The sequence below is a fragment of the Mustela nivalis genome, assembly GCF_964662115.1.
Source record: "Mustela nivalis genome assembly, chromosome: 7".
Lineage (NCBI taxonomy): Eukaryota > Metazoa > Chordata > Mammalia > Carnivora > Mustelidae > Mustela > Mustela nivalis.
The window spans coordinates 93,402,931-93,475,019 of record NC_139026.1 but is presented as its reverse complement, the minus strand read 5'-3'; the positions used below and the strand labels follow the sequence as shown (position 1 = coordinate 93,475,019).

Genomic DNA, 72,089 nt, shown 5'->3' with positions numbered 1-72,089 from the left:
ATTTAGGAGGAAAGTTGAATTTGTTGTCATTGAATCCATGACAGATGGGAATTGGCATCATGGAAAAACAGAAGAAAATGTGATTTGTTTTACTTTATGTTCTATTCTGTGAGTGTGGTGTAACATTTTCTGCCTGAAAATAGGTACATATGCTAAACTGTCATATTGTGAAATTTTTACCTGTATTTGTTTAGATCAATCAACATTTTATTTAAAAATAATATGTACACAGTTGTATCAACAAGCAAACATGAAAGGTAACAGACAAAACAATAAAGAGACTATACATCTGTAGTTCAATGCAGCCATTACCAGCTCTCTCCTACCTCAAACAGGTGAATTGGTTCTGCCTTAGTTTCAAATGAGCTCCTTCCATGGCTAAATCAGAGAATATAAAGGTTTAGGACCCACTGGGAAATGGTCCTTGGGTCATCAGAATTTGCTTCAAAATACTCAGGAATGCCTGGCTTTCTGTCCCAACAAACATAGATCAAACTAGCAGGTTAAAAAGAAGAAACAAATGGGCACCTGGGTGGCTCAGTGGGTTAAAGCCTCTGCCTTTGGCTCAGGTCATGATCCCAGGACCCTGAGATTGAGTCCCACATTGGGCTCTCTGCTCATTGGGCTCTCCCCCTCTCTCTGCCTGAATCCCTGCCTACTTGTGACCTCTCTCTCTGTCAAATAAATAAATAAAATCTTAAAAAAAGAAGAAGAAGAAGAAGCAAGAGCATATAAGCAGATTGAAATTCCCCACCAAGCCTTTCTTGTCATTCCGTAGCTCTTAGAATTTATCTACCACTATTTTTCTTACTCATTTTGGTTTGTGTGAATGGATCTTTTGCTATTTTTTTGTCACTTATGCCCACCCAAAGTCAACTCAAAGCCCACTCAAAGTCAACTCAAAGACATTGCAATGGCTGTTCTTTCTCTAAACATCACATGAGTAGCTCCTTCACGTCACGGAGATCTCAGAATTGGGCATTTCTCAAGGGAAGTTTCCCTGATCATACTATCAAGATAACTGCTACTCAATCACTGTCTAACACTTAATTGGCTTGATATTTTATGCGTAATAGATTTTTTTTTGTTGTTCACACCACTCTTAGATTTTGTTATTTCTTTATTTGCTATGTGTTTATTGTCTAGCATTCTCAGTAAACTGTAAGCTCCACTAAATGAAGGACTTTATGTACTAGCTTCTCTGTATGCCTGTGCAATTTTTTTGCAACTACCAGTTTCTTTATGATACTTTAGGGTGTCTACAAGACACCCTACAAGAAGGACACACAACATGATATCTTTGCTGAGTAAATATTTGTTGAGGATTTATTTAAGCCAAATTAGATGTCTAAATTAGATACTCTGTTTTATTGAGGTATAGTTGATTTATAATAAATTTTACATGTTTAAAATATATAGTTTGGTAAGTTTCGAGATATGCTGTAACCTATGAAAACTTCACCACTATCAAGAAAATAAATATACCCACCAATCTTAAAATTTTCTTATACCCTTATTAATCCTGGCCTTGCAACTGACCTCATACTCTCACATAGTAGATAAGTTCACTGGGAAAGGATTAATTAGCTTTGCAACCGTGTGGGTGTTTTCCAAAAGAAGAAGGAATACAGGGCCTATTTTTTAACCAACTGCCACGCTAATTTCTCCAATTAAGCATTATAAACAAAAAGCTATTCAGATATTCTGTTTCCTTTGTATATTTTCCACAAATACTCTACATAATAGCATTACCATTTTTTCTGTAGTTTTAAAATACAGCATACAGCAAATGTTATTTATAACTATTTTTTTAATAGCTATTCTTAATCACTTTTTTTTGGTCATAAACCTCAGTGAGTAAATGCATGTTTTATTTTCTAAAAGGTGGTGTATAGGGACTATACTGAGAGTAGAGGTATCTGTGGACTAATGGAGTGGTTAGGAATATTTTCTAACTGCAGCTAGAGTTCCTGCCGAGATCAGTGTAGTGATAAGATCCAAAAAGTAAGTGGAAATCTAAGCCATGTAAAAAAGTCCAAGAAAGATGGAAAATTATATTGGAAGCTTGAGGATGAAGTTAATATTCAGAGAGACAGATGAAAGCAGGGAGATTTCAATATATCGCATGGGTAACAAGAAGCTAAGTAGGCTCTGTTACAATATGTGGTTAACATTTATGGGCTCTCTGCACTGTGCTTTACGGTGGGAACAGTTTAGTTAGAGTCAAGACGAATGTGATCCTTAACCAGGAATTATCTGGAATTAGTCATGCATCTTTTATCACTTTGCCAGTTCTATATAACAAAGATCCCCCAAATTTAGTGATTTACAACAGCAAGCATATATTATTATTTATGAGTCTATGGTTCAGCTAGGCAGTTCTGCTGATACGGACATGGTTCTCCCACATCCTGGGGAATCAACTAGCTGTAAGCTCATCTAGAAAGGCTTCAAGAGGGATGAATCAGTTCAGCTTTAATAGCTGTCTCTTCCAGCTGACTGACCTTTGCTTGTTCTCATGCGAATTGTGGAGTTCAAGAGGCAGAGAGAGAATGCATGCTTGGTTTCTTGATTCTTACACTCTGAACTGTCACAATATTCCTCTGTCACATCTCTTTGCAAAAGCAAGTCACAGGACTAAGCTAAATTCAAAGAATGATAAACAGACATTTTCCTGCTGAATGGACCTGTAACATAACATTGCAAAGGACGTGGCCATTTTCCTACCCATCCGCCATACAGCTCATGAAGAATCATCTAATCACTAAAAAGCTGTGGCAACCATATTGCTGTCCTAGGGCTGCCATAACAAATTACCCCAAACCGGTGACTTAAAACCATAGAAATTCATTCTTTCACAGTTTAGGAGGCCAGAAGTCTGGTGGGTATGAGGAAAAAAATCGTTGCATGCTTTTCTTCTAGGTTCTAGTGCTGTCCAACAAGCTTTAGTACTCCTGGCTTGCAGCCACATCTCTCCATCTTCAGCATCCATTTTGACATGGAGGTCGGTCCTGTGGATCTGTGGATCTATGTGTGTCTGAATCTCATCGTAAATAATGACCCTAGTCATTGGATTTATGGCCCACCCCAATCTAGTATAACCTTATCTTCACTGATTATACGTGTAAATGCCTTGTTTTCATATAAAGTCATATTCACATGTATCCGTTATCTCTGGGAGGACACAATTCCATTCACAACAGTGATCATATATATCATATGGGATATGCTGAAGAGAAATCAATACCTTGAGAGTCATTAAAAACATAAGCCTGTAAATTAAAAAACAGACAAATAAAAGCCCAATCTATAAACAAATGTATAAGAAAAAGAGAAAATGCCAGTTAACATGCAAACAGCTTCCTTTACTTTCTTCTGGACCTTTGCTGTCTGTGTTCCCTTGCTAAACACAAGGCATGCTTCTTTTTCAACTTAAAGTTAAGCTCCTTTTGCAAACTTGTGCATGAAAATTCCTACCCCATCTGCTAACCGCTTTGCCATTTATAATCCATACATTACTATTTATTGTTGTCAAATTTTGTTTCATATAATTTTAGAGCGTGTTCCTTTATGGATGACCAAAGTGAGTCTCAGAGTTTCTATTTTGATCAGGATCAATAAGATAGTTAATGAAAGAACCAGAAATAGCACCCAGAGTTTTATTTTCATTTTCAGATTTTATTAATTTTGCTTTTTTCCATTTTATTGAGATAAAATTGACATATAGCACCATACAAGCTGAAGGTATAAGTATAATGTCTTGACATATGTATATTACAAAATGATTCCCATGTAAGTTTAGTTAGTATCCATAACCTCATACAGTTACAATTTTTCTCCCCATGTGATATGAACTTTTAGGATGTACTCTCTTAGAAACTCTCAAATTGGAATGCCTGGGTGGCTCAGTGTGTTAAAGCCTATGCCTTAGTCTTGGGTCATCATCCCAGGGTCCTGGGATCGAGCCCTGTATTGGGCTCTCTGCTCAGTGGGAAGCCTGATTCTCTTCCTCTCTCTGCCTGCCTCTCTGCCCAATTGTAATCTCTGTCTGTCAAAGAAATAAATAAAATCTAAAAAAAAAAAAAAAAAAAAAAGATACTCTCAAATTTACTCTACACTGGCATTAACTGTAGTCATGTTGTTGTACATTGCATCCACAGTACTTATTTATCTTATAATTGAAAGTTTGTACCTTTTGGCCAACTTTGTGTATTCCCTTCCTGTACAGCTTTCCTCTGGTAACCACAAATCTGATCTCTTTTTTAATGAGTGTTTTGTAGATTCCACATATAAGTGAGATCATACATTACTTGCCTGACTTATTTTACTTAGCATAATGTCCTCAGGGTCCAACAATGTTATCATAAATGGCAGGATTTGCTTCTTTTTGATGACTGAATAGTATTCTATTGCGTATATGTATTGTAAATATTTTTACATTGTAAATAATACTGTAATGAACATGAGTGTGCATATATCTCTTTGACATAGTGATTTCATTTCCTTTGGATATATACACAGAAGTGGAATTTCTGGGTCATACCATAGTTCTCACTTTATTTTTTTTTTATTGTTTTGAGGAACCATCATACTACATGTCCCATAGTGGCTGTTCCACTTTACATTTCTACCAGGAGTGCACTACTGTTCCCTTTTGTCCATATCTTCCCTACTATTTGTTATCTCTTGTCCCTTCGATGATACCCATTCACTCCAACAAGTCCAAGGTGATATTTCACTGTGGTTTTAATTTGCATTTCCTTAATGATTAGTGGCTTTGAGCACATTTTCATGTACCTCTTGGGCATTTGAATATATTCTTTGGAAAAATGTCTGTTCAGAACATCTTCCCATTTTCTTTTTTTATTTTTTTCATCTTCCCATTTTCAAACTGGATTATTTGCAGATTTAAGCTGTTGAATTGTATGAGTTCTTATATATTTTGGCTATTAATCCTGTATCAACTTTATAATTTGCAAATATATTCTCCCATTCCATATATTTTCCCATTCTAAACAATTTTGCTGTTTGTTTCTTTTGCTGTGCAGAAAATTATCAGCTTGTAGTCCCTCCCACCTGGTTTTTGTTTTGTTTTGTTTTTGTTGTTGTTGTTGCTTTTGCTTAAGGTATTATATCCAAAAATCATTGCTAGGACCTATGTCAAGAAGCATTTTCCCCCAAAGATACAGATGTAGTGGAAAGAAGGGCCATCTGTACGCCAATGTTTATAGCAGCAATGGGCACAGTCGCCAAACTGTGGAAAAAACTAAGATGCCCTTCAATGGACGAATGGATAAGAAAGATGTAGTCCATATACACTATGGAGTATTACGCCTCCATCAGAAAGGACGAATACCCAACTTTTGTAGCAACATGGGCAGGACTGGAGGAGATTATGCTGAGTTGAAAAAAGTCAAGCAGAGAGAGTCAATTATCATATGGTTTCACTTATTTGTGGAGCATAAGAAATAGCATGGAGGACATGGGGAGATAGAGAGGAAAGGGGAGTTGGGGGAAATTGGAAAGGGAGGTGAACCATGAGAGACTATGGACTCTGAAAAACAATCTGAGAGTTTTGAAGGGGTGGGGGGTGGGAGGTCGGGGTACCAGGTGGTGGGTATTATAGAGGGCACAGATTGCATGGAGCACTGGGTGGGTGCAAAAATAATGAATACTGCTATGCTGAAAATAAATAAAAAATAAATTTAAAAAAAGAAACATTTTGCCTGTTTTGTTTTTTTTTTCTAGGAATTTTATGATTTCAGGTCTTACAGATAAGTCTTTAATCTGATTAAATTTTGTGAGTGGTATAAGATAAAGGTCTAGTTTCATTATTTTACATGTGAATATCTAATTTTCCTAGCACAGTTTATTGAAATGACTATCTTTTCTCCATTGAGTACTCTTAGCTCCCCCATCAAATATTTGACGTATATGCATTTAGGTTTTAAAAAGTAAGATTACTTTTTTTCCTACCACTTGCTTGAATTTGTTTTATTCACATATGATTTTTGTTCACATTAAAATATTAAAAATTGAGGGTCCCTGGGTGGCTCAGATGGTTGGACATCTGCCTTTGGCTCAGATCATGAGCTCCAGGTCCTGGGGTCAAGTCCTGTATCAGGCTCTGGCTCAGTGGGGAGTCTGCATCTCCCTCTCCCTCTACCTCTCCCCTTGCTTGTGCTCTCTCTGTCTCTCTGTGTCTGTAGCTCTTTCAAATGAATAAAAAATATCTTTAAAACTTTTTAAAAATTGATTAAACAAATTATCAATTTTTTTCTATCAAACATTCCTCTACAAATTTGTCAATAGTTGTAGATGGAGAAAATGCAGCCAGCTAATCTGAAAATTAATAATATCATTATAGTTTTTAAATTTTATTTATTTTTGTGAAAGAGAAAGAGAGAGGGAGAGAGAGAAGGCACAAGCAGGAGCAGAGGGAGGGACAGAGGGAGGGGCAGACTCTCTGCTCAGGAGGGAGTCTTTTGCAGGATTCAATTCCAGGATCCTGGGATCAAGACCTGAGCTGATAAGAGCTTAAGGTAGATGCTTTATGGATTGAGACACCCAGGCACCCATCATTATAGTTTTTTAAGGCCACCTCCAAAGGCCTATCTCAAATTATTTCTGCACCATCTCTAGATGGCCTTAAATCACACATAAAAGGTTATTCCCAACTAATTCATGATGAAGAGGGGTTTCTGTCTCCACATATCAATATATTCCATATCTACATATGCACATGCAATTTTTATCCTAGATTTAGAATGTTCCTTTCATAATGTTTCCATGCAAGCCATTTTGATAGAACTTACAAATTAATTCACTCAAATGGCATTCTTGATTGTTTTTTATCCATTAAACTTCTTCATTAAAACAGAAACAAAGAAAATCAAAAAAACCTGGAACTCACTTTTGATGATTTACACAGGAAAGATTGAAAAGATGCGAGAAGTATACCACATATAAAATTAGAAGGAAAATTCAATAAGCAGCATTCAGGACCACAGTGAAAATCCAGATTCAGTTGTGTAAACACACTGATGTGGCCACAACAAAAACTTGGGACACCAGAGCTTAAGCTTGCACTACCAGCGCTGGGCACTGGGGACCGCCACTGCCACCGCAGTTTCCACTGCCCCTAGACACTGAGAGTGGCTGGTTTCATGTGAAACACTGTCCCCATTTCTTTGCATCCATAAATCAGAATTCAAAATCTGATTAGTTAAGTTTAGTGTACAAGCCCACAAACTAGCTCTAAGGGAATCTGGTAAAATACTGTCTGGCCTTCACTTTATCCATGGAAAATGGTTTTGCCTTCCCTAAGACTCAAAAGGAGGAGTCCAGAGTCTAAGTGGTAATTCATCACTATTTCCTCCTTTTTGAATATAGTGAATTGTGGTAGCACAATGGAAACTCACAGGACTTTGCAACAAGCCTGTAGCACAGATGATGGTTCATGGGGGATACATAGTTATTGAGTATTGGGTCCTGAATTCAAAACATTGATTATCTGACTACCAAGTATGTAGGTTTCATTCCATAATGAATCAGCATTTGATGTATATTTTATTCACTCTACTACCTGAAAATCCACAGCACTCACTAACAATATTATTTTGTAGTCCTAGATTATAAATGTGTATTATGTGCATTTTGTAGCATTGATTTTGGCAATTGAGAATTTTGCTTTATCTCCTCATTATATAATTGCATTTTTATTAATTGCTCTTGGGTTATATCTCCTAACCACAATTAAAACTCTCTTTGGGCAGTGTTATTTCCTGCATATTAAATATAAATATAAAGCAATGCTATACATTGGACTAGATTCACTAATTTGACCTGATCACCATTGAAATAAGCCAGATAGACTTTTTAAGCTACATTGAAATATCAACACGTTAATTATTCTTCTTGCCTCAGCCCTCATATATGTGACAGGATTGGATAACATGCAAAGTAAGATCTAACCAATTCTTATTTTAGGGGTACCAGGGGTACCAGTTTTGGCCTTTGAAGACATCCTGGACACTCAAAATTACAGACATTTGTAAGAAATATTTCCAGAAAGTCTTCTAAATAACAGTATAGGAGCATATATATTGGAAGAAATCTATGGAATTTTAAACATAAGAAAAATTCCTTTTTTTCATACGACTAAAAAAGACAATCATATCACTTTAAAAAAAAAAGTGATGATAATATTTGTCCAAAGAAAACTCTGGAATTGTTGTTAGTGATAAAAATTTTAGCATTTTGGGGGGTGAACAACTCATCAAATAAGTCCTTTTAATCACCTCTTCAGATATAATAATGACTCTATTAATTAGCTTTTGGAACTCTAAAGAAGAAATCAATTATTAAATTGAGGATGACAAGCTTGGAAAAAAAAGTCTCTTCAAGGAGTTTGTGGCTCTTTGACTTAAAGTTATGAATTTACTTATACTTACATTCAATCTATAAAACTATATGTAAATTTGTAAATTGAGGATGACAAGCTTGATAACCAGTCTCTTTAAGGAATTTGTGGTTCTGTAACTTACACTAAATTTATGAATTTATTTATACTTACACTAAATTTATACATTTACTTATAAATGTATAAATTTATTCGTACTTAAATTAAATTTATAAAACTATATGAAATATATATGTATAACTATATTAAGAAAATTATATGAGGGCACCTTGGTGGCTCAGTGGGTTAAGCCGCTGCCTTTGGCTCAAGTCATGATCTCAGGGTCCTGGGATTGAGTCCTGCATTGGGCTCTCTGCTCAGCAGGGAGCCTGCTTCTCTTTCTCTCTCTCTCTGCCTGCCTCTCTGCCTACTTGTGATCTCTCTCCATCAAATAAATAAATAAAATATTTTTTTTAAAAAGAAAACTATATGAAACATAATGATCATATTATAAATTCCCCAAAGAAGCCATGGATTTTAAATCAGACAAGATATGAAATATGTGAATACCTTATGAAAATTTTTTTTGCATCTTACAGGAGGAAATTAATTTTACATTTCTCTCAAAACAAAAATGCATAACTAAAGCATACCCTTTCATATGTGGGGTCTAAACTATATTTTATGTTATTCTAACAATAATACTATCAAACACTCAGATAGGGTTTATTATGTATCAGGTGTTTCCATAAACTCTTTTCATAAATTACTGTTATTCTATTCTTGATTTTATTATGCTAACTTATTAACCACATACACATTCACTGCTAAGCTGATTTTACAACCTCACAATCTACTCATGAGTCATAGTCAAATTGTGAAAAACTAGGGACAACTGACTGACTCAGTCAGTTAATCATCTGACTCTTGATTTCTGCTAAGGTCATGATTTTAGGGTCAGAGGATTGAGCCCCATGTCAGGCTCCACCCTCAGTGGGAAACCTGCTTGAGATTTTCTCGATCTCCCTCTATCCCTCTCACTGTGCTTTCTCTATCTTTCAAATAAATAGATAGATCTATTTAAAAGAGAAAAAAAAAGGAAAGAAAGAAAACCATTACAATAGTCTTACCAGATGGTCACTGAATTTAGCAACATTAATTTGGAATTTGTGAGTTAAGCTTAAACAATTAAAAGGCCATTGAAGGAGAAAGCTTTAAAGGTACTGATATTTCCTACCTCAAACTCCCATTATGCTCAATGGATATAAACTTCAGAAAATAACAATTAAATTAAAATAAACATCACAAATTGCAAATTTGTGGTAATTTTAAATTTCTCTGGTATATTGACCAAGAATTATAGAGGCTAGCTGCTGCTTAAAGAAAAATCTATACAATTAAGAAATATGTTGACTAATGAAGACTTAGAGCAACAGATACTATTGGTATAAACTGGATATTCAATACATATCTTTAAGAGCATGGGAATGTGAAATTTTCCAAAATTACATTTGACTCAATTTAATTTTGAGTTCTTAGTTGATTTAAGGCATTTATGGCCTTACAGACAAAATTCCCAAGTATAAATCGTGCTTTATCAGGACGAAAATGTCAAATGTAGAAGGGTCTGAATTTGAATTTCTGTGACTACGTCTCAATAACCCTACCTTGTCAAGATTCTTAAATTTTCTGATCCTAATACATCTTTTATGAAAAAATAAATGTACAACAGGATCTACCTGTTGGGTTGTTGTGAGGACATTTTTTTAGGATTTTATTTAAGGATTTTTAAGGATTTTATTTAATTATTTGAGAGAGAGAGAAAGAGCATAAGCATGGGGAGAGCAGAAGGAGATTGAGAAGCAGTTTCCCCACTGAGCAGGGAGCCTAATGCAGGACTTGATCCAAAGACTCTGAGATTGTGAACTGAACTGAAGGCAGTTGTTCAACTGACAGAACTCCTGGACACCCCACGAGGGCATTTTGTAATGTTTTGATAAATCATGTGGGCTATTATTATCACTATTCTTGCTTTTACTATAGTGGAAAGCAAGTATTTCTTGTTTAAATTTTAAGCAACAGCTAATTAATAAAAATTAATAAACAAGTCTTGATGGCTCAGTAAGTTGATTGTGAGAGTCTTGGGTTTGGTTCAGGTCATGATTTCAGGACCATGCTACCGAGTCCCCTGTCAGGCTTTGCACTCAGCATAGAGTCTTCTTGAGATTCTCTTTCCTTTCTCCTTCCCCTCTTTCTCTCTCTCAAATAAATAATCTTTAAAAAATAAAATAAAAATTAAGAGAGAAGGAGACTACAATAATTCTTAAAGAGACTATCCATCGAGATGATCTAACAATTATAAATATCTATGCCCCAAGTATGGGAGCAGCCAATTACATAAGAAAAATGTTAATCAAGATAAAGAGTCATATTGATGTGAATACACTAATAGTAGGAGATATTAACATGCCTCTGTCAGAAATAGACAGATGATCGAAGCAGAAAATCAATAAAGAAACAAGAGCATTGCATGACATATTGGGACAGATGGACCTCATAGATACATAAAGAACATTCCACCCTAAAACAACAGAATACTCGTTCTTATCAAGTGCACATGGAACCTTCTCCACATACTGGGTCACAAATCAGGACTCAACCAATACCAAAAGACTGATATTATTCCCTGCACATCCTCAGATCACAAAGCTTTGAAACTGGAGCTCAATCACAAGGAAAAGTTCAGAAGAAACTCAAACACCTGGAAGCTAAAGACCACCTTGCTTAAGAATGCTTGGATCAACCAGGAAATCAAAGAATAACTTAAACAATTCATGGAAACCAATGAAAATGAAGACACTTCAGTCCAAAACCTATGGGATACAGCAAAGGGGGTCTTAAGGAGGAAATATATAGCCATACAAGCATCCCTCAAAAAAATTGAAAAATCCAGAACACAGCAGCTGTCACTACACCTTAAAGAACTGGGGAATCAACAACAAATCAAACCAACTCCACACATAAGAAGGGAAATAATCAAGATTAGAGCAAAGATCAATGAGGTAGAAACCAAAGATACAGTAGAATGTATCAATGAAAAGAATCAATAAGATTGAAAGAATCAATAAGATCGATAAACCATTGGCCACACTAATCAAAAAGAAAAGAGAGAAAGCCCAAATTCTTAAAATTATGAATGAAAAGGGAGATCACAGCGAACGCAAGGAAGTAGAAACAATCATCAGAAGTTATTATCAACAGTTATATGCCAATAAGCTAAGCAACCTAGATGAAATGGATGCATTCCTGGAAAACTATAAACTCCCAAAATTGAACCAGGAAGAAATTGACAACCTGAATAGACTGATATCTAGTAACAAGATTGAAGCAGTGATCAAAAACCTCCCAAAAAACAAGAGCCCAGGACCTGACGGATTCCCTGGGGAATGCTACCAAAGTTTCAAAGAAGAAGTAACACCGATTCTCCTGAAGCTGTTTCAAAAAATTGAAGCAGAAGGAAAACTTCCAGACTCTTTTTATGAAGTCAGCATTACCCTGATCCACAAACCAGGCAAAGACCACACCAAAAAGGAGAATTTCAGACCAATATCAATGATGAATATGGATGCTAAGATTCTCAACAAGATCCTAGCAAACAGGATTCAACAGCACCTTAAAAAGATTTTCACCATGACCAGGTGGGATTCATCTTTGGGTTACAAGGATGGTTCAACATTTGCAAATCAATCAATGTGATAGAACAAATCAATAAGAGAAGAGGAAGAATCACATGGTCCTCTCAATTGATGCAGAAAAAGCTTTTGACAAAATCCAGCATCTGTTCCTGTTTAAAACGCTTTAAAGTAGAGGGATAAAGGGAACATTCCCAAACTTCATAAAATCTATCTATGAAAGACCCACAGCAAATATCATCCTCAATGGGAAAAAGCTTGCAGCTTTCCCATTGAGATCAGGAACATGACAAGGGTGCCCACTCTCCCAACTCTTGTTCTTCTATAGTATTAGAAGTCCTAGCTTTGTGGGATTAAGAGTCACTTATGGTTTGTCTCCCTCCCAATCCCATCTTATTTCATTTATTCTTCTCCTACCCACTTAAGCCCCCATATTGCATCACCACTTCCTCATATCAGGGAGATCATATGATAGTTGTCTTTCTCTGCCTGACTTATTTCGCTAAGCATGATATGCTCTAGTTCCATCCATGTTGTCGCAAATGGCAAGATTTCATTTCTTTTGATGGCTGCATAGTATTCCATTGTGTATATATACCACATCTTCTTGATCCATTCATCTGTTGATGGACATCTAGGTTCTTTCCATAGTTTGGCTATTGTGGACATTGCTGCTATAAACATTCGGGTGCATGGGCCCCTTTGGATCACTACGTTTGTATCTTTAGGGTAAATACCCAATAGTGCAATTTCTGGGTCATAGGGCAGTTCTATCTTCAACGTTTTGTGGAAACTCCATGCTGTTTTCCAGAGTGGTTGCACCAGCTTGCATTCCCACCAACAGTGTAGGAGGGTTCCCCTTTCTCGAGGGTTGCTGGGGGGAGGGGGGTTGGGAGAAGGGGGGTGGGGTTATGGACATTGGGGAGGGTATGTGCTTTGGTGAGTGCTATGAAGTGTGTAAACCTGTTGATTCACAGACCTGTACCCCTGGGGATAAAAATATATGTTTATAAAAAATAAAATTAAAAAAAAAAGAAGTCCTAGCAACAGGAATCAGACAACAAAGAGAAATAAAAGGTATCCAAATTGGCAATGAAGAAGTCAAACTCTCTCTCTTCGCAGAGGACATGATACTTTATATGGAAAACCCAAAAGACTCCACCCCCGAACTACTAGAACTCATAGAGCAATTCAGTAACATGGCAATATGCAAAATCAATGCATAGAAGTCAGTGGCTTTTTTATACACTAACAATGAAAATACAGAAAGGGAAATTAGAGTATCGATTCCATTTACTATAGCACCAAGAACCATAAGATACCTGGGAATAAACCTAACCAAAGAGGTAAAGTATCTGTACTCAAGGAACTACAGAAAACTCATGAAAGAAACTGAAGAAGACACAAAAAGATGGAAGACTATTCCATGCTCTTGGATTGAAAGAATAAACATTGTTAAAATGTCTATACTTCCTAGAGCAACCTATACTTTTAATGCCATTCCAATAAAAATTCCTTCAGTATTTCTCAAAGAGCTGGAGCAAATAATCCTAAAATTTTTATGGAATCAGAAGAGACCCCAAATTGCTAAGGAAATGTTGAAAACAAAAATAAAACTGGGGGCATTATGTTACGTGATTTCAAGCTTTACTACAAAGCTGTGATCACCAAGAGAGCATGGTACTGGCATAAAAACAGACACATAGACTAGTGGAAGAGAATAGAGAGTCCAGATATGGACTCTCAACTCTATGGTCAAATAATCTTCGACAAAGCAGGAAAAAATATCCAGTGGAGAAAATTTGACTGTTCAATAAATGGTGCTGGGAAAATTGGACAGCTATATGTAGAAGAATGAAACTCCACCATTCTCTTACACCGTACACAAAGATAAACTTGAAGTGGATAAAACACCTCAACATGAGATAGGAATCCATCAGAATGCTAGAAGAGAAGATAGGCAGTAATCTCTTTGATATCAGCCATAGCAACTTCTTTCAAGATATGTCTCTAAAGGCAAAGGAAAGAGAAGCAAAAATGAACTTTTGGGACTTCATCAAGATGAAAAGCTTCTGCACAGCAAAGGAAACAGTCAACAAAACAAAAAGGCGGGAGGAGTCAAGATGGCGGAGACATAGCAGCTGAGGTTACATCAGGTAGCAGGAGGTCAGCTAGAAAGCTTATTTAAACATTGCAGACACCTACAAATCCAATGGCAGATCGAAGAAAGGAAGAACAGCAATTCTAGAAACTGAAAATCAACCACTTTCTGAAAGGTAAGACTGGCGGAGAAGTGAATCCAAAGCAACGGGAAGATAGACCGCGGGGGCAGGGACCAGCTCCTGGCAGGTGGCAGAGCAATGGAGCACAAAATAGGGACTTTTAAAAGTCTATTCCACTGAGGGACATTGCTCCAGAGGTTAAATTGGGGTGAAGCCCACATGGGGTCAGCGTGGCCCAGGTCCCGCAGGATCACAGAAGGATCAGGGGTATCTGAGTGTCGCGGAGCTTGCAGGTATTAGAACGGGGAAGCCGCTACAGAGATAGAGCTGAGGAGTGAACTCTCAGCCTGGGTGAGCTCGGAGTGCAGCTGGAGGCCAGGGAGACGGGAGTTATTGGGTGCTACTCTCTCAGGGCGCACTGAGGAGTGGGGCCCCGAGCTCTCGGCTCCTCTGGGCTGGAGACTGGGAGGCAACCATCTTCATTCCCATCCTCTGGAATCTACAGAAAGCATTCAGGGAACAAAAGCTCCCGAAAGTGAACCTGAGCAGATTACTCAGCCCGGCCCCTGGTAAGGGCAGTGCAATTCTGCTTAGGGCAAAGACACTTGAGAATCACTACAACAGGCCCCTCCCCCATAAGATCAACAAGAGATCCAGCCAGAACCAAGTTCACCTACCAAGGAGTGCTGGTTCAATACCAATGAAAGCAGCGAAATTCCAGAGGAGGAGAAAGCAAAGCACTGAACTCATGGCTTTCTCCATTGATTCATTAGTACTGCAGTTAATTTTATTTTTTTTTAATTTTTTTCTTCTTCTGCTAAATTTTTTTAACATTTACCCTTTTCTTTTTTAACTATTTTATCTAATATATATATATATATATATATATATATATATATATATATATATTTTGTTTTTATATTTTTTCTTTACTCATTTTCTTTTTTTTTTTTCTGAACCTCTTTTTATCCCCTTTCTCCCCCCCCCCCCAATTTGGGGTCTCTTCTGATTTGATTAAAGCATATTTTCCTGGGGTTGTTGCCACCCTTTTAGTATTTTATTGGCTCCTTCATATACTCTTATCTGGACAAAATGACAAGGCAGAAAAATTCACCACAAAAAAAAGAATAAGAGGCAGTAGCAAAGTGATCAATGGTGTTGGAGCCACAGTAGTCTAACTGGAGAAAAAGAATAACTAGTGGGAAGATATTTAAGAATGCTGCTAGCCAAGCACAGAAGACAAGTAAAATGCAGACTCTTTTGTTCATGACGGTGGTATAATGCAAGGGTTTACAGATGGCAACATAGCGGTCATAGGACATGGCAGTTAGAAGGTAAAACTCAGTTATTCTCATAAAGATGAAGAAAAACAACTGAGCTGTACAAATATTGTATGAGATCGTCTTGTCTCTGGTGATAATTGTGCCCAGAAATCTAAGAATACAGACAGTTGTAAAGGATATTTCTAATACAGAGAAGTTCCTGAGGAAGAAATGCATGGAGGTCTAAAGATGGGAGTCAACCAAGGTGAGAGTGATGATGGTCAAATTACTAGTGATACCATATATATATATATGATAATATATATATATATATATATATGATAATTAAGAAGAGAAAAACATAGTCTCCAGCTGATCCATTCTTCCCCCCTGTAAAGCGGAAACTGTATGTTCCCCTATAGAACATAAAAAGTTAAAACATGATTGAAGTTAGAGTACAGAATTTTAAAAATATCCACAGTGATGAATAATCTATGAAACCCAAAACAAATGTTTTCCTTCAGCAACTCTCCAATTTCTACTGGGCCTCACATTCAGGTAATACATATTATTTGAAGTTAAATACTGATTTCTTTTTGTTGAAAATGCACTGTCATGAGCCATGGATAAAAAAATCTTATGCTAACATTTAAGCAGAAGCTACTTATTTTGATGTTTTTAAAAATAATATTCTAATTATTCTTGAAAATATTTAGCTCCTTTTATTAAAAAAACATGAAAATATTCTAATTGATATTTTTCTTGTCCTCAATATTATAAAAGCTAGTCTGGATTATGGATAATCTAAATACAGGGTTTCAAATCTCACAGGGGTTATTTGGGCCCACCTCCACATTTCATATTTGGAGACCTACATAGCTTAGAAAACTTCCACAAGTTTACACAATTAGTCACCATAGTATTCATCTCACTGTACAACATGCATGTTTATCCATGGGAATGTTGGTATTCCCTCATAAATTACTTTCTTAAGAGTTTGGTTGATGCTATCACACTCTTACCTTTTTTTTTTTTTTTTGCTTTATTGATAAAAATATCTAATGGACAAGAAGATAACCTTCTATTAGTAAATTAAATAATTGCCTAGAGTAGTTGAAATCATTCAATGCATAATCCTTTTCCTTTTTATTTATTTATTTTTTAATTATAGAATACTGCTATGGAAAATGAACAAATGGATGGTCAAAATAACATCAACTAGGAAGCAGATATTCTTTCCAATTTTAAAAAAAATCCTGTGTATGTGACAGAGTACATTTTTAAATTAGGTAAAAATGAACAATCCGAGATTTATATCTTTGTTCCTGCTTTAGGATTTTATTAATAGTCTCTTGATAGTAGGCAATTATTTAATTTTTAATATTTAAATGATTGTAAATCCACAAACATATATGCAAATGTGATCTTTAAAACATTTAAGTAAAATGAAGCTTCCTTATATTATATTGAAGAATAAAAAATTTACTTACTTCTTGATTCTTCTTGATGACCTAGTCTCAAATTTTAACAACTGATTTGCTTAAACATTTACACAATTTCAGAGTGGGTAAATTGAGTTAACAAAATATTTGGTTTCTACTGTGCTCTTAAAACAAGTGTGTTGATTTAACTTTTTCATGGTTCTTAGGAATTATAATTCTCTTTGACTTGCAATTTCCTTCATTCCTGATATAAAATGCTGACAATATTTTATTATAATTCAACTCATTCTTGCTTTTCATCTCTCTCTCAAACTCTACATACAATTCAGTTACACCTAGGTTGACTAGTACTTTCCCATTTGCCTCTATTCATATAATACAAAGCACTATTTATTCAATCATTTTTCTTTCTATTCATGCAAATATTTAAAATCAGTATTTTGTAATTCAATGATTATACATCTATAAAACTTAAGTAATATTTTCCTTAAGTTCATGAACTGTTATATTTTCCTCCAAACAGGAAATTTTGGAACAGAGGAAATTTGAAAACAGGAAATTTGGTTTTGAGAAACCAAAAATATGGAATGTTCTTTATGTCTGCCATAGAAATGGAACTGGACTTATTTTATCTGTGTCTTTTTGTTGGTCCAGGGTAATTCATTAAGTAAACAGAGTACCAAGGAAAAGAATCCTTAAAGATAGAGGTGAATCATTTTTATAAATATTGATTAAGAAGTACAAACAGCAAAATGACACAGGTAAATAGGTAAATATAGAAACAATGAGATCCTAAGTATGTGAAATCTAGATTTAGAATTTCACACTTCTATTGCTTCTCGGCCTTTAGGCTAAGATCAAGTGTAAAATTTCAGTCTTCCGTGATTGCATAAGGAACACACATTTTTCTTCCAGAAACTGGACTTGACTTCAGTAGAATTAGTATGCTGATATCTTTTGAATTTTGGGTATTCAGAGAAGAATTCTTTATCAGGATGAAATGGTGGAAAACACTGCTGTGGATTTCTGGTATGACTGATTGTCTTCTGAAATGGAAAACCTCTTAAAGACCGATGAGGAGGTTTATACTTACATTGACCCTTTGAATTTAGGGAAGCCATTCCCAAGCCTTTTGTGTCTTTTATTGCCTTTTGACAACTTTCTTCACTGTGTTATTTACTTCCATTAAACAGCTATTTATATTTGTGTGTATGACATCTTCTCATATTGAGAATATTTGTGAATCAATAAAATGAATATCTGGAAAGCTGGCATTGGATATTTTGTCTTGTTTATTTCCAGAATTCCTTCAATGAAAGATGTCATTTTTATTACTAGAAGGGTAATATAATATAGAAATATAGAGCATCTCAATGGCTCAGTGGCTTGGGCATCTGCTTCGGCTTAGGTCATTTTCTCAGGGTCTTTGGATTGAGCCCCACAACAGGCTCTCTGCTCAGCAGGAAGACTGTTCCCCCTCTGTCTCTGCCTGCCTCTCTGCCTACTTGTGATCTCTCTCTCTGTGTCAAATAAATAAATAAAATAAGAAGAAATACATATGAGTACCATATGTACACATATGTGTAATATAAATTTATATTTAACAATTTATCTTATATTCTTTGCAGTTATAAATGTGGGCATAAAACATGTGTGCATTTAATACCAGTAGTGCAGATTATTACTATTTGTGGGAGTCAGGATGCAGATTATTTACAAGATTGAAAGATGAGAGTATTTGAAAGTGGGACAAAAGAAAGAAGTGGGAAAGGATGAACAAACCACTGACTCACACATAGGAAAATATGTAGATGCTGAGATGTGTTGAATTTATAACTGCTACACATTAAAATAAGCATTGAAAATATTATTCAAGATATTTCAGTGAAGATGGTGAAACTGATTCTCTACTTGTGAAAATTCTATTCCTTTGCCTTCATTTTGTATTCAAATAGCAATTCTTTTTATATTTTACTCAGAGCTTTTATTGATTACCAGGCACTGACCATAAAATTATCTCATTTTTTCAAACAAGCAGACAATACAAAACTATCTGAAGTCAGTGCTATTATTATTCAGGAAAAGAAAGATTCTGAGGCAGAAAGAATTTAAAGTGTCTGGTGTTCACCATTTTTGTGTTTGTGAGCAACACAATTTTTAGTGTCTCACAGGGAAAGGGAATGAATTTCTATCTCACAAAGCACTGTACTTCATGAAATATCCTATTAGACATGTTTCTTCTCCATATCTTTTCTCAAACTCATAGATACTGGATTGCCTCTCTCTTTCTTCCTTGATCAATCACCCTCTTACTCTCTAACTTTCTACCCTTACTGCTTTATTCCTAGTTCCTAATAGCTGTCTAGCTTTTCTCTAGGCCTTGCAATAATTTACTTTTAATGAAGACTGATTACACCTGTTACCCTCCTATCCACAAGCTAGTAGGCATCTGTTTTTTAGTAATGTGTCAATTACCTCCATGTATTCTGAGGTTGATGAGTGACTATGTTTTAGGTCAATGAAACATCATTCAAGCTACAGGTTTCACTCTCCTCAGAGTGGAGGATGGATTTTAATTACAAATAATGGTTTGCTCTAACATGTTCTAAATCAAATATGAAATTTATTAAATCAAATGGTTAAGGGATCCAAATCTTTTAAGACTTTCTCTAAAACCTGAACTGGAATCCTATTACTTATTACTCTCAGTATATATTAATAATCATTTTCAGTGATATATTATCATGCTCTTGTGCAGGTAAGCCCCTCCACTAGATGTCTGGTTGGCCTCATGCTTACTAACTACCATCAATTAATTGAGCTATTATTCTATAAGTTGAATGTTTAGTCTCAAAGTCTATTGATTGACAGATGATGTTGGACCTGTTAAGTTACTAGTTGTAACCCATATAGTTAAGAGAATCCTTTTTGTGTGTGAAAAAATAATAATGGTTTGCATCATGGAAGTTCCTGCAATTAGAAATCTCCAATGCAAACCTTAACAAGAACTGTTCTCAATAACTTCATGAGAGATCAATAGACATCAAATAAACAGATTTTTGCATAGTTGTCAAAAGACCCAATGTAGGGCAGGGAGCCAAGATGGCAGAGAAGTAGTAGAAGGCTGAGACTACTTCAGGTAGTAGAATATCAGCTAGATAGCTTATCTAAAGATTGCAAACACCTACAAATCCAGCAGCAGATTAAAGAGAAGAAGAACAGCAAATCTAGAAACAGAAAATCAATGACTTTCTTTTCTTTCTTTTATTTTTCTTTCTGAACCTTTTTTTTAAAGATTTTATTTATTTATTAGACAAATAGAGATCACATGAGGCATAGAGGCAGAGATAGAGGAAGGAAGTAGGCTCCCTAATGAACAGAGAGCCTGATGAGCGGCTTGACCCCAGGACCCTGGAATCATGACCTGAGCTGAAGGAAGAGGCTTTAACTCACTGAGCCACCCACACTTTTTATCACCTTTCTCCCTCCTCACAATTTGGGATCTCTTCTGATTTGGCTAAAGCATATTTTCCTGGGGTTGTTGCCACCCTTTTAGTATTTTTACTTGCTCCTTCATATACAATTATCTGGACAAAATGACAAGGCAGAAAAATGCACCAAAAAAAAAAAAAAAAAAAAAAAAAAAAAAAAAAAAAAAGAACAAAAGGCAGTACGAAAGGCTAGGGACTAGGGACCTAATCAATACAGACATTGGTAATATGTCAGATCTAGAGTTCAGAATGATGATTCTCAAGGTTCTATCTGGGCTCTAAAAAGGCATGGAAGATATCAGAAAACCCCTCTCAGGAGATATAAAAGCCCTCTCTGGAGAAATAAAAGAGCTAAAATCTACCAAGCTGAAAAAGAAAGCTATTGGGACGCCTGGGTGGCTCAGTGGTTAAAACGCTGCCTTCAGCTCAGGTCTTGATCTCAGGGTCTTGGGATCAAGCCCCGCATCGGACTCTCTGCTCAGCAGGGAGCCTGCTTCCTCCCCTCTCTCTGCCTGCCTCTCTGCCTGCTTGTGATCTCTCTCTGTCAAATAAATAAATAAAATCTCCAAAAAAAGAAAAAGAAAAAGAAAGCTATTAATGAGGTGCAATCAAAAATGGAGGCTCTCACTGCTAGGATAAATGAGGCAGAAGAAAGAATTAGCAATATAGAAGACCAAATGACAGAGAATAAAGAAGCTGAGCAAGAGGGACAAACAGCTACTGGACTACTGGACCACGAGGGGAGAATTCGAGAGATAAGTGACACCATAAGATGACACAACATTAGAATAATTGGGACTCCAGAAGAAAAAGAAAGAAGGAGGGGAGTAGAAAGTATACTAGAGAGAATTATTGGAGAGAATTTCCCCAATATAGCAAAGGGAACAAACATCAAAATCCAGAAGGTGCACAGAACCCCCCTCAAAATCAACAAGAATGGGTCCACAGCCCATCACCTAATTATAAACTTTACAAGTGTTAGTGACAAAGAAAAAATCCTGAAAGCAGCCCAGGAAAAGAAGTCTGTAACATACAATGGTGAAAATATTAGATTGGCAGCAGACTTACCCACAGAGACCTGGGAGGCCAGAAAGAGCTGGCATGATATATAGAGAACTAAACGAGAAAAACATGCAGCCAAGAATACTATATCCAGCTAGGCTATCATTGAAAATAGAAAAAGATTAAAAGCTTTCAGGACGAACAAAAATTGAAAGAATTTGCAAACACCAAACCAGCTCTACAGGAAATATTGAAAGGGGTCCTCTAAGCAAAGAGAGAGCCCAAACGTAGTAGAACAGAAAGGAACAGAGACAATACAGTAACAGTCACCTTACAGGCAATACAGTGGCACTAAATTCATATCTCCCAATAGTTACCCTGAATGTTAATGGGCTAAATGCCCCTGTCAAAAGACACAGGGTATCAGAATAGATTAAAAAAAAAAACCTGCTATATTTTGCCTACAAGAAACTAATTTTGAGCCCGAAGACACCTCCAGATTTAAAGTGAGGGGGTGGAAAAGAATTTACCATGCTAATGGACATCCGAAGAAAGCAGGAGTGGCAATCCTTATATCAGATCAATTAGATTTTAAGCCAAAGACTATAATAAGAGATGAGGAAGGACACTATATCACACTCAAAGGATCTGTGCATCAAGAAGATTAACAATTTTAAATATCTATGCCCTCAACATGGGAGCAGCCAACAATATAAACCAATTAATAACAAAATCAAAGAAACACATAAACAATAACACAATAAGAGTAGGGGACTTTAACACTCCCCTCACTGAAATGGACAGATCATCCAAGCAAAAGATCAACAAGGAAATAAAGGCCTTAAATGACACACTGGACCAGATGGACATCACAGACATATTCAGATTATTTCATCCCAAAGAAGAGAATACACATTCTTCTCTAGTGCACAAGGAATATTCTCCAGAATACATCACATCCTCGGTCCTAGATCAGGTCTCAACTGCTATAAGAAAGTTGGGATCATTCCCTGCATATTTACAGACCACAATTCTCTGAAGCTAGAACTCAATCCACAAGAGGAAATTTGGAAAGAACCCAAATACATGGACACTAAATAGCATCCTTCTAAAGAATGAATTGGTCAACCAGGAAATGAAAGAAGAATTTAAAAAATTCATGGAAACAAATGATAATGAAAAGACAATGGTTCAAAATCTATGGGACACAACAAAGGCAGTCCTGAGGAAAATAGATAGCGGTACAAGCCTTTCTCAAGAAACAAGAAAGGTCTCAAATACACAACCTAAACCTACACCGAAAGGAGTTGGAGAAAGAACAAGAAAGAAACCCTAAACCCAACAGGAGAAGAGAAATCGTAAAGATCAGTGCAGAAATCAATGAAATAGAAACCAAAAAAACAATAGAACAAATCAATGAAACTAGGAATTGGTTCTTTGAAAGAATTAGTAAGATTGACAAACCCTGGGCCAGACTTATCAAAAAGAAAAGAGAAAGGACCCAAATAATTAAAATTATGAATGAAAGAGGAGAGATCAAAACACCAAAGAAATACAGACAATTATAAGAACATACGATGAGCAACTCTATGCCAAAAAATTTGGCAATCTGGAAGAATTGGATGCATTCCTAGAGACGTATAAACTACGACAACTAAACCATAAAGAAATAGAAAGCCTGAACAGACCCATAACCAGTAAGGAGAATGAAACGGTCATCAAAAATCTCCAAACAAACAAAAACCCAGGGCCAGATGGGTTTCCGGGGGAATTCCACCAAACATTTAAAGAAGAATTAATTCCTATTCCCCTGAACTATTCCAGAAAATAGAAATGGAAGGAAAACTTCCAAACTCATTTTATGAGGCCAGCATCACCTTGATCCCAAAACCAGACAAGGATCCCATCAAAAAAGAGAACTACAGACCAATATCCTTGAGGAACACAGATGCGAAAATTCTCACCAAAGTACTAGCCAATAGGATTCAACAGTACATTAAAAGGATCATTCACTATGACCAAGTGGGATTTATTCCAGGGCTGCAAGGTTGGTTCAACAACCACAAATTAATCAATGTGATATAATATATTAATAAAAGAAAGAACATTAACCATATGATACTCTCCATAGATGCTGAAAAAGCATTTGACAAAGTACAGCATCCCTTCCTTATCAAAACTCTTCAAAGTGTAAGGATAGAGGTCACATACCTCAATATTATCAAAGCCATCTATGAAAAACCCACCGCAAATATCATTCTCAATGGAGAAAAACTGAAAACTTTTCCGCCAAGGTCAGGAACAGGGAAGGGATGTACATTATCACCACTGCTATTCAACATAGTACTAGAAGTCCTAACCACAGCAATCAGAAAACAAAAGGAAATTAAAGGCATCCAAATCAGCAAAGAAGAAGTCAAAGTATCACTCTTCACAGATGATATGATACTATATGTGGAAAACCCAAAAGACTCCACTCCAAAACGGCTATAACTTGTACAGGAATTCAGTAAAGTGTCTGGACATAAAATCAATGCACAGAAATCAGTTGCATTTCTCTACACCAACAACAAGACAGAAGAAAGAGAAGTTAAGGAGTCAATCCCATTTACAATTGCACCCAAAACCATAAGTTACCTAGGAATAAACCTAACCAAAGAGGCAAAGAATCTATACTCAGAAAACTATGAAGTACTCATGAAAGAAATAGGGGAAGACACAATAAAATGGAAAAATGTTCCATGCTCCTGGATTGGAAGAATAAATATTGTGAAAATGTCTATGCTACCTAAAGCAATCTACACATTTAATGCAATTCCTATCAAAGTACCATCCATATTTTTCAAAGAAATGGAACAAATAATCCTAAAATTTATATGGCACCAGAAAAGACCTCGAATACACAAAGGAACATTGAAAAAGAAGGCCAACGTTGGTGGCATCACAATTCCAGTCTTTAAGCTCTATTACAAGGCTGTCATCATCAAGACAGCATGGTACTGGCATAAAAACAGACACATAGATCAATGGAACAAAATAGAGAGCCCAGAAATAGACCCTCAACTCTATCGTCAACTAATCTTCAACAAAGCAGGAAAGAATGTCCAATAAAAAAAGAAAATAGCCTCTTCAATAAATGGTATTGGGAAAATTGGACAGCCACATGGAGAAAAATGAAATTGGACCATTTCCTTACACCACACTACACGAAAACACACTGAAAATGGATGAAGGACCTCAATGTGAGAAAGGAATCTATCAAAATCCTTGAGGAGAACAGAGGCAGCAACCTCTTCGACCTCAGACACAGGAACATCTTCCTAGGAACATTGCCAAAGGCAAGGGAAGCAAGGGCCAAAATGGGTTTTCATCAAGATCAAAAGCTTTTGCATAGCAAAAAAAAACAAAAAAAACAAACAAATAACCCCCAAAAAACAACAACAAAAAAACCAAAACAACAGTTAACAAAACCAAAAGACAACTGATAGAATGGGAGAAGATATTTGCAAATGACATATCAGATAAAGGGCTAGTGTCCAAAATCTATAAAGAACTTAGCAAACTTAACACCCAAAGTACAAATAATCCAATCAAGAAATGGGCAGAAACATGAAGAGACATTTCTGCAAATAAGAGACCCAGATGGCCAACAAACCCATGAAAAAGTGCTCCATATCACTCAGCATCAGGGAAATACAAATTAAAACCACAATGAGATATCACCTCACACCAGTAGAATGGCTAAATTAACAAGTCAGGAAATGACAGATGCTGGCAAGGATGCAGAGAAAGGGGAACCCTCCTACACTGTTGGTGGGAATGGAAGCTGGTTCAACCACTCTAGAAAACAACATGAAGGTTCCTCAAAATGTTGAAAATAGAACTACCCTATGACCCAGCAACTGCACTACTGGGTATTTACCCTAAAGATACAAATGTAATGATCTGAAGGGGCATGTGCACCCACTCAAATGTTTAATAGCAGCAATGTCTACAATAGCCAAACTGTGGAAAGAACCTAGATGTCCATCAACAGATGAATGGATAAAGAAGATGTGGTATATATACACAATGGAATGCTATGCAGCGATCAAAAGAAATAATAAAATCTTGCCATTTGCAACAACATGGATGGAACTAGAGCATATCATGCTTAGCAAAATAAGTCAATCGGAGAAAGACAACTATCATATGATCTCCCTGATATAAGGAAGTGGAGTTGCAACATGGGGGGTTAAGGGGGTAGGAGAAGAATAAATGAAACAAGATGGGATTGGGAGAGAGAGAAACCATAAGTGACTCTTAATCTCACAAAACAAACTGAGGGTTGCTGGAGGGAGGGGTGTTGGGAGAAGGAGGTTGGGGTTATGGACATTGGGGAGGGTATGTGCCATGGTGAGTGCTGTGAAGTGTGTAAATCTGGTGATTCACAGACCTCTACCCCTGGGGATAAAAATAAATTATATGATTTTTAAAAAAAATTAAAAGAAAATAATAATTGAAAAAAAACGGCCCAATGTAAAATAAAAGAAGAAAATGAACACCAAATGCCTTAGAAAATATTCAATTAATTATTCTTTTGTCATACAATATATTGAGTTTTGTTAAAATTTACATTTCATATGATCACTGTTTTAAAAGCTAACTCAGTGTTATGTACATTATTACATGTGTTTATGTTGGGTAAAATATAGTCAGAGTACTAGGACATTGGAATATTTCTAAATTACTCAAATGTATTTATGTATTCCAAAAATGTTTATCGAATGCCCACTACAGGACAGAAGCCTGTTCTAAGGTAAGAGTATTAGTGACTTCTGGTCAAAGTCTAACAAATGCTTCTCCTGGGGTGGAGATGAGGGGCTGATCTGTAGAACTGATCCTAAGATGTGAAGTCTCTCACATGGCAGGTTTCAACAAACTGATGTGGGCTTTCTGAGTGCAGAATTGATAAGACACAGCACAACCGGCTTGTGGAAGTGTCTAGGCACGCTGTGCACCCTGCTGCGGGGACCACAGCATTTTGTCTACCGGGGGGACAGAGATCTCTGCCCCCCTAGAGTGAGGGATGTGAGAGAAAGCAGACAATAAGCAATGAACATGATTGATTCCCAAATTATAGGGTCTTTTATAAATTAGCAAATATTTTATAAAGGAAGAGAAAACTGAAAAACCTTGGAAGTTGAAGGCTACTATAATTTTATGTAGAGAAGTTGTGGGAGGACTTATTGAGGTGACATGCAGATATCTGGGATAGGAGTGTGTCTGGTTTAAGAACCATCTAGTGTAAATGCACTAAGGCCTTAAGAGGAAACATCATGTGATTTTCTAAGATAGATTTATTTTTTTCTTCCTTTCCAATATTAGTAAATGTATTGGTGCTTGTCCTGCTAGTCTCCTGGATAGAATATCCAGTATAGTACTGAATAAACACAGTGATAGTGAGCTAGTAACTGAATTTTGTTAAAATGTTTTTTCTATGAACAAAGTATACCATGAAAAAAATAAGTTTTTGCATCATTTGCATTTAAATAAATTGTATGTGCAATCTATTATATCAAAAGAGCCAGAAAAGGTATGAGAAACTTACAATCTTAGGTGTTGATTATCAAGAAGAGCAGTTTAAAGTCAAACATTTAAATACACTACTAAGGGGCGCTGGGTGGCTCAGTGGGTTAAGCCTCTGCCTTCAGCTCAGGTCATGTTTTCAGGGTCCTGGAATGGAGCCCCACATTGGGCTCTCTGCTTTGCAGGGAGGCTATTTCCCCACCCCCCTCTCTGCCTGCCTCTCTGCCTACTTGTGACTTTTCTCTCTGTCAAATAAAGAAATAAAATCTTTAAAAAAATTAATACACTACTAAGAAACAGTAAATGTACTCATATCTTGTACCTAGGAATATTTATGTCTTCAGGCTTTTTTAAAGAACTGATATAGTTTATGTGTTAATTATGGAGTTGCTAGAAATAAGGGCTACTTCATGTTTTCCATAAATATATGTGACTTCATATTTGCATTTTAAATTAATAAATTATATGGCACAAAAAATTCTAAACTGGGTACTTGAAAAATACTTTGAGACTTCTCAAAAGAGTAAATATATCACTTTCTTAGTGATAGTTTTTTACATAGTTACTAAGTATACTATCATATGGAGAGGATGGTACATGTAATATTCCAATAAGACTAAGTTATATTTACAGTTTATGTAGTGTAAAATAATAATAATGTTAAGCATGACAATATTTTCTGAATTCTTTCAAAGAATGTTTCTTGGTGAAATCATAAAACAATTTTAACTCATTAATTGTACATTTCTTTTTGTCTTTCTTTGATTTTCTAAGTTTCATTGTGAAAAAATTGGTATTTAAATATATTTAGAAGGAAATGAGGTCAGTACTCATAGAGAGTGAAAAGACAATCTCAAAGGAAAGGAAATGCGTGAGAAAATGATTGGAATTTAAGTGGAAATATATATATATAATATAATATATATATATATATATATATATATATATATATATCTCAGTATTCTCAAATATCTTCAGTATACTGTTGGCAATAGAAATACAAGCAATGAAATAGAACTCTAGAGAGATTATGTGGATATTCATAGACTTTTTCAGGCCCGGTTTCCTATTTACTTGTTCTTGACTATGTCTCTAATTTATGACAACATTTTAATTTTTTTTTATTTCCTTGAGAAAAATACAATCTTTCTTGCCTGTCCACGAGGGCTAGCTTGACTTGCTGGTTCCTTAAGCTGTAAATAAAGGGGTTCAGCATGGGGGCTACTAAGGTGTTCAGCACAGCAACACCCTCGCTCAGAGACACTCTGTCTTTTGCTGCTGGATTAATGTACATGAAAATGCAGCTGCCATAGGAGATGGACATGACAATCATGTGGGATGAACAGGTGGAAAAGGCCTTTGTCCTCTGACTAGCGGAAGGAATCCTCAAAATTGTTCTAATGATATATATGTAGGACAGAATTATTAATGCCAAAGTGAACAGTAGAGTAAACACAGCACATGAAAAACCCACTGTCTCTAGGAATTTTGTGTCTGAACAAGAAAGGTGTAGTAAGGGGAAATAATCACAGGTAAAATGGTCTATAATGTTGGACTTACAGTAATCAGGCTGCATGAACAGCACGAGTGATGGGAATATGATTAAGAATGAAATCAGCCAGAGGAGTCAAGATGGAGGAGAAGTAGCAGGCTGAGACTACTTCAGCTAGCTGGAGATCAGCTAGATAGCTTATCTAAAGATTGCAAACACGTGAAAATCCATCGGCAGATCGAAGAGAAGAAGAACAGCAATTCTGGAAACAGAAAAACAACCACTTTCTGAAAGGTAGGACTGTCTGAGAAGTGAATCCAAAGCCACGGGAAGATAGACCCCGGGGGGAGGGGACAGCTCCCGGCAAGCGGCGGAGCAACAGCGCACAAAATCAGAACTTTTAAAAGTCTGTTCCGCTGAGGGACATCGCTCCAGAGGCTAAACCGGGGCGAAGCCCACGTGGGGTCCGCATGGCCTCAGGTCCTGCAGGGTCACAAAAGGATCGGGGGTCTCTGAGTGTCGCAGAGCTTGCTGGTATTGGAACAGGAAAGCCGGCTACAGAGACAGAGCCCACAGTAAGCTCGCAGCTCGGGGTTACCTGGAACCGGTCGCAGGCTTGGTGAGCTCGGAGCGTGGCCAGAGGTCAGGCAGACGGGAGTAACTGGGCGCTGTTCTCTGAGGTCGCACTGAGGAGTGGGGCCCTGGGCTCTCGGCTCCTCCGGGCCAGAGACCAAGAGGTCGCCATTTGTAATCCCATCTTCCGGAACTCTACAGAAAGCACTTGGGGAACAAAAGATCCGGAAAGCAAACCTGAGCGGATTACTCACCCTGGCCCCTGGTAAGGGTGGTGCAATTCTGCCTGGGGCAAAGACACTTGAGAATTACTACAACAGGCCCCTCCCCCAGAAGATCAACAAGAAATCCAGCCGAGACCAAGTTCACCTACCAAGGAGTGCGGTTTCAATACCAAGGAGAGCAGCAGAATTCCAAAGGAGGAGAAAGCAAAGCACGGAACTCATGGCTTTTTCCCTGTGATTTTTTTTAGTCTTGCAGTTAATTTAATATTTTTCTTTTTCATTTTTTGTTTTTTTTTTCTCGTCTTCTGGTAAATTTTTTTTGACTTTTACCTTTTTCTTTTTTAACGTTTTTAAACTAGTTTATCCAATATATATATTTTTTTCTTTTTTATATTTTTTCTTATTTGTTTTCTTTTTTTTAATTCTTTTCTTTTCTTTTTTTTTCTTTTTTTCCTTTTTTTTCCTTTCTTCCTTTTTGAACCTCTTTTTATCCCCTTTCTCCCCCCTCAGGATTTGGGATCTCTTCTAATTTGGTTAAAGCATATTTTCCTGGGGTTGTTGCCACCCTTTTAGTATTTTACTTGCTCCTTCATATACTCTTATCTGGACAAAATGACAAGATGGAAAAATTTACCACAAAAAAAAAGAACAAGAGGCAGTACCGAAGGCTAGGGACCTAATCAATACAGACATTGGTAATATGTCAGATCTAGAGTGTAAAATGACAATTCTCAAGGTTCTAGCCGGGCTCAAAAAAGGCATGGAAGATATTAGAGAAACCCTCTCGAGAGATATAAAAGCCCTTTCTGGAGAAATAAAAGAACTAAAATCTAACCAAGTTGAAATCGAAAAAGCTATTAATGAGGTGCAATCAAAAATGGAGGCTCTCACTGCTAGGATAAATGAGGCAGAAGAAAGAATTAGTGATATAGAAGACCAAATAACAGAGAATAAAGAAGATGAGCAAAAGAGGGACAAACAGCTACGGGACCACGAGGGAAGAATTCGAGAGATAAGTGACACCATAAGATGAAACAACTTTAGAATAATTGGGATTCCAGAAGAAGAAGAAAGAGAGAGGGGAGAGGAAGGTATACTGGAGAGAATTATTGGGGAGAATTTCCCCAATATGGCAAAGGGAACAAACATCAAAATCCAGGAGGTTCAGAGAACGCCCCTCAAAATCAATAAGAATAGGCCCACACCCCGTCACCTAATAGTAAAATTTACAAGTCTCAGTGACAAAGAGAAAATCCTGAAACCAGCCCGGGAAAAGAAGTCTGTAACATACAATGGTAAAAGTATTAGATTGGCAGCAGACTTATCCACAGAGACCTGGCAGGCCAGAAAGAGCTGGCATGATATTTTCAGAGCACTAAACGAGAAAATATAGCCACGAATGCTATATCCAGCTAGGCTATCATTGAAAATAGAAGGAGAGATTAAAAGCTTCCAGGACAAACAACAACTGAAAGAATTTAAAACACCAAACCAGCTCTACAGGAAATATTGAAAGGGGTCCTCTAAGCAAAGAGAGCCTACAAGTGGTAGATCAGAAATGAACAGAGACCATTTACAGTAACAGTCACCTTACAGGCAATACAATGGCACTAAAGTCATATCTCTCAATAGTTACCCTGAATGTTAATGGGCTAAATGCCCCTGTCAAAAGACACAGGGTATCAGAATGGATAAAAAAACAAAACCCATCTATATGTTGCCTCCAAGAAACTCATTTTAAGCCCGAAGACACCTCCAGATTTAAAGTGAGGGGGTGGAAAAGAATTTACCATGCTAATGGACACCCGAAGAAAGCAGGAGTGGCAATCCTTATATCAGATCAATTAGATTTTAAGCCAAAGACATAATAAGAGATGAGGAAGGACACTATATCATACTCAAAGGGTCTGTCTAACAAGAAGATTAACAATTTTAAATATCTATGCCCCCAACTTGGGAGCAGCCAACTATATAAACCAATTAATAACAATTATCAAATAAATACATCAACAATAATACAATAATAGTAGGGGACTTTAACACTCCCCTCACTAAATAGACAGATCATCCAAGCAAAAGATCAGCAAGGAAATAAAGGCCTTAAACGACACACTGGACCAGATGGACATCACAGATATATTCAGAACATTTCATCCCAAAGCAACAGAATGCACATTCTTCTCTAGTGCACATGGAACATTCTCCAGAATAGATCACATCCTCGGTCCTAAATCAGGACTCAACTGGTATCAAAAGGTTGGGATCATTCCCTGCATATTTTCAGACCACAATGCTCTAAACCTAGAACTCAACCACAAAAGGAAGTTTGGAAAGAACCCAAATACATGGAGACTAAACAGTATCCTTCCAAAGAATGAATGGGTCAACAGGGAAATTAAAGAAGAATTGAAAAAAATCATGGAAACAAATGATAATGAAAATACAACGGTCCAAATCTGTGGGACACAACAGAGGAAGTCCTGAGAGGAAAATATATAGCGGTACAAGCCTTTCTCAAGAAACAAGAAAGGTCTCAGGTACACAACCTAACCCTACACCTAAAGTAGCTGGAGAAAGAACAAGAAAGAAACCCTAAACCAAGTAGGAGAAGAGAAATCATAAAGATCAGAGCAGAAATCAATGAAATAGAAACCAAAAAAACAATAGAACAAATCAACGAAACTAGGAGCTGATTCTTTGAAAGAATTAATAAAATTGATAAACCCCTGGCCCGACTTATCAAAAAGAAAAGAGAAAGGACCCAAATAAATAAAATCATGAATGAAAGAGGAGAGATCACAGCTAACACCAAAGAAATACAAACTACTATAAGACATACCATTAGCAACACTACGCCAATAAATTTGACAATGTGGAAGAAATGGATGCATTCCTAGAAACATATAAACTACCACAACTGAACCAGGAAGAAATAGAAAGCCTGAACAGACCCATAACCAGTAAGGAGATTGAAACAGTCATTAAAAATCTCCAAACAAACAAAAGCCCAGGGACAGATGGCTTCCCGGGAGAATTCTACCAAACATTTAAAGAAGAACTAATTCCCATTCTCCTGAAACTGTTCCAAAAAATAGAAATGGGAGGAAAACTTCAATTGAGGTCAGCATCACCTTGATCCCAAAACCAGACAAGGATCCCATCAAAAATGAGAGCTATAGACCAATATCCTTGAGGAACACAGATGCGAAAATACTCAACAAAATACTAGCCAATAGGATTCAACAGTACATTAAAAGGATTATTCCCCACGACGAAGTGGGATTTATTCCAGGGCTGCAAGTTTGGTTCAACATCCGCAAATCAGTCAACGTGATACAACACATCAATAAAAGAAAGAACAAGAACCATATGATACTCTAAATAGATGCTGAAAAAGCATTTGACAAAGTACAGCATCCCTTCCTGATCAAACCTCTTCAAAGTATAGGGATAGAGGGCACATACCTCAATATCATCAAAGCCATCTATGAAAAACCCACCGCAAATATCATTCTCAATGGAGAAAAACTGAAAACTTTTCCACTAAGGTCAGGAACATGGCAGGGATGTCCATTATCACCACTGCTATTCAACATATACTAGAGGTCTTAGCCTCAGCAATCAGACAACAAAAGGAAATTAAAGACATCCAAATCGGCAAAGAAGAAGTCAAACTATCACTCTTCGCAGATGATATGATACTATATGTGGAAAACCCAAAAGACTCCACTCCAAAACGGCTATAACTTGTACAGGAATTCAGTAAAGTGTCTGGACATAAAATCAATGCACAGAAATCAGTTGCATTTCTCTACACCAACAGCAAGACAGAAGAAAGAGAAGTTAAGGAGTCAATCCCATTTACACTTGCACCCAAAACCATAAGATACCTAGGAATATACCTAACCAAAGAGGCAAAGAATCTATACTCAGAAAACTATGAAGTACATATGAAAGAATTTGAGGAAGACACAATGAAATGGAAAAATGTTCCATGCTCCTGGATTGGAAGAATAAATATTGTGAAAATGTCTATGCTACCAAAAGCAATCTACACATTTAATGCAATTCCTATCAAAGTACCATCCATCTTTTTCAAAGAAATGGAACAAATAATTCTAAAATTTATATGGAACCAGAAAAGACCTCGAGTAGCCAAAGGGATATTGAAGAAGAAAGCCAACGTTGGTGGCATCACAATTCCGGACTTCAAGCTCTATTACAAAGCTGTCATCATCAAGACAGCATGGTACTGGCACAAAAACAGTCACATAGATCAATGGAACAGAATAGAGAGACCAGTAATAGACCCTCAACTCTACAGTCAACTAATCTTCGACAAAGCAGGAAAGACTGTCCAATGGAAAAAAGACAGCCTCTTCCAATAAATGGTGCTGGGAAAATTGGTCAGCCACATGTAGAAAAACGAAACTGCACCCTTTCCTTACACCACACACAAAAATAGACTCAAAATGGATGAAGGACCTCAATGTGCAAAAGGAATCCATCAAAATCCTTGAGGAGAACACAGGCAGCAACCTCTTTGACCTCAGCCGCAACAACATCTTCCTAGGAACAACGCCAAAGGCAAGGGAAGCAAGGGCAAAAATGAACTATTGGGATTTCATCAAGATCAAAAGCTTTTGCACAGCAAAGGAAACAGTTAACAAAATCAAAAGACAACTGACAGAATGGGAGAAGATATTTGCAAAGGACATATCAGATAAAGGACTAGTGTCCAGAATCTATAAAGAACTTAGCAAACTCAATACCCAAAAAACAAATAATCCAATCAAGAAATGGGCAGAGGACATGAACAGACATTTCTGCAAAGAAGACATCCAGGTGGCCAACAGACACATGAAAAAGTGCTCCATATCACTGGGCATCAGGGAAATACAAATCAAAACCACAATGAGATATCACCTCACACCAGTCAGAATGGCTAAATCAACAAGTCAGGAAATGACAGATGCTGGCGAGGATGCGGAGAAAGGGGAACCCTCCTACACTGTTGGTGGGAATGCAAGCTGGTGCAGCCACTGTGGAAAACAGCATGGAGGTTCCTCAAAATGTTGAAAATAGAACTGCCCTATGACCCAGCAATTGCACTATTCTGTATTTACCCTAAAGATACAAACGTAGTGATCCAAAGGGGCACATGCACCCTAATGTTTATAGCAGCAATGTCCACAATAGCCAAACTATGGAAAGAACCTAGATATCCATCAACAGATGAATCGATAAAGAAGTGGTGGTATATATACACAATGGAATACCATGCAGTCATCAAAAGAAATGAAATCTTGTCATTTGCGACAACATGGATAGAACTAGAGCTTATCATGCTTAGTGAAATAAGTCAAGCAGAGAAAGACAACTATCATATGATCTCCTTGATTTGAGGAAGTGGTGATGCAAAATGGGGGCTTAAGTGGGTAGGAGAAGAATCAATGAAACAAGATGGGATTGGGAGGGAGACAAACCATAAGTGCCTCTTAATCTCACAAAACAAACTGAGGGTTGCTGGGGGGAGGGGTTTTGGGAAAAGGGGGTGGGATTATGACATTGGGGAGGGTATGTGCTTTGGTGAGTGCTGTGAAGTGTGTAAATTTGGTTATTCACAGACCTGTACCCCTTGGGATAAAAATATATGTTTATAAAAAATAAAAAATAAAAAATAATGAAAAAAAAAAGAGTGAAATCAGCCATGAAGAGAAAACAAGAAGTATGCAGACTCTGGGATTCTTGAAATGTTTATGCAATGCAGATGTTTGCATATGGCAATGTAAGGGTCATAGGACATGGCAGTTAGAAGGTAAAATTCAGTGACTCCCAACAGAATAAAAACAAAAACAAAAACAAAACAAATCAAAACAAAACAAAAACAACTGAGCCATACAGTCATTAAAAGAAATGGTTTTATCTCCTGTAATCAGGGTGCCCAGGAACTTGGGTATGCTGACAGTTGTGAATGAAACCTCTAGCAAGGAGAAATTTCTGAGGAAGAAACACATGGGAGTCTGGAGGTGGGAATCCAGCAAGGTAAGGGTGATAATGGTCAGGTTCCCATTGATGCTGAGCATGTAGGTGATGAACAGAAAGACAAAGATCACCCCCTAAAGCTGTGGGTCATCTGACAATTCCAGGAGGATAAACTGTTTATCCTGTGTGGTTTTTCTTTTTTTTCTTCTTCTTCTTCTTTTGTGTAGAGAAGAAAACACAAACAGAAGGATTAGAGAAAGGGGATTGCATGTGGGAAGCCGCTGGAATTGGTCTCTGGAAGCAAACTATTTTAATTTAGTTTAGTTTAATTAATTTAATGTAAGAGAACTTTAAGACAACTTAATAAAAGTGGATGACATGTTTTAAAGTAAGTTTTTACCATCGGCTACACTCTGTGTTTAACATAGAATGATTTTTCAAAATCCTTTATTTCACAGATTGGGAATTGATTCTAAAGAGATTTAAAAAAATCTTATCCCCATTACATACCCTACATGAGAAGAACAGGAATTTTAACCTAGGTTTCTCTGAATATTTGATAACTGGAATAGAAATGCTTCCTGTTGACTCTTCAAAATAATTTCCTGAAGGATTCCCTTCCCATTGAGAAAATCTTTGTTTTCTTCCAACCACATTGTCTTGTTTCCTCATTTCTGTCACCTAATTCCCTATATTATTACTTAGTAGTATAACATAGAAAAGACAGTATGTTTGGAGGGAAGTCACTCAAATGAGGATGTGACCAAAATTTGAAAGTCAGTGAAGTTCAATTTTTAACACTGTGACAAAATTCCCAAGTTTTCACTCTGGTTCACATTTTTCTTTTTCAACCTCCTATTCCTCTTCTGAAGCCACAGTTAATGAATTCTTTGACATGATGTCCTTGGACTTTGGACAGCACAGAGTTGACAGAAGGCATGGTAGAAATTTAGGTTAATCTACACATTCATGAGCTAAAGAAACAATGTATTTATATCTAAAATTATTTTATAGAACATTTTTTCCTTCAGAGTTTCTTCTATCTAAATGTTGTTGGTATTATTCTTTATATATGAATTCTGCTTTCTATCCCATATTATAATTTTATATTTTTCCTTTTATCTACAAGAGTATTCAGTTATAAATGGCAACACCTTGGAGTATAGGATAAGACAGTACATGAAATCCCTTTATATTCTTTTCCTGAATAATAATAACTTTAATAATACAATGCATTTTGAAGTGAAGCTAAATTTTTCTCAATATATCAAACCAGTCCGTTATCATATCCCTCATTCTGTGCATTCTCACTAAATAGTAAAGTGTCAATTCAGAGTTATGAAAGACATTTTGCAAATAGGATATTTAGTTTCAAGATGTAGAATTATTGATTACTGGTATATAATAATGCATCATAATACTGTGAAGTTTCTTGCTCTTTTTTTCCGTTATATGCCTGAGTTCTCTTTTCACTCATTTCACACTGTTTAGCCAAAAAAATGTTGCTGTTGATTACTTAAGGCAAATTCCAACTGAGATGGATAGTGCCAACGCTATGGGAAAAGCATGTGAAAGTCACAGGAAATGAACAATTCTTTTGCTATTTCTCAGGACTGGAGGAAGCAGGCTGAAGGGCTTTTAAACAGACACCATAGTGACATATTTTGTAAACAAACTTGTGGTAATTCAGGTGTATGATCGATATTTCAATCATAACAGTCATTGTTCTCAATGAACAATCCTCTATCATTAACACTGTGTGTACAACTCTTTGATCTGTAAGTTATTTCTTCTTCTGATGTTTTTGGTAGAGTGATGAAAATATATCCAAGACTCTAAGACATCATTTCAAGCTCTCCTTCCTAACTGCTTATCCATGTTTATTTTACCCAGTCACATGTAACTTATGTTCACAAAATTTGTAATCCCATTTGCTCCTTTCTTTTCAATGAATTCTATTCTGTCATGGATATCTAATTGTTGAATCAAGTGTGTCATTCATTGAAAGTGAAAATTAACAAATTGTATAAACAGCTACTTGCTATTTTGTTAAATAAAATAACTGGAAATGATTTTTAGGACACTTCTGCCATTCCATATACATTTTGAAAAAAGAAAAATAACATTCTCCAGGTTGTACAATTTAAAGAAACAACAATTTTTTAAGGCCTACTAAAGATGAAGAGATTGTTTTCTTTATTTTTGTAATAATTAGAAGTAGTAAAAAGCACCATGATTCCACAATATAATTGGAAACTAACTTTATCATCCTGCACTCTCTTCCTAATTTAAAGAGAGAGAATTCTTTAATTCTGTATAATAAATTCTCTCTTCATAAGTTAAATCTCCTTAAGGAAAGGTGTGAACACATAAATCCAAGGAAATTTTCGTCCACAAATTAGTACACAATTTTCCAATTCTCTTTCTCTCTCATGTGACACTCCTTTTCTTGGTGTTAGATTTAGATGTGAGGCTAATTTGTCAAATAAGAGAACAAAATATTGGTTTAATGTGGTATCTCAAGTAATAATTCAGGTTATAACAACCACTAACTTTTTTTTTTTTTAATTCCTGACCATGTTTACTGACAACTAATGTCGTGCAAGATCTTTATGGTGACTGAATAGAAAAGAATCTCATGAACGACCAATTTAGGTTTTTTTTTCCCCCCAGATTATTACTTTAGTAATGTCTCAGAATTTTCCTCAAATTTGATCAGAATCTTGTTTCCCTCAGTCCCCTGTGGGGAAAAAAATCACCTTGTTTTTTTTCCTAATAGAAAGGGAGAATTTGGATCCCAAATCAGATCAAAGCATCAACCAGTATGAATAGGAATAATGAAGGAAAAGCAGTAATCATATAAATTACTCTCAAAATCTGTAGGTTTTCATAAAGATATTCTACATATATCCTGATTATCTCAATTTGTTATTGTTAACGAGGTATCTATATTTGGGTATAATTTTTAATGTAAAGAAGGAAAGGAATTCTTCAAAAACATAAAGCATCAGAACTTAATTTTTATTTATAAGATATGATATTATTGGGGCGCTTGTGGGCTTTGTCTTCAAAGAGAAATGGATTAAAAATGCAACTCATAGTATTGTGACTTTGGACAAGTTACTTAATCTCTCTAAATTTTACTTTTTCCTTCATTTAAAAAAATAGGAATAATAATTTATGGAATAGTCATGAGGACTAATTTAAGAAAAATTAAAATTAAATCATACAAAATCTGTATAAATTGTACTCCCAAAAAGTGGTTAATATTATCTTTATTTTCCCCAAAATGAAGTCAATGAACATATTTGAAGAATATAGCCCCAGTTTAAATAACAAAACCATCTTTGAGACAGTGAAAACTGTGTGCTGAAGGACCCCGGGTCAGAACAATACTATAGCCTATAAGTTTTAACATTCTTTTTATAACCAGCTTATGCTAACTAAGAAACTGTGGCCAGCTGACCATAGATAAGGGAGTCAGCAAGCAGCATAACAGGATAACGAATAGCAAAAATCTGTGTTTAACCCAGCTGTTTCTAGCTTCTGTATAATAATGCTTCTAATGTTCTGCTAAGAAATGAAAAATTGCTTAAACCCTCAACTCTAAGGAGCAAGAGGCTGGCTGAGGACAAAGCAAAAGCTGGCGCCTTGCACCCCCCCCTTCACCCGCTCCCCTCCATATGTGTAGCATTATAAATAGTTAACTTGCAGAAATCACAGTCCTGCAGGGTAGGAGTCTCCCTTGGTTTGCAAATGTCCTTGAGATTTACAACAAAGAAGTTACCTTACGTTTGATAGCAGGAATGTAACATTTCACCAGGAGACTCCCAATTGTCTTTATGTTAGTGCCTCATTAGAGGGAAAATGGCCTTGGCTTGATAGTAACCAGGCCTTCAATATCCTGATAGTGCTTTCATTCGCATGTGTGGGCTAACTGGCCAGTTCTGCTTCTGTAAGATTGCTTTGTCTGCTTTCGCGCAGGTCCCCTGATCCACTCCACTGACGCCAAGTATGCCTGTTTAAACTATCAATCAGTCAGCTCAGCCCCTCCCGAAACTTGTTTGTATCTGTCCATAAAAATCCTGCACCACCCCAGCCTGGTGTGCTCAGCTAGCAGGAGCTGCTGACCAACCCGCAGGCGCCTGCAGAAACAATAAAGAACCTCTTGCTGTTTGCATCCTGTGGCAGTGTTGAATTCTTGGGTAAGAGGATCCGCAGGTCTTTCAGTGCACTTATCTCATTTACTCAGTGTGAGTTATCTATGTTAATTTGAAGACACTGACAATGAAGGAGATTAAGTATAATAAGCGAGATCAGACATCAGATGTTAGTTGATAGTAGAATTGGAGAAGATCAAATTGAGAGACAATAATTGTATGAAAAGTAATAGAGGTGAAGGACCCCAAGTCAGAACTATAGTATAGCCTATAAGTTTTAACATTCTTTTTATAACCAGCTTATGCTAACTAAGAAACTGTGGCCAGCTGACCATAGATAAGGGAGTCAGCAAGCAGCATGACGGGATAACGAATGGTGAACATCTGTGTTTAACCCGGCTGTTTCTGGCTTCTGTATAATAATGCTTCTAATGCTTTGCTAAGAAATGAAAAATTGCTTAAACCCTCGTTCGCTGTGTAATCAAATAAAGTTATACCCTTCCCCTGTTAAGAATTTCCCCTACTACTAAGTAAAATTGATAAGGGTTGCCTCCCGTACCAAGGCCGGAGACGTACGGTTCAGCACGTGCGCTAGCTGGAGACATGCGGTTCAGCATGTATACAGATAAAGGTTAGAAACGTGCAATTCAACACGTATCCTCTACTGTACACTACCTGAACGGTGACTGGCCAGAATGTATGGTTGGTTTTAAAGGATTGGCTACCTATGTGTAGGCCTTACTGTAATGCTTTGAAATTACTGGCTAGAAAAGTGAGGGCTCTGATGTAATGGACTGTAAAATTCTATATTAAGGGAATCCCGAAACAGATCGGGGCTCTCAGACACTGACCCATCCCTCGCGGATTTCATGGTCAAGTGTCCCTGGGAGTCCGAGCATGCCCGAATAAAATCCTCTTGCATATTGCATTCAGTGGTCTGTGAGTGCGTCCTTGGGTGCGGGTCCTCTAGGGTCTTTCAGAGGAATAAGATATTATGACAAACAGGAAATGTAACATACTCATTTTTCATAATCCTTGATAAATACAGCTGACATAAGAAACCCAAATTATTCTATGTATTCCAAAATAAAGTTAAGGTAAACATTAATGAATCTGTGCTAAAAAAAAAAACAAATTTTCCATTGGCTACAACTTTACAATCTTACCTCTATTTGTCACACAAATGACATCATCAGCTGGTTGAAATGGTTAAAAAAATAAAAAGCAAATTGACAACTATTTCAGTTTTAGGTTAAGAGATTCAGTATTTTAAAAATCAGTCTTTCTCAATACATTGAAGTTACTTTATTTCTGTAGCTAATATTCTTTTACACAATTTTCCCTATAGCTATGGGAGCAAAAATAGTGAAGAGAAGTTAGATTTAGAGTTACTTTGGACCTTTTGGAAGAAGATTCCATGTGGATTGTCTCTTGCCTAATGCACATGTTTTATTTACCATATATATCTATGTCTCAGAGCAAATACTCCAGTGAATCAAATGTGCCAACAAGGGCCTAGAGGAAAATACACTAAGGATTGTACAAATGTTATCAACAGTTGCACTAATATTGGAACGAGAAACTTTTGGGATAATGCCCAAAGAGATAAAAAAAAAAAAAAAAGGGCATAAGAAATCAGCCAGAAGCACTTGGAATATTTTGCATATAATCTAAATGAAAAATAACTAAATATGCAGTTTTTTGGGAACATTTCCTACATTTCCTGAATCAGGATTTCTCTCAAGAATACAATCTCCTATGTCTTCTTTTGCTGAGTAAAATACTGAGACGACTTAATTTCATCTGAAAACATTAGATTTTATCATATACTAAAACATCTCCATAAAAGTGGCACTCCAAGCTAGTAGGTATGAAATAAAGTATTCAAAAACACTGAATATAGAATGATAAGGAGAATGGGATAGAGTTCAGTGCTCAGTGATTTCCCATTGAAAGGCATGAAAAGCTATGGATTAAATACTCATTGAACTCTTCAATCTTTTCCAAGAATCACTTGAAGTCATTCTCCCATCATAGTAATGGTGCTGATTCTTGAGAAGCATCTACTACCCAGAAAATCCCTTTCCATTTGAAGGATGTGCTGGGTTTATCCCTGTAATTGATGGAAACATAAAATCTAGGAAATTGGCAGGATTTTACAATTCTGATTTCTTTCTGTCTCATTTTAGAAAATTATCAAAAAAGCAATCTGTTGAATCAATCACTATTTTTTTCCTTCAACAAATATCTTCACTGATCTGCTACATTTAAATAGTATATAAAACAGAATCGCACTGGGGATAAAACGGAATCAAAAGAGATAAGATTCCTATTGCCACACAATTACTAAAAATCAAGGAAAGCCAAATGAGAGAAATGTTCTGAAAGTTATAAAGTAACCTATCAGTTCAGAACTTTTTTAGTACACCAAACCATTTTTTAATCAGCAAATTTACTCCATTATACCAAATAATGTATACTATTGAACCCATTATTTTTAGTCATTTTTCAAATATAAAAGTATACAAAATTGTACTTTTAACATTTTCTGACTTGTCTGTTGATTCCCATTTCACCAAAAGTTGCCCCAAAGTAGTGATTTTTTGCTTGTTAAATATTCTAAATTATTCTGATTCAACCACAGTATTTAATAAATTATGTGATCCAAGTAATTTGAGAGTGATGATCTAATTGTTCATATCAAAGTTAATCAGTAAAACCAGCATATCATTAAAAAGAGCTATTTTAACAGATACCTAATTTCTATTGAAGTTTTCATATATACATAAGTTTATTACTTTCAGGACTTAAAACTTCTAAAAAATATTTTTAATTTTATATGTAAGTGCCTATAATATATAAGAATATCAATGGAAGGCAGTGTATCACAAGGATTTTTTTTTAAAGGAGTTTTAGATCTAAGAGAGATAGGCTCAAATTCAAGCTTTGTTATTTATTCACATTAAAGGCCTTTCTTTCTCCATTTCTTTTTTTTGGGGGGGAACATTTCCTGAATTTCCTGAATTATTTCTTTTTTTTAAAGACTTTATTTATTTATTTGACAGACAGAGATTCCAAGTAGGCAGAGAGGCAGGCAAAGGGGGGCGGGGAAGCAGGCTCCCTGCTGAGCAGAGAGCCTGATGCAGGGCTTGATCCCAGGACCCTGGAATCATGACCTGAGGGAAAGGCAGAGGCTTTAACACACTGAGCCACCCAGGCACCCCTCTTTCTTCATTTCTAAAAAAGTTTAACAATGTAAATTTTTAGCGAATTAAATAAAACATAATATGTGGAGCTCTCTGTTTCTATATGAAGAAGTAGCTTGAGAGAGATCAATAGTCATGCAAGGAATGTATAGAAATGTGAGATTAAACAGAAAAATAATGTGGTCTAAGACATATGACACCTTCAGTTTGCAGTTCTGCATGTAAGATGTCACAAATCACCACCTGGGTATAACAATAAGTAAAAAGAGGAACAGCCTGACAAATCAACTATTTTGGATCCTTAGAGCAGGCAAATCATTGCCCTCAAGATTGAAAATCAGACAGATAAATATAAGAAGTGAAGGTTTAAGGGAACAGAGGCTCATGAGCAGGAACTGCCATAAGGTCCAGTGCTAGAGTAGGAAAACCTCAAGTATAATGTCAGAAATATCACCTCATGCTTCTTCATGGGAAGAGGAAAAGGGACCGTTTTTAAATACATGAGAGTGCTGTGCTCTTAAGAAAGCCAGCCCTCACAAAGAGCCAGCCCTCACAGAAATCTAGCTGACCAGAGTCTAACCTGCTGGGACATGATAGAGCTTAACTCACCCCAGACAAGGAAATACCCAACTCCAGTATCCTCTAGACTTCCATTGGGAAAAAGAAAATACCCAACTTCAGCCCACTCTAACCTTCCAGTTCTATTTAAGTGGGGAGAAAAATCCGAGAAACACTCACGAAGTTTATAATCCAGAGGCTGGAGGCTCACTAAAACACTGAACTCTAACCATAGGACTATAGAATCCGTCCCCTTCTCCCATGCCTAACCATAACATTTCTTTTCCTCTTTTTCTTTTATTGTGATTTTTTAAATTAACATATAATAATAACAAATAATAATAACATATAATTAACATTATTTGCCCCAGTGGTGCATGTCTGTGAGTCACCAGTCTTAACACAATTCACAGCACTCACCATAGCCCATACCCTTCCCAATGTCCATCACCCAGCCCCCCATCTCTCCTCCGACACCCCCTACAATCCTCAGTTTCTTACCTGAGATTAAGAGTCTCTTATAATTTGTCTCCCTCCCTGGCCCCATATTGTTTCATTTTTCCCTCCCTTTCTCCCACAACCTCCTGCCCAGATCTTAAATTCCTCAGAGAGATCATATGATAATTGTCTTTCTCTTACTGGCTTACTTCACCAAGCATAATACCCTCTAGTTCAATCCATATCATTGCAAATGGCAAGATTTATTTTTTTTTTTGAGAACATCACATTTCTAAACGTCTATCTATTCTGTATTTGTTTTTGTTTTTTGTTTTTGTTGTTGTTGTTGTTTTTTCCCAGTGCATTGTGTCTGGGTGTCAAGAAGAGTACAAACATAACAAAGGTAAAAAAAAATTTTGGAGAGGCAGAGAATGATTCAGAACGAGACATGGGTGAAGTGTTAGAATATTAAGACTGGAAATTTGAAATAAATGTGATTAATATTGCAAGGATCTAGTGGATAAATTAGATGAAATGTAAGAACAGAAGGGAAAGACAAGCAGAGAAAATTACAATCCAAAAACCCATACAAAAAACAACCACAACCACCACCACCACCAACAAAAACAATTCCTGAAGAAATAAAGAATTCCTTGGAGAAAAGAAATTAAATGTTTGTGTTGTCAATATCCAGGCTGGACGGAATTGTTAAGAAAAATGCTTTAGAAAGAAGGAAAATAATATAGTTCACTATGTCAGAGATTTACATAATGTAAGAAAGAGCACTGCAGAAAGAAGAGTCTAAGGTAAAATAAAAAAAAATTTGTTTGTTAACTTAGGGCACTTGGCATACTCTAGGTATTATAGGCTGCTGAGAATAAGAAGGATCTAGATGGCAAGATGTTGCTTCAAGGACCTGAGGTAACACAGAAACAGAGCGAGCAAGAGATTACAAACTCCATGAAATAAGAAAATAAGGAAAGGGGCAAAATCTTTGAATTTGATCTTCTTCGAAGATTCCTGTAAAAGTGTGAGAAGGCACATCCTTGGAAAAGGTCTGAGAGGCCCCCAGAATTTTGTGGACTGAAACTAGACTGAAGGGTGATGGTCTTACTCTGTACAAATCCAGGTTTATAAGACTGTGAGAGGCTGTTGTTTTCTCAAATGTATCAACCCAAAGGTGCAAGAAACATGAAGAAACAGAGAAAATTTCTCTAATCAAATAATAAAATTTTCATTAGCAGAGTCTAGAGAAATATAAGCACATCTGACAAATTATTCAAAATAACTGTCATAAGATACTCAAGGAATTAGGAAAATGGCATGTGTTTTAGTTTTATTGCATTTGCTTCAAATCTTTAACAGGTATAAATAGTTTTTTAAGATTTTATTTATTTATCTGACAGAACAAGTGAGAGCAAGAGAAGGCCCGAGTAGACAGAGCGGTGGTCAGAGGGAGAGGGAGAAGCAGGCTCTCCGCTGAGAAGGGTCCTGATGCGGGACTCCATCTCAGGACCTGGGATCATGACCTGAATGGAAGGCAGATGCTTAACTGACTGAGCCACCCAGGTGCCCCAACTATAAATACTTAAAAAAATGGTAGAGAAAATGGAAATTCTATAAATAGTACATAATATCATGATCAATATTTACCCTGTAATATGTACTATATTTCACAAAATACAAAGCTCTACATTTCAAGTGCAAATCACAACTACTTATTACTTCTAAGAACAGAATTTAATATACAATACTTTGGGAGTGTAGATTTTTTAAATTAGCACATAATGTATTATTTGCCCCAGATATATAGGTCTGTGAATCATCAGACTTACACATTTGACAGCACACACCATAGACTATAAGAAGAAGCATATTGTTATCGATATTAGGAATTTCAGGATTTTACCTAGTTACTCTTTAGACTCTCCTTCCCTCCCACCCCGGCCCCAGGAGAAATATTTAATTTACTTGAAAAAAATACTACTTTATGGACCACATCTCTGAAGGCTTGTTTTACTTGCTGGTTTCTCAGAGTGTAAATGAAGGGGTTTAGCATAGGGGCAACAGAGGTGTTGAGAATAGCTACTCCTTTTGTCAATGATGCCTTTTCTTTTGCAGAGGGATTAGCATACATAAATATACAGCTTCCATAAGAAATGGAAATGACAATCATATGAGAGGAGCATGTGGAGAAAGCCTTTTTTCTCTGACTGGCAGATGGGAATCTCAAAATCGTTCTGATAATATACATATAAGATAAAATCACCAGTGCCAACGTGAATAGCAGAGCAACCAAAGCAAAGTAAAAACCAATCACTTCTAGGAGCCACGTATCTGAACAGGATAGTTGTAGAAGGGGAAAATAGTCACAGGCAAAGTGATCGATGACATTGGAAGCGCAGTAATCCAGCTGGAGCAGAAGCATGAGGGGTGGGAAAATGGTCAGGAACCCGCCCAGCCACGCACAGAGCACAAGCACTGTGCAGACTTTCCTGCTCATGATGGTGGTGTAATGAAGAGGCTTGCAGATGGCAACATAGCGGTCATAAGACATGGCAGTTAGAATGTAAAATTCTGTCACCCCCATGAAAATAAGGAAAAAGAGTTGGGCTATACAGTTGTTATAGGAAATAATTTTATCCCTGGTGATAATTGCTCCCAGAAATCTAGGAATACACAGAGTTGTAAATGAGATTTCTAAGAAAGAGAAGTTTCGGAGGAAGAAATACATTAGTGTCTGCAGATGAGGGTCCACCAAGGCTAGAGTGATGATAGTCAGGTTTCCAGTGACACTTAATAAGTATGTGATAAATAAGAAGAGAAAAATCACAATCTGAAGGTCAGGATCATCAGAAAGGCCTAGCAGGACAAACTCTGTGATCACTGTGTAGTTCATTCCTCTCTTGCTCTCCCTCCTTCTCTCTGTCTCCTGTTTCTTTAAAGATATCTAGATGGCAAAAGCATTAAAGGGAGGATATGAAAGGTGTAATTCATGATGATCAATATCACCATCACTGATACAATTATAAAATATATTCTATACTTCATGTTGATCTTATTTTGATTCTCTTGTTTGCATTTGGTTATAATGCATATTTGTGAGTTTTGCTTTATTACTTTTCTTATTTGAAATGTAGCAGAAGTTTGTTAATCTTCATGCAATAATCTTTCTTATGTATTTATAAGTTATACCACCACCTAAAAACAGAAATGTTCTTAATTCCATCACAAGGTAGTGAAAGAAGGCTTAAGTAACAACCTTTATACATCTTCTGACATAAGAAATCAATTAATGATTTTCTTACAAGTAATTTATCACTATTAATTATTTAATTTAATCATTAATTTTATTTTATATATTAATAATTTGGGGTATAATTTTCAAAATAGTGTGAGAATGCTGTATACATATATAGTAGCATATTATATATACTTACTGTGTGAGAGAGGTAATAGCCCTATTATTTTATTTAACAAATAAAGAATATATTCACTTACTCATTTATTGTTTTTTCTTGTAATTCCATCAATATTAATGTTTCACTAGTTTTTCATTAACTTTCATATCTTCTGTGACTTGCTAGAAATATACATACAAAAATATTTTTATTTTTGAGCTTAATGGAGCTGCACCTTTTTTAAAAAAATTTTACACTGAAGCACAAATTTGAAAAGTAACTACTTGCTTCAGATATTAGCAGTTCTGTCATCCAGATTGTTGCCCAGTGCCTATTCCATTTGAACATCCTTCTTCCTGAGCTATTAGTTTTATGAAAAAAAATCTGGTTCTCTTGTAATTCTGTCTCACACTTATCTTTTACATGAGAACAGTGATCCATAAGGATATTTCAGAAACATACAGGAAAATGTCTTCTATTTGTACTAACATACAGGCAATTCCCAGTTGTGCTGGATATCCTGTGCTATAGATTTTGATTATTAAATTTATGACAGTTATCTCCTTTATATTTTAAGAGTTAAATTTGTGCTGTGAAGAACAGAATGCAAATCATTGCTTCTCTGCCAGACTTCAGCAAAGTTCACTCTGATCAAATTTGATTCGATTTGATTAGATTTCCTTTGATGGCTCGAAGGAAACAGTTCAGGAAATAAATACAAAATGTCAGAAAACCTTAAAAAATGTGGAAATAATATGAGAGTCCTCTTCAATAATGTTAATCTAAAAACTTAGGAAAGCACTAATTAAAGAGAGGACTGAGAAGGATATAACATCATTGGTGTATGAGTGCGAATTCTTAAACTAGATTGATTTTCCTCCACTTGCACTTATAGCTCAAATTTTCCAAGTCAATTTGTTTTGACCTCAAAAGAAAGTTGTTCATTGATCTAGTGGGAACAAGACCAAGTCCAGGTCAGACTGTATATTTACAGACCACGAGGGATTCCTGGAAGCCATCCTTACATTTCTCAGTAGCCTTTTAATTCTTTTCTATAGTGAATCTCCCTTGAGAATGGTTGTGTTCATTTTTGTATTCCACAGAGGACCTAAAATGTTGACTTCTACAAAATAATTAATCCATTAATCACAATTTCTTAATATTTTGTGAATAATAAAAACTGCTGTGAAACCTTTTTTATAAAAATAAACTCAATCTAATTTATTTTTAATCATCTGGAAATATAAATCTTTCTAAATATGCCCTTTTTATTATTTATCCTTAGACTTTCTTGGTGTTGAAGCATTGAGAAACAAGGTTATTTCGTAATTCTAAGTTAAATAATAACTATTATAAGGCTCCTTTTTGGTTACATTTTTTAAAAATTCCAATATACATGTTAATTTAACCCTCAGTACAAATACGAATATTTAATTACAGTGTCAATTTGCCCATCTAATTTTTAAACTTGGCCTTTATATTTATTTGTCTTATCTTTAATGTTCTAATGAGAAATATCACCAAGTACTAATATTTTACTTATTTGAAATTCTGAATAGTGAATTATTATTGATTTTTAAATGCCACTTTTTATATGTCCCAAATATTTTGATAATAAAAATTATACTACATGTAATCAGTTAAAAGTAAGGCATACATTTGTTATATAATTATATAAACTAATAATACTCAAAATATATTAACACATAACCTTATAGTTTTGGTTTACCAATCATCCATCTATAATTTGAATGAGGAAAAAAACTAAATAATTAATAAAATTATGACATTAAAACTTACTATTAACTCATATTTTTGACATTATAGGGTTAGTTTATTTATTACAGAATGTATTTTTTTTGTTGTTGTTATTAGGAGGGGATGGATTGGGGTGCCTGGGTGGCTCAATGGGTTAAAGATTCTGCCTTCCACTGGGATCATGATCCCGGGGGTCTGGGATGGAGCCCTGCATCAGGGCTCTCTGCTCAGTGGGGAGCCTGCTTTTCCCTATCTCTCTGCCTGCCTCTCTGCCTACTTGTGATCTCAGTCTGTCAAGTAGATGAATAAAATCTTTTAAGAAAGAAAGGCAAGGATTAAAAACGAAAAAAGAGCCACTTAGTAGATTTGTGACTTTGGATGTTATTAAAATTTTTTAAGCTTCATTTTTCTTCATTTGACATGGAGTGTAAATGTAAGGAGTGTTTTGAGAATTAATTCAACTAATGTAAGTGAACACACTCTATAATTTATATGACACTAGGATATATAAATAGCTGCTTTATTTATTTTTGTTTTAGTTGGCATTAATTTCAGACTTTGGGAAGGATGCTCATGGTAGCTGTGATTTTTCAAAGACAATTTATTTCAGTGATATTTAGCACTTTTATTATTTATCTCGCTTAGTCCTTAAACACAGTTATGAAAGTTTTATTCTCTTATTCTATATCCCCATTGAAGAACTGAGGTTTGTAGAGATGGTATACCTTACACAAATTCACATAGCTAGCAAGTATCAAATATAATCCTAGGCTTTGTGAAATTAAAGTCTGTCCTCTTGAACACAATATCCATAGCCTATCTCCAAATGGCAACACACATAGCCATAGTAACTTCCTGTTCTTAACTGAAAATGAATTAATTGTTACAGTAAAACAAAATATACTGTCCTGTTTTTATACTTTTTAATATATCCAGTTGCAAATCCTAACCCCAATGTACTCCATTTAATTTGACTAAAGTTGAACTAATGAGTCAATAATAAGGCTTGAGAGACTTTCACTGCCTTCTATATGCTAGGCTTAACTGATTTTCATACAGGTTCACAACACAGATTGCCTGTAATAGTAAAATATTGGCAAATCTCATCATTGTCATCTAGGGGAACAAGCATTTCTGATAGCCTTTCTTTGCCATTGAACGATGGTGTTTTCTATCATCAATATTTTTGTCTTGTTCTTCCCATTTTTTCCCAGGACGAATATACATATTTAACTATAGAGAGTTAGAAAGAGCCAAATACATAAAAGACAAAAAGGAAATATCAGTAGGTGTGTTAAAACTTTTGGCATGGTTTTTACACAGATTTAACTTGTACAGAGTAGTTAATATGTTATGTGTTCCCTGGCTCAAGGGAAATAATTCAGTGAATCAAAATTGCCAGAAATGGGGGAACCTGGGTGTCTCAGTGGGTTAATCCTCTGCCTTTGCCTCAGGTCATGATCTCAGGGTCCTGGGATCAAGCCCTGCATCAGCATCTCCACTCAGTAGGGAGCCTGCTTCCTTCCCCTTTCTCCCTGCCTCTCTACCTATATGTGTTCTCTGTCTGTTAAATAAATAAATACAATCTTTAAAAAAATTGCCAGAACTGGAATGTGTACAAACGCTAAAGAATATAAAACATAGTAAACATTAGTATTGAAGTTGAAACAGGAAGCTTGAGAGATAGTGTCCAATGAGATAGGAGAAATAAAACCCAACAGCAAGCAACAACAACAAGCACTAAGTGTGAAGTTTGTTTCCTTTGACATTACTTTTCAGACAGAGATTAGCAACCAAATATCTTAATTCCTAATGCAGATCTCTGTTGAATGCATCTCTACTCATTGGCATGATTTTTAAACTGGTGATCTACTACCTTGTACTAAGTCAATTCATTCACTCCATTATTTTTAATCTGACTTCTAATAAGAAGTTTTGGTGTCATAATACCGCTCATATGTTTTTATTTTTTATTTTCACTCACTCTATTGCTCACCACCAACAGCAGTTGAAGAATTTCTTATTTTAGTTAATGTTCTATTTTATATGCCAAGTACAGTAATAGGAGTTAGTACCACCTCTGACTAGACCATAATCATATAGTCATGTCCAAATGAGATAGTATGAATGAAAAGCACCAGTAAAATTGTGCAAGTCCTTAGTCAAAGCTATGCAAAGTATGGAGGTCTTTAGTGAGTTTCAATTGTGTATATAATAAAGCAAATAATTTTTTGTCAGTTTGTTTTGTTTTTCGAATCAGGTTATGATACTGGCTGTTATAGCTGAAGACCTCAGGCAAATAGTACAACTTTTTTGAACATCTATTTACACACTTGTAAAGAAGAGATAATTAGTCTAATTTGCAATATACCTGTGAAGATTAAATATGATGTGGTTTAGGACATATCTAGTTCAGCATAAGGCACAATAATAATGTTCTCTATAGAATAGATTTGTATGGAATTCCCATCAAATATTCTGGTGGCATGAGTTTAATGATGACTGCCTAACTATTCACCCAGTATATATTTAAAAATAATGCAGTGGGATGCCTGCATGGCTCAGTTGGTTGGACGACTGCCTTCGGCTCAGGTCATGATCCTGGAGTCCCTGGATCGAGTCCAACATTGGGCTTTCAGCTCCATAAGGAGTCTGCTTCTCTCTCTGACCTTCTCTCTCATGCTCTCTCTCACTGTCTCTCTCTCAAATAAATAAATAAATAAATAAAAATAATGCAGATAAAGAAGGAGAGTATGTAAAAAATGGTATGTCACATGCCTTAAGTATAACTAGAAAACAGAAGACATATGACCTCAAATCATTTGTAGTAATAGAAACACTCCAGCCAACTTGCTGAATTGGAGAATTGGACAGACACTGAAGATAGTGTGCAAAAAATATGGCTGATACAGATAATTTCATATTTTTTATAACTTTAGGAAAGAAACCATGATATTAGTAAAAAATTTAAGAGTTTATTAAGACAGCATTTACTCATTCACCATTACAGTATGCAATACAATATTTTTATTATTCAGAACAATCAGAAAATAACTTATATTTTATAATAAATCAGTCAGAAAGTGGAACCTACAGACAGTTTGAAGGAAAGCCACAACATGATTATTTTCAGTTTAAAGAAAGCTTCAACAAAGTGCTCAGCCTTGCAAGCATCTCTGAGATGGATATGGGAGGATATTGTAGAAGTTGAAATTTTATTTTTTCTTTGTTGAATCTTCACGATGACATCCATTCATGTTAATATATATTTTCATTTCTTTCTCAACAACACTGTTAAGTAAGTTTTTGTAAACTTGTTTTACTTGTTGGTTCACCAGGACATAAAATAAAGGGTTCAATGTTCAGGGCGGGGGCAATTGAGGTGTTGAGAATAGATGCTCCTTTGGTCAGTGATGCTCTTTCTTTTGCTGAAGGCTTGACATACATGAATATACAGCTTCCATAAGAGATGGAAAGGACAATCAAGTGAGAGGAGCACATGGAGAAAGCCTTTTTCCTCTGACTAGCAGATGGGATTCTCAGGATGGTGCTAAGGATGCACAGGTAGGAGAGAATCACTAATGCCAAAGTGAAGAGCAGAGCGACAAAAGCAAAGTAAGAGCCAGTCATCTCCAAAAGCCATGTGTCTGAACACAAGAGTTGTAAGATGGGGAAACAGTCACAAGAGAAATAATCAATTATATCAGAACACAGAAATCTAGCTGGAGGATGAATGTGAGTGTTGGGAAAATGGTAAGAAATCCTCCTCGCCAGGACCCAAAGACAAGCAGGGTGCAGATTTTTTTGCTCTTGATGGTGATGTACTGAAGAAATTTGCAGATGGCAATATAATGATCAAAAGATATGGCAGTGAGAAGGAAAAAAATTCAGAAACACCCATGAAGATAAAGAAAAATAGTTGAGGGTCTTGATATTTATAATGATTGCCCCCCAAAATCTTGAGATAGAGACACTGGTGAATGTAATTTCTAAGAAGGAGAAATTCTACAGGAAGTAATATATAGGAGTCTTGAGATGACAGTCAATCAAGATGAGGATGATGCTGGTTAGGTTTCCAGTGACACTTAATACATAAATCACAAATAAAAAGGTATCGTTGTGGCATCTGAGATGCCTAAGGGAATGAACTCTGTAATCATTGTATTATTTCTGATGCTGCTTTTTATTTTCTTTAGGCAAAATCTACTGTTGAGAAATAAAACAAAAAGAAAAAGTAGAATAGTAAAGGAATCGAATAGTAGAGGAATAAAATAGTAAAGGAATTAAAGATTTAAATGTTCATATTTGTTTCTTTTTTTAATTTTTTTATTTAAATTCCAGTTGGTGGGATGCCTGGGTGGCTCAGTGGGTTAAGCCTCTTCCCTTGGCTCAGGTCACTATCTCAGGGTCCTGGGATTGAGTCCTGTATCGGGCTCTCTGCTCAGCGGGTAGCCTGCTTCCCCTCTCTCTCTGCCCATCTCTCTGCCTACTTGTGATCTCTCTCTCTGTCAAATAATAATAATTTGCTCCAATATACCTTCTGTCCCTCTCTTTCTTTCTTCTTCTTCTGGGATCCCAATTATTCTAATATTGGTTCATCTGATGATATTACTTTATCTCTTGATCCCCTCATGATCCAGCATTTATTTATCTCTTTTTCTCAGCTTCTTTATTCTCTATTAATTGGTCTTGTACATTACTCATTCTCTCTTCTGCCACATTTATCCTAGCAGTTAGAGCCTCCATTTATGATTGCTTCTCATTAGTAGCCTTTTTGATTTTGACTTGGTTAGATTTTAGTTCTTCTATTTCTCCAGAAAGGGATTCTCCAGTATTTTCTATGCTTTCTTCAAGCTCAGCTAGTATCTTTACATCAGTTCTGAAATCTTACTAATGCCCATATTAATTAGGTCCCTAGCAGTCAGTACTGCCTCTTGTCTTTTTTTTTTTTTCTTTTTGAGGTGAAGTTTTCCATGTTTTCATTTTATCCAAAGAAGAATAGATGAATGAGAACAAGAGAACCAACTGCTAAAAGAGTAACGACAACCCCAGAAAAATATACACTAAAGAAATCAGAAGAGACAGGAAACCAGGGGAAAAAGAAAGGGGAAAAAATAGAGTATCATCAGGCTGGTGAATAGAATAGACACACAAAACTAGATTTTGGGTGTATTTTGGTCTGTTAGAAGAAATTGCCTCCCAAAATTTTAAAAAAGGAAAAAAAAAAAATATATATATATAGTTAAACATGATGAAGGGATGCAATATGACTGTAAAGATGAAAACTGAAAAACATTTTTAAAAAAGAATTGATAAAAAGTTTATTGAGAAAAGAATTTTCTCAAAATTTTTAAATTTAAAATTGCTATTTTTTAAAAAAAATTTTTTTAAAAAGAGAGAGAATGTGATGAGGCAGAGCACTAGAATAAAGCCATATATTAGATTTATGGTATATTTTTGTCTGTTAGAAGAAATTGTATCCCAAAATTTTAAAGAAAGAAAAACATATATATACAAAAAATAAGGCTAAATACATTGAAGGGATAGTCTGTGACTGTAAAAATGTAAATTAAAAAGCTTTTAAAAAGCTTTTAAGTTAATTTCAAACATAAGATGGTTGAAAAAGGAAAGAAGAAAAATTCAAAAGAAATAGAAAAATAAAAAATGATAATTAAAGAAATTAACTTTTGAAAGACTAAAAACATGGGAAAATTTTTAGGTGTACAGTTTACGACATTAAGTACATTCACTTTGTTGTGCAATGATCACCACTATCCATCTCTAGAATTTTTTTATCATCTAAAACTGAAACTCTATACCATTAAACAACAACTCTGCATTCTCCCCTGTCCCCCAGCAGAGTTTGGTACCACTGTTCTACTTTCTGTCTGTATGAATTTGGCTATTCTAGATTCTTCTATAAGTAGAATCGTATAATATTTGTTTAAAAAAAAAAAAAAAGGAATCATGGGACAAAAGCCATGAATTTTATGTGCTATTTTCCTCTAGCACTGGAGTTTTAGAGTTCTCATTGATTGGTTAACTTGGTCTTGGCTGGATATTCTTGTTGATCTTCTTGGGGATGGTCCTGTTGCAGTGATTAACAAATGTGTTTGCCTCAGGCAGAATTGTACCTCCCTTGCCAGGGGCCAGGTTTAGTCATCTGCTCTGGTTTGGTCTTGGTAGCTTTTGTTCTCTGAGAGCTTTCAACGCATCTTTGGAAGATGAGAATGAAAATGGTGACCTCCCAATCTCTGGCCCCAGTGGACCTAAGAACTCAGGGCCCCACTCTTCAGTGAGCCCTCAGAGAAAAGCAGTCAATCACTCCTCTCTCCCTGGTCTCTGGCCGCACTCCATGATTACCCGGCCTGTGACCAAGCTTTAGTATCTCTGGCACATGGCCCTGTTTGGAGTTTCCAAACCCAGCAGACTCCTACCATGAGTTCCCATGCCATTCCTTCCTGGGGAGGAAGGGAAATCTCTTTGGATCTGTTGTTTTCTGGGTCCCTGCTTGAAGAATAGTGGCTCTACTATGCTACAGATCATGAATTAGGGTAACCCAGACCTACAGCCCACTTCTCAGCTCTGTCTTTGCAGCCAGCTTCCCCACTATGATACTTAGGAGCTCTGTCACACTCAGGCACCCCTGGTCTTTCTGTGACACCGAGGGTCTTGAGACCACACTGTCCCAATGAGGGTTCCATACCCCTCCCCACGGCCTCCCCCACATCCGACCGCTTAGCCACTGGAGTGATGTCCCTCAGCAGAGTAGGATTCTATAAGTTCTGATTTTGTGCTCTGCTGGCTTGGTGTTTGCAAATTGCCTCAGATACACTTCTCTGCATATCCTACCTTCCAGGAAGTGACCGTTTTCTGTTCACGGGATTGCTGCTATTCTTTTCCTCTATCTCCTGTTGAGTTTGTAGATGTTCAGAGTCGTTTGATAGCTATATAGATGAATTCCTGGGACCCGAGGAAATTTAGGTCTCCTACTCCTCTGCCACCTTGCTCCCAATTAATTTTATTAATTTTTTTCTTCAAAGAATGAACTCCTAGCTTCATTGATATGTTCTATTGATTTTTTTTTTTTTTGGTTCTTTGTCATTTTTTGGTTCTATGTGATTTTTTTGGTTCTACATAATTTTTTTTCTGCTCTAGTATTTATCATTTCCTTTCTTCTACTGGCATTAGGGCTCATTTGTTGTTCTTTTTCTAGCTTTTTAAAGTATGAATTTAGATTGTTTGAGTTTTTTCTTGCATCATATAGTAGGGCTGTATTGGTGTATACGTTCCTCCCAGAACCACTTTTTCTTTTCACAAGGGTTTTGGGCTAATGTGTTATCATTTTCATTTGTTTCTAGATATATATATGCAGTCATTACATCCAATGGGTTTCACATCTTAGTTTTTTTTCATTTTGCATTTAGGGCTGACTAATTTTTAGCTCTTCTATCTCTGTGGTAGTGGCCTCCCTGAAGTCTTGTATGCTTTTCTTAAGCACAAGTAATATCTTTATGATTATTGCTTTAAATTCTGGATCAGGCATATTACTTATATCTGTTTCAGTTTGATCCCTGGCCATGACCTCTTCTTGTTCTTTCTTTTGAGATGAATTCCTCCATCTTGGCTCCTAGTCTACGTCTCTTCTTCTGTGTGTTATGCAATCTTATTATGTTTTCTGCTCCTGATATTAACATATTTATGAAGAAGAATTCATATAATGTCCATGTCCAGTGCTCCAGGATGTGTCTCTGGTTGTGTGCTGTGTGGACTCTGCTCCTATGTTATGGCAGCTCTTTTCCTCAGGTCAGTCCTCTGCAGTGTTTCTCCTTGTATCCAGTAGGGAGTGTTTGGACCTTTGCCAGAGTGTGGTTGAGTTTTAACCAAGTGTCTTCTGGTCTGCTTGCTAAAAGATACCTGACTCTATTTCCACTAGAGCTGAAGCCTTGCAGAATTCTAGTCAGTAGATGTGCTGTGTGCAGGGGTTTGTGCTAGTCTGAGGGCCCACCAAGCTGGTCCTAATGACCTACATTGGTTCTTTGGGAAAGGGTCTTTCCAGTCTGGGACTAATACTGTCATCTAAGATCATTTTAAGAAATGCTTATCTGTCCAGACGCCTGTCCAAGTCTGTAATGTCTCATTTGTTCTCTAGATCCTTCTGAGGTTTCAGAGTTTTCAAAGGGAATAATATCTACTCCTAATTACCAATTAATTTAATATGTTAATGAGCTTGCTAAAATTCTTTACCTACAAAATTTCTGGGAGGGAATTATTCCACTTTCCATCATCTGTCCTTTTTGTGGTCATAAGATACTGATTCTTTTTGGCTGTATATGCTGGATGCTAACTTTCACTCTAAAAAATTTATATTGGGCAAAACTGAAGCATAAAGTAGATCTTCTCAGTGTTAAGACACATGAAATAAAGTGTTTTAAATTTTGTACAGGAATGATTACATGATGTCCTCATATTGACTATATTAAAGTAATCATTAAAAGATATTTAGATAAGAACATAAAACCATCATGTGGTCCTATCAGTCACCAATTAATGTTATAATGAACAAAAATGTATGAAACTCTTACTAAATTGTAGCAGTTTTAAGAATGTCTTCATTTATGTATTTTATATAAATTGTGTGGCTTAATTTTATTCACATATACCATTGAGCATAATTGAGATTACTTGTATAAAGCATAAATTTACCCTATTAAAGCAAACATATATTCCTGAAAGAAAGTATTAAAGACATATTTTGTGGTAACTATGACTGGTTTAGGCAAGGTCACTTTTAATGGCTTCTTTAATTTGTTTAAACATAAGTGCTTTTTCAAGTGTCTTTGCAATCTGTCCTCTGCCATCTTGTATTTATAAACAAATACTTGAAATATTGAAAATAAAAAATAATTCCAGGAACTTCTCTATAATTTCATACAAAGGGCATAGATAAACTCATTTCTACACCTTAACCCAACTTTCACTAAGGATCGAAGGTCCCAAATTACCCTATGATTTGTCACTTAAAGAGGTATTATTTTAACACATAAAATGAAGCCAGTTATATAAGGGTTAATACAATGTCTTTCCAAGCTTGTTGGGCAAGATGATATGATCTTAGTAATGTTAATGATTCAGGCTAGCCATAATTTTATCTGCTTTCTTAACAATGGATGCAGGGGATTAGCTGAATGGATAAACAAAAGGTACCATAGAGTTTTGTGTGCTCAAGACACCAGCATTAACCTAGAGTCCAAATTAGGACATAATTTAAATATAATATTTCAGCGATAATGGCCTGAAATCAGAGCAGAAAAATAATAGAAGAGTTTAAATTTCTATAATAGTCCATAACTGCACAAGGATAAGAAACTTAACAGTTGGGTAACACAGAATAACAATTTCTCAATAGCAACAGATTCATTTGTGAACAAGTGAATTTTTTTCTCTAATCTTAGGGAAAATATGAAAAATTCATTGTGTTGGTTTAGACTGGGGCTGAGGTCTCTATCCTTCTACACCATAAGAGATGTCAGGCTTGCCTTTATGCTTTGTATCTTCCCACTGAATTGTGACATAGAACACCTGACCATGATTAGAGTCATTACCATTTATCCATTCAATAATAGCTTCTTAGATGTTTATTACGTGTTGGGCTAAGCTTCGTTTTGGAGAATACAGAGATGCTAGCGACAGCTGTATGTGTAATTTTCTTCTTACAGCAAAGGGTGAGAATTCTACATTATTTTAGAAATCTCAGATTCTTTTTTTCGTATCTGATAGAAACAACAAACACTCCACTCCACTCATCTTCTTGTTCACTGTAATGATCTGAGAAGACATCTATAATATTTAATTTATATTCATTTTTAAGACATATTTATTTCCTACTGAAACCAGGATGCAGAGGAGTAAGTGCCCCTTGCTCTGGGGTTCCAAAGAGACCAGGTTTGGCCACTCACTGCTGACAAAATACAACGGCAAAGAAATGCATGGTGGTGAAACAGGAAAGGAATTTATTTCAGTGACACTAACACCAGGAAGACAGTGGACTAACATCTCAAAGACTCTGTCCAAAGTGCCAAAGTCCTCCCAGACTTAACAAGGGAGATGTGGGAAATGTGAGCTGGTAGGGGAAGGCAGGCAGTAATTGAAATTGATCATTGTCTTGGAGATATTCTTGTGGAGTCTTGCTGACTGCACAGTTCTTATGGCTTGAGAGGTTAATTTCAGTTCCCATCGTAGAAAACCCAGTCATAGAAAATTATTCAAACAAGGTATCAGAGGAGAACAATAATAATTTCAAGAAGGGGATATCAACAATTTAGAAAGGAATAGGCTTTTTGAGATCTCCATCCTTTTGTTGATTAATTTAACAAATATTTTAGTAAGTGACAGCACTATGGTAAGCCCTTTGGTAGGCAATAATGAACAAAGTATCCCATTTTCTAGCAAAATGTTCATAGTCTGTGAAGATCTAGCATCGAGAAAGATGACATTCCAGTATATGGTGAAACTTCTAATCATATCGATAAGCATACTGTACCATGAGGCTCATGTCCTATTTGACTACAAATTGCAGCAATACAAAACCAATTTTATAGATGGAGGAAAGAGGGCAATGAGAATTTCAGGACTTTAGCATTGGAGATCTACCATCAGACAGAGTGGTATAGGGCATGATGAACACCAAAGAGATCTGATTATTTAAGTATACAAAGACTTACTGTGACTCAAATCAGACTGATGGAGAATGACTAAGTATTATCTATCAGTGAGAGAATCTTTGTTAATCCCATATTCTATGGTTATGGCTGCAGTTGTTGTTGTGGATAACTCAGTGCTCAATCCAAAAATGACAGAAACTCTTGCCAACGAGAAATGATATTATCAAACTGGCATATGTTGCATCTGAGATTACCAGTGGAAGAGGTTGGGATTCTAAGCTTCTTTAGTGAAAGCAATTTTCTGCATGAAAGTTTAGGGATTTAAGTTTAATTCCAAGAGAGTAGTTGTCTTCTGAATTTTAATTTCCTAAGATATTTCGGAGAGAAATCCCCAAAAGCCAAAACTGGCATTTTAGATGAACTTATTTAGTACTCTTGTGAAGGAAGTGCTTTTGTGGAAAAAATAGCATCCTATTCTGACATTCCAAGATTTTTTGGTATATGTTCATGTTGCAAGATTTCTCACCTCCCCCAGCAATTGTTACAATGGCTTCTTTGTGGGGAACAGCTTAGATCTGAATCACTGTTCAGATGCATATTGGCCATATATACATTATTTGTTTCCTATTAATATCTGTCTCTTTCTTTAAAAGGAGGAGAAAGCATATTCATTAAAGGGATTGTTAATATCTTGTGGGGGGTAAGCAAAATGTTAAACAGAGTTTAAAACATATAATGTTGCTCTTTTCATCTTGTTATTGTGTCATGAGGCACCATGAGCAGCAAAGTCTCCAAGTGACACTTTGTACTGGTGGTGTGGGAAGTCCTGAATGGTAATCAGTGCCAGTGTCAGAAGTTTCTGGAGCTGCAGATCAGCTTGAAGAACTATAGCCCACAGAAGGACAAATGCTTCTCAGACATATTAGGCTCAAGTCCACTCCCTGCCCCAAGTTTTTGGGGACCAGCAACACTGTGATGAGTCCAAGGTTGTGGATATTCCCCACATGGACACTGAGACACTGAAGAAACTCAACAAGAATTAAAAAAAAAAATAGTCAAGAAGATGAGCAACAAGTGTGATGCCTTATTGGCTTCAGAATCTCTGATCAAGCAGATTCTACAAGCTTGGGGTCCAGGCCTGAATAAAGCTGGCAATTTCCCTTCCATGCTGACCCACAATGAGAACATGGGGCCCAAAGTAAATGAAGTAAAGTCCACAGTCCAATTCCAGATGAAGAAGTTGCTATGTCTGGCAGTGACTTTGGTCACATGAAGATGGCAGATGATGAGCTTGTGTGCAACATCCACTTAGCTGTCAATTTCCAGGTGTTGTTGCTTAAGAAGAATTGACAGGAGGTCTGAACTTTATACATCAAAAGCATCATGGGCAAGCCCCAGCACCTGTACTAAGGGACATCTCGATAAACTTCAGTGCTAACATTTAAAAAAAGAAAAAAAAGAAAGAAAGAAAGAAAGAAAGAAAGAAAGAAAGAAAGAAAGAAAGGTAATATTCATATGAGAATATGAATATGAACCATATGAATATGAACCATATGAATATGGTTTTATAACATAATTTTTTTCTGTGCATAATGAATTGAGTCAATAAAATCAGCTTCTCATGGAAAGCATAAAAGAGAAGTAATGACTCCTTTCAGTTTTCTCTTTCTCGCCACATTATTCCCATTCACTTCGCTCACTTTAATACCTGCCATTTGCAATCATTATTCTCTTTGCCCAGGATATTCATTTATTAATATTTTTTACTTTTGTTTGGAATTCTTATTGCATTATTGCAAATGCTGTGAGCAGTCCTATATTTTATATTCATATGGCCCTGGGTATATGTTTTTATAAAAGATTAATAATCCCATACCTAAATGTCTACCTTTTTATCTGTTGCTCAAAATCTTATAAGGTGGTGATGGTCTAGTCTAATAATCCAAATGGATAGTGCATGCCTGCAATGTAGTTGCTTTCAAAGTCTTTTCAGAAATAACCTCTGAATGATTTTCCCTACAAGAATTAGGAGGAAATTATAAGAGACCCTTAATCTCAGGAAAGAAATTGAGGTTTGCTGGGGAGTGGGGAGGGAGGCGTAGGGTGTCTGGATGGTTGACATTGGGGAACGGTATGTGCTAGGGTGAGTGCTGTAAATTGTGTTAGACTGGTGATTCACAGACCTGTACCCCTGAAGCAAATAATGCATTATATATATATTAAAAAAAAAATGCGACCACAAAGGCAAAGAAGACACAGAATGTGAAGAGCTGAAAAAAATCTTGATCATTTGTTCCTATAAAGCATTAAAAAGTACAATAGGTAAGAAAAAAAAAGAGGAAGAAATTATATTTGTGAGTTTCCTCATCTATAATTATAATATATTATATATAATTATATATAATTTTAAGAAGCTGTTAATATCCACATAATAGGTATTAAATATAGTTATTGGTTTTTCCTTTAGTTTACATAGTTTGTGCATGAACTTAATTTGTCAAATACATCACAGTGTTTCCTAATGTAAATAGATAAATGCCTGAAAAAGTCTTAGAAATCTTGACTGTGGTCATTGATATAAATTCCTTCAAAATAGATCTGAGATAGTAGTCGATATGGTGTGGTAGCAGGTTAAACGAAGTGTAAGAAGAATGTATGATCCACAATGCAGTAATGAGGGTAAAGTGAACCTTGCTGGAGAGTCTTGGAGACTATCATACTCCTATTCTCAAAAACCCTTCTTACAGGGGCACGAGGTTGGCTCAGTAGTTAAGTGTCTGCTTTCCATTCAGATCATGTTTCCAGGGCCTGGGATTGAGCCCCACATCAGGCTCCCTGCTTGGTGGGAAACCTGCTTCTCCCTCTTCCACTTCCCCTGCTTGTGTTCCCTCTTTCACTGTGTCTAACTCTGTCAAATAAATGAATAAATATTTTAAAAAAATTCTTAGGAGACAGTGTGACTTTATTTTTTTAAACAGATGTGATAATGACCAAGAAAATTAAGATAATACCCAAAGCAGACAAGGTTTGTCTTACGCATGTGACTTTAGGGTTAAAAAGAATCGAGGTTTAGCAACTATTGTGAAACTGACACTAATTGTGCTAAGGCAGGAAAACTGACATTTTCTTTGACAATGATAACATTACCTGGCCGATAGGCTTCTCGTGCTTAAGGTGCTGCATTGATCAAGTTAAATTTTAATTTCATGTTGTTTTTCTCCCCCACTAGAATCTGAGATAAGTTAGAGCAAGAATCCTCCTTCTCATCACTGAATCCCCAAAGCTTGCCATAAGTAAGAAAAGCCGGAATGAATTCATTAAACATTACAAAGTCCTTTAATGTAATAATCCTAATATTGAACATGAGCTTTTATTCATAATTTACTACAAGTGAAAGTCAGGGTGAAGATGAAAGTAACCCAACTAGTCTGGGTTTTGAGATGAAAGGAAAGTGATTGAAATGCCAGTTCTGAAAGCTGCAATCTCTGTACATTGAAATTTCAACCTCAATTTCATCATGTTCATTCACCTATAAATCAGAAGCAATAATGTTTGCTTTCTAAGAAGTTTTGTAAAATAAATACTGCATGTGATTTGCTTAATACAGAGTAGAGCGTGTAGAATATTATCAGTAGATGTTATTTCTCTTCCGTACTTCCCAAAACCCTAACGTCAGTTCTAGATGCCACAAATAAAGCTCGGTTCTCCAGAAAGGTGAACTTCAAGTGATTTATCATAGTTTCATCCATTTTATATATCTGGTGTGTTTTTACATTGTCTGCTCTTTGCCTATTTTTTAATTTTTACTAAGAGAGATTAGTAATTAATAACACCCCATGAAATTGTTGGCAGGATTAAATGAGTCAAAACAAAGAAAACAATAGCTTTAGAAGGTAGGAATTGCTGAAAACTTTTGTTATCTTCTACCCCCTTCTAGCTCCTTTCTCTTCCTCCTCATTAGCATCTTAATTATTATAAATGATATAAATATTTTTAGTATGTATGAGTCTCTAATCTTTTAATATTTTGAAGTACAAATTTGGATTTTATTCCTAGTCCTCTGGTGATTGTGTTTACTTGATTTCATGGAAATGACAAAGTGAATCAGTTTTCTAATAACATTCATTTCTATTACTGGGTAAGAATGAAAAGTTCAGAAATCCATATCAATCCTGACACTCTTTCCATCAAAGTAAATGCCCAGTTTCTCTTCAAAGGCAAACCACTACCATTCAAAATCACAATCATTAACCCAGATGCTTTAATGCATTGAACCCAGAATTTACAGAAAATTCTGAAACAATATTCAGTTCCTCAAATGTATTGAGGTCAAGGATTGGAAAGTTTAATATGGGAGTGGAAAAATGGTGAAAATACATAACGCTAGTAAAGAAAAGGGAGTTTTGAGAAAGTGTGAATTTTAGTATTTACAAGAACATCATACTTTTAATGCTCCTTATACTTTCATTTACTGGAGAAAAGCATAACCTTTTGGATAGTGTCTTTAAAGGCCTTCTTTAGTTGCTGGTTCCTGAGAGTATATATAAATGGATTCATCATAGGAACAACAGAAGTATTCAGAAGAGCCACTCCTTTGATCAATGATGTCTTTTCTTTTGCAGAAGGGTTGGCATACATGAATATGCAGCTTCCATAAGAGATGGAAATGACAATCATGTGTGAGGAACATATAGAAAATGCCCTTTTTTCTCTGACTGGCAGAGGAAAGTTTCAGAATTGTTCTAATGATGACATGTAGGACAAAATTATTAATGCCAGAGTGAAAAGCAGAATCACTATGGCAGAGTAAAAACCGATCACTTCTAAGAGCCATGTGTCTGAGCAAGATAATTGCAAGAGGGGAAAATAATCACAAGCACAGTGATCAGTGGCATTGGAGCCACAGTAATCTAACTGGAGAAAAAGAATAGTGGGAAGATATTTAAGAATGCTGCCAGTCAAGCACAAAAGACAAGTAAAATGCAGACTCTTTTGTTCATGATGGTGGTATAATGCAAGGGTTTACAGATGGCAACATAGCGGTCATAGGACATGGCAGTTAGAAGGTAAAACTCAGTTATTCCCATGAAGATGAAGAAAAACAACTGAGCTGTACAATTATTGTATGAGATCGTCTTGTCTCTGGTGATAATTGTGCCCAGAAATCTAGGAATACAGACAGTTGTAAAGGATATTTCTAATACAGAGAAGTTCCTGAGGAAGAAATACATGGGGGTCTGCAGATGGGAGTCAGTCAAGGTGAGAGTGATGATGGTCAAATTACCAGTGACGCTTAATATATATGTGATGATTAAGAAGAGAAAAATCATAATCTGAAGCTGTGGGTCATCTGATAGCCCTAGAAGAATGATTTCTGTGGGTACTGTGTGGTTTTTCATGGCCAATCCTTTCTTTCCCCCTTTAGAGCAGAAACTGTGTGTTCCCCTATAGGACATAAAAAGTTAAAACAGGATTGAGGTTAGAGTACAGAATCTTAAAAATATCCACAGTGATGAATAATCTATGAAACCCAAAAACAAATGTTTTCCTTCAGCAACTCTCCAAATTCTACTGGATCTCACATTCAAGTAATACATATTATTTGAAGTTAAATACTGACTTTCTTTTGTTGAAAATGCACTGTCATGGGCCATGAATAAAAAAAAAAAAAATCTTATGCTAACATTTAAGCAGAAGCTACTTATTTTAATGTTTTTAAAAATAATATTCTAATTATTCCTGAAAACATTTAGCTCCTTTTTTATAAACATGAAAATACTCTAATTGACATTTTTCTTTTCCTCAATATTATAAAAACTAATCTGGATTATGGATAATCTAAATACAGGGTTTCAAATCTCACGGGAGTTATTTAGGCCTACCTCCACATTTTATATTTGGAGACCTACATTGTTTAGGAAACTTTCACAAGGTTAAACAATTAGTAACCATAGTAATCATCTCACTGTAGAATGTGCATGTTTATCCATGGGAATGTTTTGTTGGCATTCTCTCATAAAATTACTTTCTTAAAGGTTTGGTTGATGCTATAACACTCATCATTTTTTTTTTTTTTTGCTTTATTGATAAAAAGATCAGAAGGACAATAGGGTAACCTTCTATTAGTAAATTAAATAGTTGCTAGAGTAGTTGAAATCATTCAATGCATAATCCTTTTCTTTTCCTTTTTTTTTTTTTTTTTTTTTTGTCGTTTACAATACCGCTATGGAAAATGAACAAGTGGATGGTCAAAATAACATCAACTTGGAGGCAGATATTCTTTCCAATTTTAAAGTAATCTTGTTTTTGTGACTGAGTACATGTTTAAATTAGAAAAAAAATGAACAACCCAATATTTATTTCTGTGTTCCTACTTTAGGATTTTATTAATAGTCTCTTGTTAGTAAGCAATTATTTAATTTTTTAGAAGATTTTATTTATTTGACAGACAGAGATCACAAGTAGGCAGAGAGGCAGGAAGAGGGAGGGGGAAGGAGGCTCCCCACCGAGCCGAGAACCCGATGCGCGGCTTGATACCTGGACCCTGGGAATACAACATGAGCAGAAGGCAGAGGCTTTAACTCACTGAGCCACCCAGGCACCCTAGCAATTATTTAATTTTTAATATTATAATGGTTGTAAATCCACAAACATATATGCAAACATGATCTTTAAAACAGTTAAGTAAAATGAAGATTCCATATATTATATTGAAGAATAAATAATTTACTTACTTCCTGATTCTTTTTGATGACCTAGTCTCAAATATTATCATCTGATTTGCTGAAACATATACACAATTTCAGAGCTGGTAAATCGAATTAGCAAAATATTTGGTTTCTACTGTGCTCTCAAAAGAAGTGTGTTGATTTTACTTTTTCATGGTTCTTCGGGATTATAATTCTCTTTGACTCATGGTATCCTTATTCCTGATACCATAAAATGCTGACAACATTTTATTATAATTCAACTCATTCTTGCTTTTCATGTCTCTCTCAAACTCCACATGCAAATTCAGTTACACCTTGGTTGACTACTAATTTTCCATTGGCCTCTTTTCATATAATACAAAGCACTTTTTTAATTTTCTTTTCTTTTTCTTTTTTTTTTTATTTTTACCCAGGTGAGAGATTGCTCATCACCATCAATCTGGATTGGGAAGGAGTGTGCATTGCATTTACTTTGGTGCCTGATGGGCCCAGTAATGCATGAAATGTAATTTTACAACGACCTTGTTTAGGCTAACTGAGCTAATTTGCCCAAGCCTTTATCCCATGCTCAGCACAGCATACAAATATGCAGTTGGCCCTAAATGATAGTTTTCCTAAGTGTGTTGCTGCAAAGCACTCTTTATTCAACCATTTTTTCTTTCTATTCATGCAAACATTTAAAATCAATATTTGTAATTCTATGATCATACATCTATAAAACCTAAGTAATATTTTCCTTAAGTTCATGGACTGCTATATTTTCCTGCAAACACTGTTTTGAGAAACAGAAAATATGGAATGTTCTTCTCTATGTCTGACAAACAAATGGAACTGGACTTATTTTATCTGCGTATTTTTGTTGGCCTGGGGGAATTCATTAAGTAAATAGATTGCCAAGAAGAATCATTAAAGACAGAGGTGAATCCTTTTTATAAAGAAGTACAAAGAGCAAAATAACAAATATACAAATGGCAAGATCCTAAGTATGGGAAAACTTGATTTAGAATTTCACACTTCTATTGCTTCTCGGCCTTTTGGCTAAGATCAAGTGTAGAATTTCACTCTTCTGTGATTGCATAAGGAATCCACATTTTTCTTCCAGAAACTGGACTTGTCTTCAGTATAATTAGTGTGCTGATATCTCTTGAATTTTGGCAACCTAGAGAAGAATTCTTTATCAAGATGAAATGGTGGAAAACACTGCTGTGGATTTCTAGTATGACTGATTGTCTTCTGAAATGGACAACCTCTTAAAGACTGATGAGGAGGTTTATACCTATATTGACCCTTTGAATTTAAGGAAGCCATTCCCAAGCCCCTCCCTAATGTGGCTTTAGCCTTTGACGACTTTCTTCACTGTGTTATTTACTTCCATTAAACAGTTATTTATATTTGTGCATATGACTTCTTCTCATATTGACAATATTATGAATCAATAAAATAAATATCTGGAAATCTGGCATTGGATATTTTGACTTGTTTATTTCCACATTCCTTCAATCAGAGACATCATTTTTATTACTAGAAGAGTAAAGTAGTATAGAAATATAGAGGTGCCTCGGTGGCTCAGTGGCTTTGGCCTCTGCCTTCAGCTCAGGTCATGATCTCAGGATTCTGGAATCAAGCCCCACATCAGGCTCTCTGCTCAGCAGAGACAATACGTAGATGCTGATATGTGTAGAATTTATAACTGCTACACATTAAAATAGGCGTTGAAAATATTTATTCAAGATATTTCAGTGGAATTGGTGAAACTGATTCTCTACTTGTGAAAATTCTATTCCTTTGCCTTTAGTTTTGTATTCAAATAGCAATTATTTTTATATTTTATTCAGAGCTTTTATTGATTACCAGGCACTGACCATAAAATTATCTCATTTTTTCAAACAGGCAGACAATACAAAACCATCTGAGGTCAGTGCTATTCTTATTCAGGTAAAGAGTCTGAGGCAGAAAGAAGTTAAAGTATCTGATGTCCACCATTTGTGTGTTTGGAGCAATACAATCTTCAGTGACTCACAGGGAAAGGGAATGAATTTCTATCTCACAAAGCACAGTACTTCATGAAATATCCTATTAGACATGTTTCTTCTCCATGCCTTTTCTCAAGCTCCTAGATACTGAATTGTCTCTCTCTTTCCTCCTTGATCAATCACCCTCTCACTCTCTAACTTTCTACCCTTACTGCTTTATTCCTAGTTCCTAATAGCTGTCTAGCTTTTCTCAAGGCCTTGGAATAATTCACTTTTAATGAAGACTGATTACACCTGTTACCCTCCTATCCACAAGCTAGTAGGCATCTGCTTTTTAATAATTTGTCAATTTATTGTATTCTGAAGTTGATGAGTGACTATGTTTTAGGTCAATGAAACATCGTTCAAGCTACCAGGTTTCACTCTCCTCAGAGAGTGGAGGATGGATTTTAATTACAAATAGTGGTTTGCTGTAACATGTTCTAAATCAAAAGATAAAATTTATTAAATCAAATGGCTAAAGGATCCAAATCTTTTAAGACTTTCTCTAAGACCTTAACTGGCATCGTATTACTGAATATTTTCAGTATGTATTACTAATCATCTTCAGTGATATACTATCATGCTTTATAGGGAAGCCTCTCCACAAGATGTCTGGATGGCCTTTTACTTACTGACTACCATGATTTTATTGAGATATTATTTTATAAATAGAATTTTTAATCTCAGAAGTGTATCGATTGACAGATGTTGTTGGACCTGATAAGTTTCTAGGTGTAACCCATATAGTTAAGAGAATCTTTTTTGTGTGTAAAAAAAATAAGGGTTTGCATCATGGAAGTTCCTACCATTAGAAAGTTCCAATGCCAACCTTAACAAGAATTGTTTTCAATAACTTCAATACGCATCAGATAAATTGATTTTTGCATAGTTGTCAAAAGTCCTAATGTAAAATAAAAGAGGAAAATGAACACCAAATGTCTTAGAAAATACTCAGTTAATTATTCCTTTGTCATACAAAATGTCTAGTTATGATAAAATGCACATTTTATTCAATCACTGTTTTAAAAGCTAATTCAGTGTTATGTACATTATTACATGTGTTTATGTTGGGTAAAATATTTAGTCAGAGCAGTAGCATTGCAACCATTCTAAATTATTCAAATGTATTTATATATTAAAACATGTTTATCAAAAACCCACTACGTGGTAGATGCCAGTTCTAAGGGAAGAGTATTAGTGACTTCTGGTAAAAGTCTAACAACGGCTTCTCAGGGGGTGGAGGTGAGGGGCTGATCTGTAGAGCTGATCCTGTTCCAGGAAGTGAACTCTCTCACATGGCAGGTTTCAAGCTACTGATGTGGGCTTTCTGAATGCAGAATTGAGAAGACACAGCACAACTGGCTTTTGGGAAGCATCTAGTCAGGCCCTGCACCCTTCTGTGTGGATGACAGCATTTTGTCTGCAGGGGAGTTGGAGATCTCTGCTCTCCTGGGCTGAGGGATGTGAGAGAAAACAGACAATAAGCAATGAACATAATTAATTCCTAAATTATAGGGTCCTTTATAAATTAATAACTGTTTTGTAAAGAAAGAGAAAACTGAAAAACGTTGGAAGTGGGGGGCTACTATAATTGTATGTAGAGAAATTGGGGAGGACTTATTGAGATGACATGCATATATCTGGAAGAGGAGTGTTGTCTGGTTTAAATACAATCTAGTGTGAATGCACTAAGGCCTTAGGAGGAAACATCATATGATTTGCTAAGAAAGATTGATTTTTTTCTTCCTTTCCAATATTAGTAAATGTATTGGTGCTTGTCCTGCTAGTCTCCTGGATAGAACATCCAGTATAGTACTGAATAAACACAATGATAGTGAGCTTGTAACTGAATTTTGTTAAAATGATTTTTCTATGAACAAAGTATATAATGAAACAAATAAGGTTTTGCATCATTTGCACTTAAATGAATTGTGTTTGTAAGATATTATATCAAAAGAGCCAAAAAAGGTATCAGAAACTTATTATCTTAGGTGTTGATTATCAAAAAGAGCAGTTTAAAGTCAAGCATTTAAATACACTACTAACAGGCACCTTGGTACCTCAGAGGGTTAAGCCTCTGCCTTCAGCTCAGGTCATGATCTCAGTCAATTAGAATTGAGCCCCATGTGGTGCTCAGCAGGGAGCCTGCTTACCCCCCTTCTCTCTCTGCCTGCCTTTCTGCCTACTTGTAACTTCTCTCTCTGTCCAATAAATAAGTAAAATCTGTTTTAAAAAATAAATACACTATTAAGAAACAGCAAATGTGGGGCATCTGGGTGGCTCAGTGGGTTAAAGCCTTTGCTGTCAGCTCAGGTCCTGATCCAAGGGCCCAGGGATCAAGCCCTGCATTGGGCTCTCTGCTTAGAAGGGAGCCTGCTTCCTCCTCTCTCTCACTCTCTGCTGCGTCTCTGCTTACTTGTGATCTCTGTCTGCCAAATAAATAAATAAAATCTTTTTTGTTCAATTAATTTATTTTCAGCATAACAGTATTCATTATTTTTTCACCACACCCAGTGCTCTATGCAATCCGTGCCCTCTATAATTAATACCCACCACCTGGTACCCCAACCTTCCACCCCCCCGCCACTTCAAACCCCTCAGATTGTTTTTCAGAGTCCATAGTCTCTCATGATTCACCTCCCTTTCCAATTTCCCCCAACTCCCTTCTTCTCTTTAACTCCCCATATCCTCCATGCTATTTGTTATGCTTCACAAATAAGTGAAACCATATGATAATTGACTCTCTCTGCTTGACTTATTTCACTCAGCATAATCTCTTCCAGTCCTGTCCATGTTGCTACAAAAGTTGGGTATTCATCCTTTTTGATGGAGGCATAATACTCCATAGTGTATATGGACCGCCTTTTCCTTATCCATTCATCCGTTGAAGGACATCTTGGTTCTTTCCATAGTATGGCGACTGTGGCCATTGCTGCTATAAACATTGGCGTACAGATGGCCCTTCTTTTCACTACCTCTGTATCTTTGGGGTAAATACCCAGGAGTGCAATTGCAGGGTCATAGGGAAGTTCTATTTTTAATTTCTTGAGGAATCTCCACACTGTTTTCCAAAGAGGCTGCACCAACTTGCATTCCCACCAACAGTGCAAGAGGGTTCCCCTTTTTCCACATCCCCTCCAACACATGTTGTTTCCTGTCTTGTTAATTTTGGCATTTCTAACTGGTGTAAGGTGATATCTCAATGTGGTTTTAATTTGAATCTCCCTGATGGCTAGTGATGATGAACATTTTTTCATGTGCCTGATAGCCATTTTTATGTCTTTTTAAAAAATCTTAAAAAAAAAAAAAAGAAACAGTAAATATACTCATATTTGGTATCTAGGAATATTTATGTCTTCAGGCTTTTTTAAAGAACTGATATGATTTATGTGTTAATTAAGGATTTGCTAGAAATATGGGCTAATTCATGTTTTCCATAAATAAGTTTGACTTCATAATTGCATTTTAAATTGGTAAATTATATGGCACAGAAAATTTTAAATGGGGTACTTCAAAAATACTTGAGACTTCTCAAAAAGAGTAAATACATCATTTTCTTAGTGATAGTTTTTTACATAGTTACTAAGTATGCTGTCATATGGAGAGGATGGTACATGTAATATTCCAATAAGACTAAGTTATATTTACAGTTTTTGTAGAGTAAAATCATAATAATGTTAAACATGACAATATTTTCTGAATTCCTTCAAAGAATGTTTCCTGGTAAAATCATAAAACGATTTTAACTCATTGATCTTACAGTGTCTTTTTGTCTTTCTTTGATTTTCTAAGTTTTATTGTGAAAAAAAAAAGGTATTTAAAAAT

At 35.9% G+C, this 72,089-nt stretch overlaps 1 protein-coding gene and 4 pseudogenes across 5 annotated transcripts in view; 1 reads left to right on the top strand and 4 right to left on the bottom strand.

Moving 5' to 3' along the window:
• LOC309868849 (tetraspanin-3 pseudogene) overlaps positions 1-2,992 on the bottom strand; it is a 6,518-nt pseudogene extending 3,526 nt beyond the window's left edge. The window contains exon 1 of the transcript in view: positions 2,818-2,992. The product of the transcript in view is annotated as a tetraspanin-3 pseudogene (transcript). The remainder of the gene's footprint in view (positions 1-2,817) is intronic.
• Positions 2,993-28,201: 25,209 nt separating this feature from the next.
• LOC309868848 (olfactory receptor 6C1-like) lies at positions 28,202-40,436 on the bottom strand (annotated as a pseudogene). The gene is made up of 3 exons: positions 40,366-40,436; positions 35,075-35,570; positions 28,202-28,695 (listed from the first exon to the last, which is right to left on the bottom strand). The product of its transcript is annotated as an olfactory receptor 6C1-like (transcript).
• Positions 40,437-45,625: 5,189 nt separating this feature from the next.
• Positions 45,626-46,615, bottom strand: LOC309868847 (olfactory receptor 6C3-like; the record flags this gene model as incomplete). The annotated part of the gene is made up of 1 exon (XM_082739015.1): positions 45,626-46,615. One exon carries the CDS (start codon positions 46,613-46,615, stop codon positions 45,626-45,628), a length of 990 nt encoding a protein of 329 aa, XP_082595141.1.
• A 5,475-nt stretch (positions 46,616-52,090) lies between these two features.
• On the bottom strand, positions 52,091-64,938 carry LOC309868846 (olfactory receptor 6C3-like; annotated as a pseudogene). The gene is made up of 2 exons: positions 64,528-64,938; positions 52,091-52,675 (listed from the first exon to the last, which is right to left on the bottom strand). The product of its transcript is annotated as an olfactory receptor 6C3-like (transcript).
• Positions 60,315-60,949, top strand: LOC309869909 (large ribosomal subunit protein uL1 pseudogene; annotated as a pseudogene). Its single transcript has one exon. The product of its transcript is annotated as a large ribosomal subunit protein uL1 pseudogene (transcript).
• Positions 64,939-72,089: the final 7,151 nt, after the last annotated feature.